At 34.5% G+C, this 72,089-nt stretch overlaps 1 protein-coding gene and 1 long non-coding RNA gene across 2 annotated transcripts in view; both read right to left on the bottom strand.

The window, feature by feature from the left end:
* Positions 1-21,685: 21,685 nt before the first annotated feature.
* On the bottom strand, positions 21,686-52,260 carry LOC136027856 (uncharacterized). The gene is made up of 4 exons (XM_065705270.1): positions 52,088-52,260; positions 40,273-40,567; positions 24,016-24,187; positions 21,686-21,923 (listed from the first exon to the last, which is right to left on the bottom strand). Exons 1-4 carry the CDS (start codon positions 52,139-52,141, stop codon positions 21,917-21,919), a joined length of 528 nt encoding a protein of 175 aa, XP_065561342.1. The 5' UTR covers positions 52,142-52,260; the 3' UTR covers positions 21,686-21,916.
* An 8,332-nt stretch (positions 52,261-60,592) lies between these two features.
* LOC136027855 (uncharacterized) overlaps positions 60,593-72,089 on the bottom strand; it is a 14,762-nt gene continuing 3,265 nt past the window's right edge. Inside the window, exons 2-3 of the long non-coding RNA XR_010617676.1 lie at positions 64,077-64,232; positions 60,593-60,725 (exon numbers count right to left, since the gene is read on the bottom strand). This is a non-coding gene — a long non-coding RNA (uncharacterized LOC136027855). The remainder of the gene's footprint in view (positions 60,726-64,076; positions 64,233-72,089) is intronic.

The following is a 72,089-nucleotide window of genomic DNA, read 5'->3' as shown; positions in this document are numbered from 1 at the left end:
CATTCATCCAGAGCCTCGAGGGATTTTTTGTGTGCCATTGTGCACTCGTCCCAAATAATAAGTTTGCATTGCTTCAATACTTTACCCATCCCAGATGATTTGGAAATATTGCACGTGGGTGCTTCTGTAGAATGCCAATTCAGAGGCAATTTCAAAGCGGAATGAGCAGTTCTTCCACCAGGCAGCAACGTTGCAGCTATTCCGGACGACGCAATTGCCAACGCTATATCATTTTTTGATCGAATTGATGGCAGAATCAGTTTTATCACAAACGTTTTACCAGTACCTCCTGGCGCATCCAAAAAGAAAATTTCTCCAACGTTGTTATCGACACAATGCATTATCGTATCATAAATGTCTTTTTGCTCCGACGTTAACTTGGAAATGTTATTTTATGCATACGACAATAGATCACTCGTACTGTAACTTTGTTCACGATCCAATTCTACACATGTCGAAACAGAAGCGGTACGATTAGGTGAAGGCATTCCCAAATCCTGAAGAGGTTTGTCTGCCATACATACGCACAAATCTTCTATAATAACTAAAGTGTAGTTATAAATTTCTGATGTAAAATCAAATGTCATATCTGACGTCTCTAACCGTTTTCGATGGAGTACATCTTCGGACATTTTTGATTTATATTTTTCCCATAACTCTGTAGGAGCTGATGGAGAGCAAGTTGTTAGTATGATGCCAAACAATGTACGAATTTTACTTGGAGTTGACGTTTCGCACGCATCATTGATGCAGTTATCCCAGTGTTGGTCATTCTTCAATAAATTCAGAGCTTGGCATGCATTACGGTAAGCGTCATGTATAGTACCGTTTACAGTTCTCAAATACTCAAAGGACGTCGGACCGGGTACATTCACCAAAAGTAGGCGTAGAAAGAAGCATTCATGTTGATTGGGGTGAATGGTGTAGAGTCTTCCTATCGTGGTATCTTTGAAGATGGTAGGTTGGCCTTCGACTGACTTACCCTGTTTTCGACGTTCAAATATTTTATTTTTAGTATTCCACGTGCAATACGAATGCATTTCAGTATACAGCAGTTTTTTTTGCAAAAGAATCATTTTTGCATAGCGAAAAGAAAGCAGTTAACTTTTTATCCGGTGGATTCAGGGCTCTTTGTTGCACGTTGGATTCCAAAAAATAAACACATTGACCATTCTGTAAATGTACCGCTAAGTGAACAACAGCTGGACTACGCTCATGTATCGGAAATGAAAGAATTCGCCAAACAGCTTCATTACTGCTTATGTATCTTCCAGCCTGATATTGTACGATTTCGTCGATATCTTTGATTTCGGACTGCAAGCCAAAAACTGCCATGTCACTGCCTTTGTTGACGTATTTACATATGTTTTTGATTGTCTTTACGGAGTTACAGTATTCAACGTTTATGTGTGCATTAAATGTTTTTGATAATAATGGGGAATATGGAACAACCCACTGGTTATCTACTTCGATGGTGGTACCATTACGCTTCTTTATTATTGCTGTTTTACCGCCAACTTCAGTAGATCTTCTTCTATATTGTGGGTAACCATCATTGCCAGTAATTGTGTTGGATACTAAAAGTCGAAGATATTGCTTCGTGCACCTTCCTTTAGCCATGCACAGTGAATTTTCGTTCAGTGCACCGCAAGGTCCATGTATCATATTTTTTACAACAATATCATATAACCCCTTATCGACATTTTCATCAGGTATTTCAGCGGAAATCACATCATCAATTTCGTTAGAAGTAATTTTATAATGTAGCCAGATTAGTATATATGCGTGTGGCAAACCTCGTTTTTGCCATTCCACTGAGTACATCCAGCATCGCACTGACCCAAACACTTCAAGTTTTACTATGGAGTTTGTCAGTGATTTCAACTTTTGCCGGAAGACACGGGCCGTAATGTCATGTCTATGAACCACCGATTGTCCTTGAAGTAAAAGCTGCTGTATCTCGTCCCAAAATTGATTACATATAAATGTAATTAATAAATCTGGACGACCATAGAGACGAACATACGCAATAGCATCTTGAGCATATTCATGCAAATGACGGGGACTGCCAGCATATGACGAAGGTATAATCGTTAATCTTCCAACGTGTGGGGTATTACCGTCATTTACAACTGCATCTCGCAAGTGAATGTATTGTTCAGAGCGGAGCTTGGTCTGATTCAGACGGATATATAGCAAACGTTCTGATTCAATTTTTGCATACATATCAACGACGTATTGGTGAAACAATTGACGGCATTTTAAAATGTAATTGTTTTCTTCCTGCCGAATCATTAGTCTACAGGAATAATAATGCATTGCGCTGCAATTCTTATTCATTTCTTTGTTAGTGGCTGGATTCAACAATTTAATATTAAAGAGATAGCCGTCGGCTCCATCCCAAAAAATGATAGGATATTGTAGGGCATCGTAGCATCAATGAGTTTCAGCAATTCTTACCAACTGAGCGTTTTGTTTATGAAGAATAATATCTCGAGGTAAAAACTGATCACCGACCATAACGATTGCCACTTCTTCGATAGTTGGAGCATTGTATCTACGTACATGTTGGCCAGGAGGCGTTTTGTCAGCGGAAATAACAATTTTATTCTTATCAGTAGGCATTAAATCGATGGCTGTTTTGAACAGACGCACCAAATTATTATTTTCGTGGAAAAGATGTTGCAATTGGGAAACGATTGTCCTTTCAACGCTGGGAGAAATTTTGCAACGTGTATTCAATTCAGAATTTCTATCATTGATGAAGTACAACTGTAAAAATTTAGATTCTCGCCTGAGAATGGTAGAAGGGACCCTGCTCTATGATGTTACCTAAAAGCAAAACCAGGCTTGCGGTTCAAAGAGAAAGGGCCAGATTAGGAATGTGCAATTTACGTCAACGAAGGCGTGTCGAGGAATTACCAGAGCAACGCGAAACCAGACGTGCTGCTGAAAGAGAAAGTAAAAAAAGAAGGCGTGTCGAGGAAAGGAATTTGCAATTTACGTCAACGAAGGCGTGTCGAGGAACTACCAGAGCAGCGCAAAACCAGACTTGCTGCCCTAAGAGAAAGTAAAAAAAGAAGGCGTGTCAAGAAATCACAAGAGCATCAGGAATGACAGTTGTGTAAGGGCTTGCATGCTTCCTTAAACTAGAGTACACCATTTCACTCCTATGACTAAAAACAGACTCCCTCTTTAAGAAATTTGAACAACTTCTGGAAAACCTGGAATACAGATAGTTATAGCACAAAGTTTGGTAGGGTTCAATAATCTACTAGATCATGGCTGCACAACTCTGAAAATAACACCTGAGCTCTTAAAAATCTAAACTTTAATAGCCTGAAAGTTGACATTTTTTGGCGTATTATACAATCCCCTCCCCAAAATTTTCTTTCGAAAATAATTTATCCTAGGGTTATCATACAGAATCAAAGGCGTTAAAAGATACCCTAAAGGCTTATTCAAACACATTTTTGTCTTCATAATGCTATAAATACAATTAAAGTTTGCTTTCTGAGGACTCTGAGAGCCTACAGTAACTTTATCAGCATGGGTGAGTCTGGAGAATAGAGTTTGGCCTCTTGTTTGTGACAATTTTGAGTGACAATTAACAGATTGTCACTCAAATGGTTGTGAGATTGTAGCCCTAGGGAAGGCCGAAGAGTATGCGTCCTTGAGCATTCACATAAGTAAAAGTCCTCCATATTCTTTTTCACAAAAATGTTAAGTCGCTAATTTAACAAGTTACTGCTATTATTAACGAATTCAACACAGCTACGCACGCTCCCCATCCATCTCATTCTTTTAATATGTTACAGGAGACTAAAAATCAAATTTTCAAACGATGAAACGATGAAAACGATGCACCAAATATTTGAAACAATTTAAAACCTTAATGCACCCTTAAAAATGAACGGAGTTCAATTAGCTCCATTAGTTTTTCTGTATCTCATCTGATAATTAAAACACTTCAGGATGTAAAGTTGTTTCGAAATATGTTTCCTGTCTTTTTTTTCCCTATGGTTTTCTCCCTAAAAAGATAAAATTGAAAACTATGAATTAAATTTAGAAAAAGAAGAAAAATTGGCTCTTTTTACTTACCCTTCTATTTCATAAGTAACCACATCTTTTTGGAAATACATTTAATTTCTTCCCATTTCAAAAGAAAATCTTACTTTTCTTTTTATCGTCATTCAAATAAACTGACTACAATAAAAATCTATTAAAATTATATACTTACGTGGGAACAAACCCAGCTGAATAGGTTCAAAAGGCTTTCCTTTTTTGCGGTTTGCAAGAAAACAGCCCGGTCTTCTTCTTCTTCTGTTACTACCATGTTGACATTTCCAAAATTAAACATTAACTTATGCAGTGTAAAATTGTATGTAGAGTTCGAGTCCACTTGGCACTACCTATGTTAAGGATATAAGTCACTCCGTAGGACTACATAACATAACGTATTTTCGTAATCTGTTAAAGTTTCTAAGGCTTTGCTTAAATGAACCATAAGGGTTACTTTAGCCCTGAACACTCTTAATACTAGAATTCAACAATTAAAAACCATACTTTAATAGACCTCCTTCTTTTAAGGTGAGAGTGTAGATTATTTAATGTTGCCGGCTCGATACTAGGATACTTTGCTTCTGCGATTGACTCCTTTTTCGATGGCGCTGACTGCCATTCATTTAGGGAGGAATCGTTCGAGGCTGTGGTAGCCTTTCCTTCTTTGAGTAAGATTACCCATAAAAAAATTGAAGTAATTAAACTAGAATATTAATTACTATTTAATCGTTAAACTGAAATTAATAAACTGAGTAATTAGTAGTTTATTAACGATTATATAATTCTCTAAAATGATTAAAGTGACTTTGAAATTACTAAACACCATCAGGCGTCATTTCGCTATTTTCAAAGTAATTAAGGAGAATCTTTAGATTTTTTTACGCCAAATTTGAAAGAGAATAGACAACTTTTGATAAGAAGAACAACAGCACTAGTAGGAAAAATGTAGTAAGAACAACTAGTACTAACAGAGAGTTAAAAGAAACAATTTGTCGAAATTAAGAATTTTTTAATGTTATTATGAATGAATTTTTTGCCATTGAACTCTATTATAAATTAGCTTTTTGTTGGTAGCTTCGGAGGGAAATAAAGATGTTGTTTCAGCAACATTATTAAACAAACAAAAATAGGCTTTTCAGCTGAAAGTAAGGACGAACATTAAAACTTGAAACGAGTAGAAATTATTACGTGTATGGGAGGGGATTGTCCCTACCTGAATATCTCGCCCTGTGTGCTAAAGTTTGACTTTTTGTTCCAATTATTTAAGAATGACTCCTGAGACACAAGGGCCGTTTAATTAGAATAACAAGCTTTTGTCTCCAAAATCATTCCATCTCTTCTGTATAACAGTTTTTGTTCGTTTCAAGTTTTAGCGTTCCTCCTTGCTTTCAGTTGAAAACACTGGTTTTAATATTTAATTTCTGATCGTTTTTTAAATAATGCCGCGAAATTCAGCTCCCCCTTCATGGAGAATTTCCTTTCCCCAAGAAAAATTTCTCTATGCAAATTTACTGTCACGTAAATCCCCACACCGTTATAAAAAAAACCTAAAAATATCTGTAGGCTTTCCAAAAGCCAATGCTATAAGTGAATAATTGACAAAGTTCATAGCTTACAGCCCCTCTTCTGGTGGCTCTGGGCGGTTATTTATACTCAAAGATATAGTTACTAGATCTTTTGACTATGCTGAACAAAATTGCAATCTCAAAATATTGATCAGACGGTTTGGGGGAAAAATCGGCATGGGAGGGGCGCTAGCTATCCTTCAATATTTTTGTTCACTTAAAAAGGTCATTATAACTTTTGATATTCGATCAAATGAGTCCTTTCCAGATCTTCCAGAATTGGTTGTCCAATATGATCGCCCCTTGGATAAAAATAAAATAAAACGTATAAGTGATTTTGCTTCTGGCATAAAATTCAGAATTTAACATTTTTGTATACAGGAACATGAAACCTCTACAGTAAGGTCCTCTGAGATGCTAATCTGACGGTGTGATTTTCATCAAGATCACTCGATATTTTAGGGACGATAAAGTTCGTTTCCCCTCTTTTTCAAAAATTGGAAAATTTTCTCTGGCTCACTACTTTTGACTGGTAAAATGAAACTTAATGAATCTTATATATTGTGGACACGCATTAAAATTCAATTCTTTTGATATATCCTTTACTATCAAAATTCTGTCTCTTTGAGTTTCGGTTACTGTTGAACCGCATTGCTCCTTACCACGAACTAATTGAAATCTGCTTTTGCAAATATCAAATTAGATAGTTATTTAAAAACTGCATAGAGTCTCTAGTATTTTTCAAAATGAAAAAAAAAGAGATTTAGTAACTAACTTTTAGTACCAGTTCTAATTTTTAGTACTAACTTTTAAGCTTTTTAGAAATATTTACTGAAATACATAAAACAAGATAAATTTACTCTGGTGCTACAAGTGCACTGATCACGGCCAAAAGAAACCTGCTCCGGGGTTAGATTTCAGCTACCGCAGCGCAGAGAAAGGGATATTTAATGCTTAGAAGTGTCGTTAATCAATAGATGAGATAAAAATAGACTATTCAAAGTTACATAGCGCGATAGTACGGCCTAGGTAAAAGTGACGTTGGCGCACTGTATTATTGTTTGTTTGTTTTTTTACCGAGGCACTTTGTATAGAAGGAGTTCATTCGACTGGAAATAAAAAGCTACGATACCCTTTTTAAGGTTCAAAAGTAATTAGAGGGAAACCTACCCCTCCCCAGCCACAACCATCCTTTCTCCAAAGACATTGCATTACATCTTTTAAATAAAGATTTCCTTCACCATAATTGAAAGGCCCTTGATTACGTCTTTGTGGGTGTCACTCCCCCACACACAGCCCCAAGGACAAGGGCTGTAGGTTATACTAGTTACTCGTTGTTAACATATAATGTTTTATGGAAGGGGTGGTCATAAAACTTTTGGAGGCAGCTCATTGGATTGGAAACTGGAAATTATAGTACACTTTTTAAGACTCAAAACTGATCGGAGGGCAATTTGAGATAGCCATTTTGAGCAAAACAGTCCAAAAATGATGTAACAATCCCTCCAGGGTTGAAAATCCGCCCCCAACCCACCCTCGAACCCATGACCTTGGGTTGAAGAATATACCCTAGGGACATATAATGTCTTTATTGAAATTGAATTTTCTAGTACCTTTTTTAAGTGTCAAAAGCTACTGAAGGGCAACCCGACCCCCCACCCCCCACCCCCACAAAAAATATCATTTCCCAAAACCTATGCCATCAAAATTTTGGGGTAGCTATTTTGGGGTAGCGTTCACCATAAAGGCCAAGTAATTATGCCTTTGGGGATACCCATCCTCGAAGCCATCAGGGCAAGGACAGTAAGTTAGGCAATTTGTTCATACTTAACACATTCTATTGAGGAAGCTATGCATGTTTGACCTTTATTTTCTATAAAGACGAAGGATATGCAGGTGAGCCTTTCACAAATGTTGAGAGGAGTGCTACATTAAACCAAAACTTGTCATTTGCATACAAGTTGTCGAAAGGACAAAACTTAGGACAAACCGAGTATATTACTTTGATACTTTCAGGGTACGATAAGGAATATGATCAATATTTGCACGCTACTCCTCATACTACTACTTTAACTAAAACTACTACTACTACTGCTACTATTACTACCACTACTACTATTACTGCTAACACCGCTACCACTACAACTGCTTCTTCTACAGCAGGTACAAACAACACTGAAGATATTGAGATGAATATCTAAGAAAGTGTTGAGGGGAAAATTGAAATAAATCCAAACACATTACGTGCATGCAGATAGTCAAAAGAGCGTATCAATAATATGTCTGAAACGGCTTATCTTATCAAGATGAGACTTCCGTAGCATCATGCAGGGGGGGGGGGTGTAAATGCCAATACTACTTTTAATATTACTGCTACTACTGTTACTACTGCTACTACTAATGCAGCTCTATTACTTCTACTACTGCTCCTACTACTACCACTACTAATATGGAAACAGTACTATTAAGACTAAGGGTATGAAGGGGAAAATTAGACCGAATATTCATGGGAAATTTGAACTACGTCAAAACACACAATGTGAATGCTGATTTTCGACAGGGTGGACCTCAAGAATAGTACAAGGGTATTAATTTGGAACTTTCAAAGAATGCTTAAAGGGAAAGATTAACTGACCAAAAACTAATATGTACATACAACTACTGATACTTCTCCCACTACTGTAATATTAATAAGATGTATTTACTATTAAGACTATTAAGTACTAAGAGGAAAGAGTATTAAGAAGTATTAAGCAGTACGCATTAAGATATATTGAGAGTAATAAGAAAAAAAGGGCGTGCAAAGAACTAATCCGCAATAATTTGAAACGACTTACTGTATCAAGATGAAACTTCTGGAGTATCATTAGGGGGATGTTCAACTTACCAATAGGGAATTTGTACATGTTATTACTGCTATTAATACTGTTAAAACTGCTGTTACCACTACTACTAAAACACTTACTACTTCTATTGCATAAGGCTAAGAGCATAAAAATGAAAAATTTTTGGAAGTATATGAATATACAGGTTATCAAAAGGGCATATTGGTAGTTTCAAAACAACGGCTAATTGTATTAAGCTAAAAATTCAGTGACTTGTTAGAGAGGGGGGAGTTTGTTCAACTGACCAAAAGGTAATATGTTAATAGTACTATTGCTACTAGTACTAGTGCTATTACTGTTAAAACTGCTACTAGTAATATTAGTGCTAATACTTTTACTGTGACTGCTGTTGCAACTATTCCTATGGGTATGAAGGTGAAATCTTCAGAGAATATTGAGAAAGAGAGGTGAACTGAATCACAACACGCTGTCTGTATGCAAGTTGTCAAAAATGTGCATCAGTAATGTCTTAGGACCGGTTTGATGAGTGAAGTTAAGACTTACAGGACTTTTTCTGTGGAATGTCAAACTAAATAAACTAAATATTTTCATCCTAACCCTTCTGTAGCCACTAATACTACCACAACTGCTACTACTATTACTGCTACCAAAGCTAAGACTATTATTATTAATTCTACTGCTACTACTACTACTATTACTCTGGTACTACTACTGCTGCTACTAAAGCTAAAGGTATTAAAGTAAAATATTTGAGAATTGTTGAGACAATACTGAACTAAAGCGAAACACAGTATGAGCATACAGGTTGTCAAGAGGACGCATCAGCAATGCTTCAATGATGGCTTATAATCAAGCAAAACAACGGCTCAGTCGCAATAACAAGTGATTATTGGGACATTACATCTGAGTCAGCGCACACTAGAGGTTATGCTGGCTACTTTGATGCTCGTCGCGACCGGGGTCTCAATCGTCATGGAGGCGATGTAGAACTTTACTTTCCGAAAGATCAACAAAATAGTGAAGCAATCCAATTGATTCCAGCCATGAGATAGCGGAGACGGAATATAAGCCAACACATTTATGAAGAAGATTCTCGTGTTTTATAGTCTTGGTCTATTACCCTGAGAGTGCGAGAAAAAAGAAAAAACTCATTGAGCATTTACAGTTTTCGTAGACAAAATTTGCCAAAAGTATCCTTCCTACCTTTGTTATTGCTGGTGGCCTTAACCAAACAAAGAAACAGTGGTTTTCTTGTGTCTTAGATTTGCGGCAAGTTGTTACAATTCCGACTTATCAGAGTAGCAGCGTACTGGACTTGATCTTGACAGACCTTAAGACTTCAATGATGCACCGCGGTCCCTAGAACTTCTCTAGAATTCCAATCATTCAATTATTTTCTGGGAATTAAATTCAGCAATCTCTAAAACCAAACTAGAGCGCTAACAAGAGATTTGATTTTTAAGTTCAGTCACAGGATCGGCAACCGCGAAATTGATGACATTTACTCCGAGCCGGACATCAACGTCAAAGTCAGTAAGCGAAATAGCCTAATTCAGGTAAAGTTCCAAGCTTATTTCATGACTAAAATCGTTACTCTTATAGATACTGATAAACTAAGGATAACAAGCGACCTCAAGGACCTAATTAAGACTCACTGCCACCTTCACAGCAATGGCGATTCTGTTATTTCAGCAAAGCTATGAAACCATATTGTCAAACTGAACAGGTGAGCGAAGCGGCAATATGTGAAAGACAAAATTATGCCTTTACTTACGACAGACAAATGTCATTCGCCAGTAAAAAGAATTAGCGGTAAAGTGACAACCAGTGACTTAAGGGTTTTAAAAGGGGATGGTACTTTCTTCTTGGCTACGGAAGTGAACTCCTTTTTTTAACACCTTTCTGTCAATCACCAGTTTAGAAATCGAGTCTCACATAAATGAAGCAGAGACTGATGATATTGGTGAAATTTGAGAGTTTGGCGTTTACAAGGAACTTCAAAAGCTGAATAGGAACTGTGCGTCCGATTTGATGTATTTTTTGTTGGCCATTTCCAGTGTGCCTACAGCCTTTTACCAGGAGACACAAGCTCCAAATGGACTGAGCTCACGTCTGGTGCTCCACAAGGCACGGAACTTGCAGCGCTGTTGTATTTAACAGTGATAAACTTTGTCCTTTTTAAGTTTGAAGACAGGTTTAAGTACGCAGACAACTTGTCAGCTCTTCTGAAATATATCATCAAAAACTTCGAGGTACTTCCTAAATTCAGTGACGCAATAATGAGGAACTTTAAAAAAGCACATTCTATCAGCAGCCTGCCAATCAACAAAGGAAATACCCAAATCCTTCGCTTTAACCCTCTCAAGAGGAACTTTATCAGTCGTCCTCCACCGTATCCTAGCGTATCTTCAGCTGTAATTCTCGGTGCCACATTTAGCATTGACTGGTTGTTTAGTACTCATGCTGATAGAATCAATATAAAGGCAAAGGGCGTTATGCGTACCCTTATCTTACTAAATCCTTTCATTTTCTCTGTGTCGAAGCTTAAGATAGCTTATCTTACATACATCCGACCAATTCTCGAGTATACTTGCCCTGTATGGGGTCCTCAAGTCAACAGCACAAGTTATTTAACCGATCAACTTGAGTCACTACAAAAAAGAGCCTCGAAAGTTATTCTTTAAGACGCATCTGTAAGATATGAATTGGTATTATATGTCCTATAACTACCATCCCTTCACAAATATCATTTGGGTTTGATCTGAAAGTTTGGCCAATTTCTTCTTAGCAGTAAAAAACATAGAGAGATTCTACCACCAGTTATGAGGAATAAAATAAACACAAGGTCAGCTAACAAAATGAGACTGGAATTGCCTACTCCAAGAATAAACCGTTTCACCAATTCGGTCACTCCTTTTTACATGTCAGTGTTTAGTAAGTAGTATAAGTAAGTAAGACGACACTAGACTCTTAAGGTCCAAACCGGCGGTGCTGATCTCCGTTTCATGGCCCTTCAGCCAGGAAGTGCAATGGGGGGGGGGCAACTATCCTCTGCTTCCACACACCTTTCCCGCTTACCTTCTCAAGATTTCTCCAGGTACCCATTTAGAGCTGGGTTCACTTTGGCTGAGCTTACAGAATCACGCCACTGACCCCTGTCCCAAACTAAATAGCTGGTCACAACTGGGGTTGAACCCGTGCCCCTTGGACACAAAATTTCCACACCAGCGTACCAACCACTCAGCCAGGACGGCCTGTCAGTGTTTAATTTTGACATAACACTGTCAGTGTTTTTCTTGTTTTCGTTTTAAGTAGCCTGCTAACGCCATTTAGTTGAAATTTTTACTTTAAACTATGATTGCTTGTATAGGTAAATCTATTCTATTCTTTATTAAGTTGAAACTTTCGCCATGTGTTGACGGGGACATAAAAAAAAACTAGATGTACTATGTTCATGCTGCTACCATTGCTACTATGAATACTACATCTATTACTACTTCGCAAGCTAAGTGTATTAAGGTGGAACTTTCAAAGGATATTTAGGCTAGGTTGATGTTGAAATAGATCAATACAAACTATGAACAAGTACATTGTAAATAGGGTGGCGCAGTAAGAACGGCTTACTTTATTAAGTTGAACATTTCAGGGTATGTTGTAGTGGATTTTAAACTAGCCAGAAGTTGCTATGTGTTTACTCTTTATACTACTACTACGATTGCTGTAACTAATGACGCTAATGGTATTAAGGTGAAACTTTTATGGAATGTCGAGCGGAAGTTTCGATTAAACGAAAAAACTCTGTGCATGTTTGTTTACAAAAAAAAAACAACAACATATAAACAATAGAAAAATAGTTTATAAAAAAAAAACACGAAAGATTTAAAATACTATTTTACACATTTCAAAGGAAAATCTAAAAAAAAATCAAATTTTTTATAATTATGAATGGCAAGCAAATAGCAATCCTTATCAATAACAAAAGAATAAAAACTCAAAGTTTGAATACATTAAATAAACAAAATCAGCTTTTTATGGTGATTAATTTAAAAAACTTTCTCCACAAAGCAAGTTTTTCAAAGAAACGTAAAGAGTGCCATTAAACCAAAATTGAGCAGAAATAAAGTCAAATAATCTTCCATGCGTATAACTACCACAAATCACCATCAATAAATAAATGAAACTTAAAACAAATAGAAATTACAATAAAATAACTGAGTCAAACTGAAGACGAGCAGAAATTCACCATGAGCACTGACACCCCCATGCCATCTGAAGACTAGAACATAATTTACACTCTGCTGAAATAAAATAAAAATGAATGTGGATTGACAGTTTAATTTACTAGTACTAATACCTATTCCTTGAAGTATTAATAACTTTTGATTTATTAAAGTTAGAAAAGCGAAAACATTTGATATTTATTTTAATTTCAGTACTTACTCTAAAGTTATTCAATGGTGTAGACCATAACAGACAAATTTCTTCTTTATACGTTTTACAATATTATCATATCTTTGCAAGCTCAATATAATCTGACAAATTATGCTTGATTTTTTCCCCTATTTTCATCATTAATCGATGCAAACGAAAACGAGACTATTAACCTGATTGTTCAAAGCCTGATTCTACAAATTGTTCAAAGTAGTGAACATGGCTACTTAGAATCGCTTATATGGGCTTGATGTAGTCACGGACAAATTTACCACCGTAATTTACCACTGGGTGGTCGGTGGAGAGGAGTGTAATCGCTGGCTACTGGTGAACTACGACATGAACACAAGATTTCTCTGGGATGTCAAAATCAAAACAAAAATGAAGCAAAGTTCTTTGTGATGAAGCAATTTTAATATATAAAGCAAAAAATTCCCACATTCTTTTAGGAAGGCTATTGAAATTAAAAATCCATAAATGGAGACCTTGCTTTAAATAGAGATACTGGAGTTATCAAACAGTTCGTGGTAACCAACTGTAGTAAGGAGCGACGCGGCTCAATAGTAACCAAAACTCAAAACAATTGAAATTTGATATCCATAGCTACTTCAAAAGAATTGCATTTTAATGCTGATTTTAAATATATAAGTTTCTTCAAGTTTAGTCTTACCTATCAAAAGTTACGAGCCTGAGAAAATTTGCCTTATTTAAGAAAATAGGGGGAAACACCCCCCTAAAAGTTATAGAATCTTGACGAAAATGACACCATAAGATTCTGCGTATCAGAGAACCCTGCTGTAGAAGTTTCAAGCTCCTTTCTACAAAATGTGGAATTTTGTATTTTTTGCCAGAAGACAAATCACGGGTGCGTGTTTATTTCTTTGTTTGTTTGTTTCTTTTTTCTTTTTCCCAGGGGTCATCGTATCGACCAAGTGGTCCTAGAATGTCGAAAGAGGACTCATTCTAACGGAAATGAAAAGTTCTAGTGCCCTTTTTAAGTGACCAAAAAAATTGGAGGGCATCTAGGCCCCCTCCCACGCTCATTCTTTTCCCAAAGTCAACAAATCAAAATTTTGAGATAGCCATTTTGTTCAACATAGTCGAAAATCATAATAACTATGTCTTTGGGGATGACTTACTCCCCCACAATCCTGGGGAAGGGGCTGCAAGTTACAAACTTTGACCAGTGTTCAAACAGTTCGTGGTAACGAACTGTAGTAAGGAGCGACCCGGCTCAACAGTAGCCAAAACTCTAGAAAATTGAATATTGATATCAATAGCTACATCAAAAGAATCAGATTTTAATGCTGATTTTAAATATATAAGTTTCGTCAAGTTTAGTCTTACCCATCAAAACTTACGAGCCTGAGAAAATTTGCTTTATTTAAGAAAATAGGGGGGAACATCCCCTAAAAGTCGTAGAATCTTAACGATAATGACACCATCAGATTCAGCGTATCAGAGAACCCTACTTTAGAAGTTTCAAGCTCCTATCTACAAAAATGTGGAATTTTGTATTTTTTGCCAGAAGACAAATCACGGGTGCGTGTTTATTTATTTATTTTTTATTTTTTTTTTCCAGGGGTCATCGTATCGACCAAGTGGTCCTAGAATTTCGCAAGAGGGCTCATTCTAACGGAAATGAAAAGTTCTAGTGCCCTTTTTAAGTAACAAAAAAAATTGGAGGGCATCTAGGCCCCCTCCCACGCTCATTTTTTCCCAAAGTCAACGAATCAATATTTTGAGATAGCCATTTTGTTCAGCATAGTCGAAAACCATAAGAACTGTGTCTTTGGGGATGATTTACTCTCCCACAATCCCCGGGGGAGGGACTTGCAAGTTACAAACTTTGACCAGTGTTTACGTATAGTAATGGTTATTGGGAAGTGTGAAGACGTTTTCAGGGGGATTTTATTTTGTTTGGGGGTGGGGCTGAGGGGACGGGGCTATGTTGGAGGATCTTTCCTTGGAGGAATCTGTCATGAGGGAAGAAAAATTCAATGAAAAGGGCGCAGGATTTTCAAGCATTACTATAAGAAAACAATGAAAAATAAACATGAAAATGTTTTTTTTAAATGAAAGGAAGGAGTAGCATTGAAACTTAAAACGAACAGAGATTATTACGCATATGAGGGGTTCTAAAAATACTTTAGCATAAAGAGCGAGGTATTTAGGAGGAGATAAATACCTCGCTCTTTATGCTAAAGTATTTTTAGTAATTTCAACTATGTATTCTACGACCTTTCTGATTCAGGGGTCATTCTTAAAGAATTGGGACAAAACTTACGATTTAGTGCAAAGAGCGGGGTATTAGCGAGGGTACAAACCCCCTCGTATACATAATAAGAATATAAGACTATGAAAGTTTGTTACGTAAGTTATTTTTTAAGTTACGTATATTTCTTACTAATAAAACCATTCGTTAAAAATTAAAAGTTATAGTTGTATTTTTAAGTAACCGAAAAATTGGAGGGCAACTAGACCTCCTTCTCCACTCCTTATTTCTCAAAATCGTCTGATCGAAACTAAGAGAAAGCCATTAAACCAAAAAAAGAATTAATATACAAATTTCATGTTAATAATTTATGTGCGGAGAGCCAAAACCAAACATGCCTTAATTCAAAAACGTTCAGAAATTAAACAAAAGAAACTAATTTTTTTAGCTGAAAGTAAGGAGCGATATTAAAACTTAAAACGAACAGAAATTACTCCGTATATGAAATGGGTTGTCCCCTCCGCAATCCCTCGCTCTTTACGCTAAAGTTTGACCCTTTGCCACAATTCTAATTTTTTAAAACAATTAAAAGCTTTAGCGTAAAGAGCGAGGGACTGCGGAGGGGACAACCCATTTCATATACGGAGTAATTTCTGTTCGTTTTAAGTTTTAATGTCGCTCCTTACTTTCAGCTAAAAAAATTAGTTTTTTTTATTTAATTTTTGTAAAACCCAATTTACACTACCTTAAAATTAAAGGATTAAAATGACATTTTTTTTCAGTTTAAATTAAGATCATCTGACAACATTTTTAATAAAAATTAGGTCAGTAGACAAGTTAAGTCAATCTCTAAGCAGAGGATTCTTGTCCAATATAATTGGTAAATAGTATTTTATTTATTATGGCTAGGCTCGTCTGATTCAGTCTTTCTTCTGCTCTGTTAACAGTTACTTCAAAAGGTAAGTTTTCCTTATTGTTTTTAGCACTGAAGACGCCTAGGTGGAAGTTTCTGGCAAAATATCTGCTTCTGTCATTTTCACTACTTTTCGGTCCACTGGTTGACATTACCCCTGTATTTCTCGGCTATTTAATTTAATTTTTTTTTTCTTGTTGGTTGTATGTCAATCCTATTGTAGCCCTTTCTGTCTTTAACAGCTCACGGCTGTCTTTAACAGACTGAAGTCAGACAGAGGGCCCTTTAAAGTGGGCAACACAGCTGTACAAAAAACAAAATCCTATCCAAGCCTGTTGCTGCCAGCCTCTCCGCGGTTTTGTGCTGTGGAAAGTGCCAGTCTTCGTAAAATATGTCAGGAAAATATTTATGATACCGGTAAAATACATAAAATACCAGAAAATACGTAAAGTATAGGTAAATACATAAAATAGGTAAATTACGTAAAATAGGTGAAATACTATTTTTAGGGGGGTCCTTAAAATAACAGTAAAATACACAAAATACTTAATTTTACCGTCACCAATTTCATTAGTTACAACACTAAGCCCACCACATTATTTGACCACAATAGTGAACGGACTATAATTATGTCAAGCATTGCTCCTATTAGTTACCTTCACTGGCTCTGTTGTTAGTCAAGGATAATGTCAAAAATTTTTTTTTTTATGATTTGGAAAAAAAAATTGAAGCATTCAGAGCATATAAAATTTCTATTTGCAAAATTATCAATTTTCATTTTGCAACAACGGAAAATCCAGTTTCAAGGAAAAATCCAAAAGCTAATTCAAAGAATTTGCTTTGAATTAACTATTGAAAAATATTGAGCATTTTTAATGAGCAATAGTTAAGTTTCGAACAAGATATTTTATTCTTTGTGAATATCCGGAAAATAAACTAACAGTCAAACAAGAAAATCTTTCATTAGCGCCATCTAGTTTTTTTAGTCTGTACGGTTTTTCAACAAGAGTATTTTTATTATATTATTTTTTATATTATTAGTATTTTTTTAATTTATTATTTTTTTTATTATTATATTATTGTTTTCTTATATATTATTGTATCTTTTATAATTATTTCAACAAGAATCTAAGAATATTTTTCGTTAGAAGACTTACCAGACAAACACAAAGATCACTTCATTTCATAGAATTTCATAAAATTCAAACATTCTCCGATTTTCTATTTACAACTGCTGGCAAAGCTGGCTTTGTACAAAAAATCTGGAAGGTGACTCTGTGACTTTACTGTTTGGAAAACTTTTTGAAATTTTTCTTTCGACAAACTAAATCTTGGATAGTAATTAACTTTTGGAACATAGCCAACTCTTCAAAATAAACTAACTTATCGTGAAAAAAATGATAAAGAGATCACACTGAAGGAAGATAAATTTACAGAAGATTATTTGCATGCACTAGAAAAATGAGAGCCTAAAATATGTTGTTTTGGTGCACCAAATCTAACGGATGAGGCTTGAGATGCCTAACCGGATATTTTTATTCTTTGTGAACGGTCAGAAAGGAAATTACTAGAAAGAAATCGAGTTATGGAATATTCCATAACGCCATTTCTTCGGATTGTTTCAACTAGTAAGGAAATATCTTTCTTTTGAAAGTTGTGGAAGAATAATTTGACAAGTTTGTAACACATACAATTCGTAATTTCTAACGAGTAATTCAATTCTTTTATTTCCAACTACTCACTACCTGGTTTTGAGCAAACCCTGAACGGTGATTCGAAACTTTGATGAGACTTTGTTACTAAAAAATTGTTTGCACATTTCAATTTAACACGCTAGATCTTTGAACATGATTAATTTCACGAATAAAACTATGTCCCAGAACAGTGAAAATTCTACAATAAAAAAGAAATTTCAGTTGTAAAAAGAAATCCTTGTTTGTCGCCTACTTGAAGGATAAGAGCAAATATATAAGAATGATAACTTCGACCACACTATATACCACTTCGTAGACCACACTACCTTTTCATGACGAAAGTAAAACATTTCGTCAATAACTGTCAATAACCTTTTAATTGACAGTGAACAGATATGAAATTTTTTAACTGGATATTTCGATGAACACTGTATATATTCGATGAACACTGTATGTGTATTCGAAATATCCAGTTAAAAAATTTTATATCTGTTGACTGTCAATTAAAAGGTTTCATCCCTATTTTGAACTGTGGGGAAGAAAAGGGCTATTTGACTAAGCTGTAGGTAACCTGTGGTAAAAACTGACACTTTGAACACAATGTAAAGTATTACTGCTTAATGTTTAAGTATTACTGTTGTTATATACATTTAACTTAAAAGAGCGTTTAACTTTTAAGTAAATAGTAAGTTTATTCGCTTCTGGAGGATTCATGGGCTATTCGGATACACCCTTGGAAAATACTAACTCTTGTAACAAAATTAACTCTCTGAACATAAAAAGCTCAAAAAGAAAAGGTTAATCTCCATTACAAAAAATAAAATACAACTCCTCTCTGTCACAAACCTGAAAGATAACAAATAATCTATAAGTTGCAGGTTTTGCTATTTACAAGATTGTTTAACTTTTATTATAAATTTCTAAGGGAGCTAAGACTTTTTTTGAATATAGATCTTGGCTCAGAATTAACTCTGGAAGCCAGCTAACTCTTGGATTAAAATTTACTCTTGGAATGCTTATAACTCAAAGATATAAGAAAGTTCCTTTTATAAAAAAAGGAATAGTCTATGTCATTAACCATCAGTTTAATGGGCAATGTATAAGCACTGCTACTACTACCACTGCTACTAACATTTAATTGCAACACCAAGTCGTCTTAGGCAAATACAGCTGCGCATGCTCAGCTTCAATCCCAATCTATTTAAAATCTCCCCCTTTAGACCATCCCGAAAATTGTTGATTTTCCATAAATCTTTCCTTATGGCATCTTCCTAGCCTATGTGAGGAACAGCCGCTTTTCGCTTGGCCAAAGACTGTTGGCTGAAAGGGAGAATCTTTGGTAATCTGTCATCTTTCATTTGCAGAGTGTGTTTTTGCCATCTTATCCTTTCTCGTATAAGCACTATAAACACGCTGATCCAACTATAGAAGTTAGGTAAAGAGTCTGAGAAATAATTTTAGTCTTCTCTAAGGACCAATAGTTACTCAATGGCTCTGGGTAGCACAATCAAATGTAGTCAATATTTTCCTAAATTTATTTGCATAATTGACCAGCGTGTTTTCGTTAATGTAGAAATTATTAATATTAAATCAAATTTTGTGACAGTTTTGCAAATAATTGTACAAATCAACTAAGATGAAGAAAGTAAAACCTATTTTTTTTAGATTCCCGTCTCGTCGTTTTTAGAAGGTATTGTTGTATTATTTTAGAAAAATTATATAATATCTTTATCTAGGAATGAACACAATAATACTGTTTTAGGGGGGAGAGTAAAAAACCAGTTTGTTTATAAGTTTGAATGACAAGTTCTGATAAATATCGGAAAATGTAGGATTTTGGTAAGACTGGCTCCTTTCTTCCCGCGATATGATCTTGTTTCTATCCCCTATAATCCAGACAGTCAATAGAACTATGGGCTTTCAAATTCTAGTAACGTAAATACTTCAGTACAATTTTATTTACGTATTGTCAAAGGATTTTGAGACTGAATTTGGGTGAAGTTAGTGAAAATTTATCCCTATTTAGGCATTCCTTGAAAGTATTATTGTCTTATTTGATCTTATTATGGGACATTTCAAGTAGCCTGATAGGCTATTAGCCTGACTATTAGCAAGACTAGACTATTTATTAGTTTTTGTTAATTTTAGAAATTAAATTAGCCTTTTACATGTTTTTGTGAAAAATTAGACGAGTCATTTTGTTTTAAGAGAATACAAGCCTATACATTCTGAATTTTCCTATTTAGGTATTTTTGTAAGATACTAGAACATTATTTTGATTCTATCATACATCATCCCTATCCCTCATAATCTTGAAAGAGTGTGTCACCCAAGAGATTGCTTTGGTCATGATAGGCAGGTACCTCATTAGTTGATTTGGCGTTGCATCAGAAGTTAGGCAGATTTGTGTCCTATTGTTATTTATGTGGGTTGAAATTTGGATGGACTTTGTTCTCGAGAATACAATAGCCTAGATTTGGATTATGCAGATGAATTGAATGTCCTAGATAGAATGTTGACACAAGGAATGTATTTTTGGAGGTTTTAAGAGTTCCCAGTGCAAGAATAGATTTGGAAGTTTATTTGAAAAGTTTATTGGAATTCAAGTTCGAAAAAGAGACTAAGTCACTTAGACTACGAATCTAATTAAAACGATAGAAAGATAGATAGATGTATTCAACCGTAGAGGCAATAAATGTAACAAATAAAAGCATGTCTAACATCGTACACCCTTTGCAAGGTTCAATGGCCACGAATGCAGGGAGAAAGCAAAACTGAATTATTTCGTCATGGAGAAGAATCAGATAAGGATGAAAAGGTGATCTAGACTTATAATTTTATTTATATGTTTTCCATTTATTTATTTGGCATGCACTAGTCCACTGGAACATTTTAGTTGCAAGTTTTCCTGATGCCGTCATTATTTTTCCTTTTTCTTGTTTTAGACCCTTACACTTGTGATCCTATTAGCAAGACTAGACTATTTATTAGTTTTTGTTAATTTTAGAAATTAAATTAGCCTTTTACATGTTTTTGTGAAAAATTAGACGAGTCATTTTGTTTTAAGAGAATACAAGCCTATACATTCTGAATTTTCCTATTTAGGTATTTTTGTAAGATACTAGAACATTATTTTGATTCTATCATACATCATCCCTATCCCTCATAATCTTGAAAGAGTGTGTCACCCAAGAGATTGCTTTGGTCATGATAGGCAGGTACCTCATTAGTTGATTTGGCGTTGCATCAGAAGTTAGGCAGATTTGTGTCCTATTGTTATTTATGTGGGTTGAAATTTGGATGGACTTTGTTCTCGAGAATACAATAGCCTAGATTTGGATTATGCAGATGAATTGAATGTCCTAGATAGAATGTTGACACAAGGAATGTATTTTTGGAGGTTTTAAGAGTTCCCAGTGCAAGAATAGATTTGGAAGTTTATTTGAAAAGTTTATTGGAATTCAAGTTCGAAAAAGAGACTAAGTCACTTAGACTACGAATCTAATTAAAACGATAGAAAGATAGATAGATGTATTCAACCGTAGAGGCAATAAATGTAACAAATAAAAGCATGTCTAACATCGTACACCCTTTGCAAGGTTCAATGGCCACGAATGCAGGGAGAAAGCAAAACTGAATTATTTCGTCATGGAGAAGAATCAGATAAGGATGAAAAGGTGATCTAGACTTATAATTTTATTTATATGTTTTCCATTTATTTATTTGGCATGCACTAGTCCACTGGAACATTTTAGTTGCAAGTTTTCCTGATGCCGTCATTATTTTTCCTTTTTCTTGTTTTAGACCCTTACACTTGTGATCCTTATCACAAAATAAGTATATTGAATAAATTTGTTAGAAAATATTTCTACTATGTATCATTGTTTTGGATGATTTGCGGCAATATTTGAAATTCTTATCGAAAATCAAGAAGCTAGTCAAGCAGAGTGAATATATACATGTTTTACAGACTGAAGCAGTCCAAACCGGCAATTGCAGCTCGGATTGAAAACAAAAGTTGAAGAAAATAAGAATGCTGACTATTATCACAACATCTGCATTTGAATAGATGAATCTGGCAACAGAAATTCTCTGTCTTTGACCACCTGATAGGTTTTCTCCTTTACTGGTAACCCAAGTCTCGTCCTCTTCAGACATTGACGATATATCTTCTTCTAGGCAGCAAGCGTTCAGAACCTAAAAAAAATACGAAGATATTTAATTTTCAAAATGTGAATGAAAAAACTTGAGAATTTAAGAAATTCTTAGATAAAGGTTTGTCACATTTACTGTAATATGATAAAAATAATAATGAATCAACAGAAAACATTACTACATACATAATTCCAAAATACCAAAATTTAATCCAGAATAAAAATTTATCAGCTGAATCCTCCAACACTGAATCTTCTGAACAGCTGAATCTTGAAAAGGGCACGGACCTCAAAAAACAACACTAAAAAAAGTATTATTATTTCCCCAAAATTGTAGTTGACATCTAATGTAGTATAAGTAATTGTAGTAGATGTCCTGATAGAAAGAATTTAGAGTATCCTTCTCTTTTCCTTCCCCACAAAGGTAAGATCAGATTGGGACACCCACCCTACCCACACAAAAACACACCGAGACACATACTGACTAAACTTTCGGCCCAGATGAAGCACAAGAAATCCTAAATTCCAAGTAACTTCTAAGTTACTACATTCCAAAAGTACTTACGCCAAAAAATTCACAAACATTCAAAAGGGAACATGCAAACCTCCAGAAAACTTGAAGTCAACAAAAACGTTAAGCAGCCTTACTCTAAACGAGTGTTCAAATTAAATAGCAGTTGATGGCCTTCTTATCCTCTTTGAACCCAAATCGGAACTCTGCCATTTTGTCTCATTCTGTCACTTATCTTTTTCTTTCAATTCTCATTGATAAGTGAACATATAAAGCAGATTAAATATAAAACGGAAAATGGTGGATTAAAGTTGGACTGAATTGATATGGATTGAAAGATAAAAGAATATTGGCCTTTCTATGGCCCTTAATTTAAGAACTTGACCAATTTAATTAAATTGGTTCATAAGTTAATTGTCCGATTATGATTCATTGACTATACGACTCCAAGTGAAATCCCTCACTTCCCCTCACAGCTGACGTCCCTGCTGCACAGAAGCAGAATTAAAATAATTGTGCTGTTTCTTACACCCTTTATTAGCCCTCAATATGTTTTAAGGTTGTAAAATTCTAATTGAAAGTGATTACACACATTTATAAATAACAATATAAAATGTTGGCTGGGAAAAAAACTGAAATAAAAACTTCAGAGACTTTTCAAGATTCATTTTAAAGAGTATAAAAAGTTAATAAAAAGACATCCCAAGTTCAACTCCACGGAACAAAAGAACTAGCCACTCTTATATAACAAATAAAACTTTTTATATAACAAATAAACTTTGTAAATTATATAACAAAATAATACAGCTCGTCGCGTAAAGCTAAGGAATAATAAATATTTTATTCTTAACCAACCAGGATAGAATTCAGAAAACAATAAGAAGAAACTAAAAAAAAAAAAAATAATAATAACTGACATTATCGTCAGGCACCAAAGAACAGTCTATTTTTTAGAAAATATATTTTTTTTGAATTTTTTACCATTCCTCTTACATCAGGGCCTAATTAATCATTTTGTTGACCGGTTGTATATATTCACAAAAATAAATGATGCTCCATAATATGAAGCCGCGAGTATTGTCGTTGCTTGTTTTTATACAGTTTACTACTCTACACGAATATTTACTGATTTTATTATTTATATATAAGCATCTGTGAATATGTTTCAACCAGTGATATTAAAAGTATAAAATAGAGTCAGCTTTTAAATATTTCTACAGTTCACCGCTCCATCCCACTAATTTCACCTAATTTTAAGAACGTCTGCAGAATTGAGATTGCGCATGCAAAAGATTTCATAAATAAATTTTCTTTGCGTTTGAGCAATGTATTCCTCTTTACATTCACTTTGTAAATTTATTCTTACTTTAAAAAAATCGAAAAACATTTTAAAGACAATTAAAAAACAATTTAAAATCAATTAAAAATAGGATTGTTAACTGCTAAACAAGAAATCGCCTCATGTAAATTTGTCAAACTACTCTACATGAAAAAAATACGCAACACTAAAATTATTGTGCATAAAGGACACGAAATCTCAAAAAGTGGGGCGTAGTAAAAGGGTTAAGAACTTAATCTACACTTAACTAAGATTAAAGAATATTTGTCAACGACTTGGAAATACCTTTTCATAATGTTGTCCCTTATTGAACCTGTCATTGTCCAAGGCTTCTGTGCCACTAGGGTTTTCTCTTCAAAATAGATGTTGCCACCAGATGGCTGGATATCACCAGGAAGAGCAGCCAATAAAGTAGATTTTCCAGATGATACGAATCCCAGGACTATTGTCAGTTTCCCTGTAAGATTTACATTATATTTTTTTTTTATGTAGATACTTCTGAAATAAAAACAAGTAAAATAAATCTTACTGACGGGGTACCCTGCTATTGTCGATATCTTATCGTTTTTTCCCTTATCAGTTATCAACGAATCATAGTTATTGGCTATTCTTTCGGGTTTTTGTGTTGCCAATTGGCTGTCCACTTACGGTATTTAATTCGGTAACAAAATTCTATACAAATTGACATTTTTTTAAATTTTCAGTGCGGGCATTTATATTAGTGCATAATTGTTGAATGTTAGCAGAATGCAAATCAAACTATCTTCATTTAAATTCAAAATCCCGTTTTAGCTAAAATAATTTTTCTTGTTATTTCAGTGCGTTCAATTTTCATAATTTCAATGTGTTTTTAGGCTATGGAGGGCAATGAAAGAAAAATATGACCTTAATTATTTTTTAAAATAAAATAAAGCCTAACTTAGAAGCGATCAAAAACTGATATAAAACTAATAAAATAGAATTAATCTTAAGAGGCCAAAATAGGCAAATTTACTGTAACCGTTTCGATAGTGATTTAGCTCACAGATAGTGAGTTTACCAATCTGTTTGGATTCAGTTTACCAAGACTACTGCTGACAGCTCAAAGTTCAAGTAAAGATACTCATGCTTCTTTTTTATCCCACCCTACTCATAACTTCATTCTTCGTTCTTTTCAACAAAGTCTCTTCTTCCCTGTTTTGTCGTGTGACCTCCCACTCCAGAAAGCCCAGAAAGTGGGAACGAGCCTCCTGTTTTATGGAAATTGTTACTTGATATATGGTTACACGATGAGTACTTGGGAGTATCCCCATCCGATTTTCTGTAAAAACACCGGATATATCTTCTTAAACCTTCGAAAATGCGCGCGGTTTACAGTCAATTATGTGTTCCGGGTTCAAATGTTGGCCAAAATTCGTATATCAAGCATATTACACAAACACTTTGACAATAGAAATTAAAAGCACAATAGTAAATGGACAAGAGCGTTAAAAAAAGAAAATTTAAAATAGTGATTTTTAGTTGATGGTTAGTTAAAAAAAATTATTCGTAAATAAAGAAACTGGATACTTCATAAGAATTACTACAGATATTCTCAAATAGAGAGAGTAGTTTGACTCAGAAAGAGAACACAATTTATCAAATAAAAAAAAGGACGAAAAAATGATAAAAAACCTTTAATATTTAGCCATAATTACACGTTAGTAGTATTGCCTACTGCCACATGAACCGTCTATGGTGGCCTAAATCCCGGGCCAAGAGTTTTGTCAGACAAAACAGACTGCCATATGTATCTAAATTTCTCCTCCCACTGAGTTTTCTCATAAGTAAAATTCAGTAAAATCTGGCTCTTTGCATGTAAAGACAAAAAACAACAAATTTTTCAATTGACAGTAAAGAGCAACGTTAAAAATTAAAATTGAGAGAAATTGTCCTATTTACTTTAAACGATAAAAATCATAATTTAAGTTATTTTGAAAGAAAATCAGTGAAAGAAAGATCAATGGTTATCACATGGCTACATTACTTGCACTAAGATACTTTCTGTTAAGAACTATCTAAACTATGCCGTAAAGAGTGGGTGTTATCTGGGAGGCAACCATACTCATAAGTTTTAATGCTGCTTTTTAGTTTCATTAAATGAAAAAATAACAAGTTTTTTAACTTCAAGTAAGGAGCGACATTAAAACTTAAAATGAAAAGAAATTCTTCCATTTATGAAAGGGATTGTCCCCTCCTCAACGCCTCACTCTTTACGCTAAAGTTTGACTCTTTCTCACAACTCTACTTTAAAAAAATAAAAAAAAACTTTAGAGTAAGAGCGAGGCATTGAGGAAGGGAAAACCCCTTTCATAAACGGAATAGTTTCTGTTCATTTTAAGTTTTAATGTCGCTCTTTACTGGAAGTTAAAAAACTTGTTTTTTTTTCATTTAATTTATGAAAATCTTTGAATTAATGCATGTTTTGACTTTGCCTCATCGCACATGAATAATTAAAACAAAATTTGCATAATAATTTTTTTGGCTAAATGCTTTTCTCATAGTTTTGACTGGACGATTTTGATAAAAAAAAAAAAAAAAAAAGTTGGTAGAGGAGTCCTAGTTGCACTCCAATTTTCGGCTACTTAAAGAGGCAACTAGAACTTTTTATTTTTTACGAAGGTTTTGTTAATAATAAATATACTTAACTTACAAATTAACTTACGTGACGAAATTCTATATTTTTATATTTATATTACGTATATGAGGGGGATCTCCCCCTCTTCAATACCTCGCCCTTTACACTAAAACTTCAACTTGGTCTCAATTCTTTAAGAATAACCCCTGAATCACAAACGCCACAGAATAAATAGTTGAAATTACTAAAAATACTTTAGCGTAAAGAGTGAGGTATTGTGGAGCAGATGAGCCCCCTTACATATGTAATAATTTCTGTTCGTTTTAGGTTCTAATGCTGCTCCTTACTTCTACCAGAAAAAAACTTTTTTTTTGTATTTCTCATTGTTCTTTTAAATAATGCTAGAAAATCCTATGGCCCCTTCATGGAAATTTTCCTCCCTCATGATAAACCCCTCCATTGAACAATCCTCCCACTTAACCTCCTCCCCCGACCCCCCCCCCCCTTATCGTGAAAAAGTCCCCCTGAAATCGTCTATACATGTCTCCATAACCATTACTTTATTTAAACAATGGTCAAAGTTTGTAACTTGCAGCCCCTCCCCCCGGGGACTCTGGGGGAGCCAGTCGTCCCAAAAGACATAATTACTGGGTTTTTCGACCATTTTGAACAAAATGGCTATATAAAATTATGATCCAGTAGCTTTGGGAAAAATGAGCGTGGGAGAGGACCTAGTTGCCCTCCAATTTTTTGGCTACTTAAAAAGGGCACTATAATTCTTAGTTTCTGTTATAATGAGCCCCATCGTGACATTCTAGGATCACTGGATTGATGCGATAACCCCTTGAGAAAAAAAAAACCCAAATAGAAAAGCACCCGTGATCTGTCTTCTGGCGAAAAAAAAAAAATTACAAAATTGAAACTTATACAGTAGGGTTCTCTAATACACTAAATTTCATGGTGTGATTTTCATTAAGATTCTTTGATATTTAGGGGGTATTTACCTCTATTTTTTAAAATAAGGTAAATTTTCTCAGGCTCGTAGCTTTTGATAATGAAAAATAACCTTGATGAAACTTATATATTTAGAATCAGCGTAAAAATGCAATTGTTTGGATGTAACTATTGGTATCAAAATTCTATTTTTCAGAGTTTCGGTTACTATTGAGCTGGGTCGCTCTTTACTACAGTTCGTTACCACGAACTATTTGATTTAAAAAAAAAACTTTTAGTTTTTGCTTTTACCTGCATAGATACATATTTTGTTGAATTTAAATTATGCAGAGATTAAAGAGGAAAACTTTGAAAGGCTACCTATGCCAGGTTTTTTTTCAACAAAATTTTGGCTTGATAAATACATCTCCATAAATGGGTCCTAAAGCCCCATTTCCCATGAATGGTCTTTGTAAAATTATTCAGTTGTCCTTATTAGGTTTCTAATTATTTCTTTCGTCTGGTTTTTATTTGATGGATTGGGTTCTTTTTGAGTCAAAATACATTGTCTACTTTGAAATATATGCCCAAGCTCTTATGCTGTTGCTGGTTTTCGTTTCTGTGAATTTTTTTTTTTTTACCTTTGACCGTACATGGTTTCATTTTACTATGTAAGTTTTTTTTTATTTTTGAAATATGTCTGAGGTACAAATTTCGGTAAACATTCTTTGCCATAAAAAGAACATTTACTTAAAAGCTATTAAATATCAGTACAGAAAGAAAAAACAAAATTGGGTATCATTCCAATCTTAGATCTATCTTTTTAAAATCTTAAACGAGTAAAGTGGCGCAAAGTGCCATCTTTTGCGACCTATGTCTCAAGGCAGAAATATTTGAGGGAAATAAAATACTTGAATACAATTTTATCCGCGAGATACGATGTATTTTCGATTCAATAACATATTAAATTATAGAAGTAGCTCCTAGCCCATTTGTATAAATGCATATAAAAGAAACCTTGATATTTCATTCAGAAAAAACTTATCAAACAGTTCGTGGTAACGAACTGTAGTAAGGAGCGATCCGGCTCAATAGCAACCAAAACTCTAAAAAATTGAATTTTGATATCAATAGCTACATCAAAAGAATCGCATTTTAATGCTGATTTTAAATATATAAGTTTCATCAAGTTTTGTCTTAGCCACCAAAAGTTACGAGCCTGAGAAAATTTCCCTTACTTAGGAAAATAGGGGGAAACACCCCCTAAAAGTCGTAGGATCTTAACGAAAATGACATCATCATATTCAGCGTATCAGAAAACCCTACTGTAGGAGTTTCAAGCTCCTATCTACAAAAATGTGGAATTTTGCATTTTTTGCCAGAAGACAAATCACCGGTGTGTGTTTATTTTATTTATTTTTTTTTTTTCCAGGGGTCATCGTATCGACCAAGTGGTCCTAGAATGTCGCAAGAGGGCTCATTCTAACGGAAATGAAAAGTTCTAGTGCCCTTTTTAAGTGACCAAAAAAATTAGAGGGCATCTAGGCCCCCCCCCACGCTCATTTTTTCCCAAAGTCAACGGATCAAAATTTTGAGATAGCCATTTTGTTCAACATAGTCGAAAATCATAATAACTATGTATTTGGGGATGACTTACTCCCCCACAGTCCCTGGGGGAGGGGCTGCAAGTTACAAACTTCAACTAGTGTTTACGTATAATAGTGGTTATTGGGAAGCGTACAGACGTTTTCAGGGGGATGTTTTTGGTTTTGGGGGTAGGGCTGAGGGAGGGGGCTATGTGGGAGGATCTTTCCTTGGAGAAATATGCCATGGGGGAAAAAAGTCAATGAAAAGGGCGCAGGACGAATCTGGTCACGTTAGAAAAAAACGTCAAATTCAGAGCTTAATATACAATGCTGGGTGTTCGGAGCCTCTCTATTATGGAGTATAATTTGAAAATAACACAACTATACGAGCGATAAAACATATATACCACAACCATAACTCAACTAACGAAAGAACTGCTAAGAGATAACAACTATAAAGCGAAAACAGGTAAAAACTAACGGGAAAATAAACGAACTAAGAGGTGGAAGGGGCCCAGAGAAAAAATATAATCCTTTTTCAATTTTGAGCCTAACTTCCGCAAAGGAGTAATAATGTCAGAAGCCCCGTAATACCGAATTATTTTCTTTTCAAACAGTTCGTGGTAAAGAACTGTAGTAAGGGGCGACCCGGCTCAATAGTAAACAGAACTCTAAAAAACGGAATTTTGATGCTAAGAGATACATCAAAAGAATCGAATTTTTACGCTGATTCTAAATATATAAATTTCAATTAACTTAGTCTTTGTCATCAAAAGTTACGATCCTGAGAAAATTTGCCCTATTTTGAAAAAAAGGGGGAAACATCCCCTAAAAGTCATAGAATCTTAACGAAAATCACACTATTGCATTCGGCATATCAGAGAACTCTATAGCAAAAATTTCAAGCTCGTATCTAAAAAAATGTGGAATTTTTTATTTTTTGCCAGAAGACAAATCACGGGTGCGTGTTTATTTGTTTGTTTGTTGTTTTTTTTTTCTTTTCCCCAGGGGTCATCGTATCGACCAGGTGGTCTTAGAGTGTCGCAAGAGGACTCATTCTTACGGAAATGAAAAGTTCTAGTGCCCTTTTTACGTGATAAGAAAATTGGAGGGCAAAAAGGCCCCCTCCCACGCTAATTTTTTTCCAAAAGTCAACAGATTAAAATTTTAAGATAGCCATTTTGTTCCGCATAGTCGAAAACCATAATAACTATGTCTTTGGGAATGACTTACTCCCCCACAATCCCTGGGGGAGGGGCTGCAAGTTACAAACTTTGACCAGTGTTTACATATAGTAATGGTTATTGGGAAGTGTACAGACGTTTTCATGGGGATTTTTTGGTTTGGGGGGTGGGGTTGATGGAAGAGGGCTATGTGGGAGGATCTTTCCTTTGAGGAATATGTCATGGGGGGAGAAAAATTCAATGAAAAGGGCGCAGGATTTTCTAGCATTACTATAAAAAAAACAATGAAAAAATAAACATGAAAACGTTTTTTCAAATGAAAGTAAGGAATAGCATTGAAATTTAAAACGAACAGAGATTATTACGCATATGAGGGGTTCTAAAAATACTTTAGCATAAAAAGCGAGGTATTTAGGAGGAGATAAATACCTCGCTCTTTATGCTAAAATATTTTTAGTAATTTCAACTATTTATTCTACGGCCTTTTTGATTCAGGGGTCATTCTTAAAGAATTGGGACAAAACTTACGATTTAGTGTAAAGAGCGAGGTATTAACGAGGGTACAAACCCCCTCGTACACATAATAAAAATATAAGAATATAAAAGTTTGTTACGTAAGTTAATTCTTAAGTTACGTATATTTTTTACTAATAAAAACGTTCGTTGAAAATTAAAAGTTCTAGTAGCCTTTTTAAGTAACCGAAAAATTGGAGGGCAGCTAGGCCTCCTTCCCCACCCCTTATTTCTCAAAATCGTCTGATCAAAACTAAGAGAAAGCCATTTAGCCAAAAAAAAAAATTAATATACTAATTTCATTTCAATAATTTATGTGCGGAAAGCCAAAATCAAACATGCATTAATTCAAAAACGTTCAGAAATTAAATAAAAAAAATATTAGTTTTTTTAACTGAAAGTAAGGAGAGATATTAAAACTTAAAACTAACAGATATTACTTCGTATATGAAATGGGTTGTCCCCTCCGCAGTCCCTCGCTCTTTACGCTAAAGTTTGACTCTTTGCCACAATTCTACTTTTTAAAATAATTAAAAACTTTAGCGTAAAGAGCGAGGGACTGCGGAGGGGACAACCCATTTCATATACGGAGTAATTTCTGTTCGTTTTAAGTTTTAATGTAGCTCCTTACTTTCAGTTAAAAAAACTAGTTTTTTTTATTTAATTATAAATAAGAACAGCTCTTTTTCTCCAGCCAGTTTTTTTCTCCAGCTCCAAAAAACTTACTATTTTAATGTGTACTGCTGAAACACTTGTGCTAAGCTTAACAAAGACACATTTTTTTTTTTTAGCTGAAAATTTATCTTTGAACTAAGATTAGAATGTAGCAAGCCATATTACTGACAGCGGTTAAATATTGCTGTGAAACGTGGGTACTTCCAAAGGATGAGAAAGATATGCTCTGCAATAGGTACTTGTCGTGTGACTCGTAGCATCGGGGGTTTGATACCATTTTCCATAGTTATGTTAAAATAAATGGAAAAATGGTTAGGTTACTTTAAATGGATGAAATAAGGTAGGCTGCTCAAAACTATGGTTTTTGGCAATCTAGGTGGGGCCAAAAGAAAAACAGGATGAGTCACTCTCTATGCACTAGTTAAACTAATGCTCAACTGAAGCTATTATAGAGTGCAACAATCTAGCCAGCTATTTGCCTTTCAACTCACTGAAACAAAAAGTTTTAATTTTAATGGAAATACAAATAAATATACCCTTGCTTCTTGAGGTATTGCGGAATTTAATTTAAAAAAAATAATTAAGTTTTTATTTAAAAAAAAAAAAAACAACAACAAAAACTCCTATATTAGAGCATTCATTCTTACGGTAATTTTTAAATTATTGAAACTTTAGCGTGAAGAGCGAGGGATTGACTCTTGTGGTGGACAATTTATGATCTTTTTTGTTTTATTGTCGATCTTTAATTTCATTTTAATAGCTTATTTTCGTTGCTTAATTTCTCTTTGTTTTTAAAATATTATTCGGCATGACTGAAATATTAGGGGAGCTATCACTTCAACTGCCTCTGGTATCTATACAAAAGGTTAACTTTTGCATAATAATGCTTCAAAAACTAAAATCGTGTCTTGAAAACGTTCTCCAGACATTTTTTTTTCAAAAAATAAGGCTCTAAAATGCAAAAATGATTATGAGGAAGTAGTTCTAATAAACCAGGTCAGGACTAGTTATAAAAATATTTTTCCTTGGAAATAACACCCCCTCCCTCCTTTCTAATTTTTTTTTGCACAGGTAAGCATATGATACAATGCATACTGCACAAAACAGCCATAATAGCTCTTATTAATGTAAACAAATCTAGATTAACCCCCAGCACCCTTCGATTTTCAGCCGTGCTTCGCACTTATCTTGAGGAATCTCTCCAGTCACCTAAACACAAGTGTGACTGTTACTTCACGCCAACAATATTTTAGCAATAATAGGGGAGCGATTTTCCCTTAGCAAGCGATTCTCAAAGCTTAATCAAAATAAACAATAATTTATTGATTAATTAATTAATTAATTGATTAATTAATAATAATTACACGAGATAATGCTAGAGGTTAAATATTCTCTCCCCATTGATTGGAAGGCCCTCCAAGAAATTTGGAACATTGGGTTTTACATATTTCCTTTTAAGGGTTCAGGTGACCCTATACTACTCCAATAAATAATGTTTAGTAACATGACACTGTATATACATTAAAAAGATTGTAAATTAGTTCTATGTAATAGATCTCCCTTTTATAAAATACGTGATTATTGCCTCTGAAACGGGTTAAATATTTATTTAGCTATTTAAAAGCTTTAAGCAGATGGACTGTCTCAGAATTTTTTCCTGATTTTATTTTGACCCCCTGATCACACTAGAATTTCTATTCAAACAGTTCATGGTAACGAACTGTAGTAAGGAGTGACCCGGCTCAATAGTAAACGAAACTTTAAAATATGGGATTTTGATATTAATTGACAAATCAAAAGAATTGGATTTCTATGCTGGATTTTAATATCTAAGTTTCATCAAATTTAATCTTACATATGAAAAGTTACAAGCCTGAGAAAATTGGCCTTATTTTGGAAAATAGAGTAAAATACCCCCTAAAATTCATAGAATTTCAACCATCACACGATCGCACTCAGCATATCAAAGTACCCTACTGCAGAATTTTCAAGCTCCTATCTACAAAAATGTGGAATTTCGTATTTTTTGCCAGAAGACCAATCACGGGTGCGTGTTTATTTGTTTGTTCGTTTCTTCTTTTCCCCAGGGGTGATCGTATCAACCCAGTGGTCCTAAAATGCTGTGAGAGGCCTCATTCTAACGGAAATTAAAATTTCTAGTGCCCTTTTTAAGTGACCAAATAAAATTGGAGGGCACCTAGACCCCCTCACACGCTCATTTTCCCCCAAAGTCAAAGGGTCAAAATTCTGAGATAGCCATTTTGCTACGCATAGTCGAAAAACATAATAACTATGTCTTTGGGGACGACTTACTCCCTCACAGTCCCCTGGGGAGGAGCTGCAAGTTACAAAGTTTGACCAGTGTTTACGTACAGTAATGGTTATTGGGAAGTGTAGAGACGTTTTCAGGGGAATTTTTTTCCCGGTTCGGGAGGAGGTTGAGGAGAGGGGGTTACGTGGAAGGATCTTTCCATGGGGGAATTCGTCATGGAAGAAGACAATTTCCATGAAGGGAGCGCAGGATTTTCTAATATTATTTAAAACAAAAGACAATGAAAACATAAATATGAAAAAGTTTTTTTAACTGAAAGTAAGAAGCAGGATTAAAACAAAATGAACAGAAATTAGTACGCATATGAGGGGCTTATCTCCTTCTAAATACCTGTTCTTTACGCTAAAGTTTTTTTTTTAGTAATTTCAACTATTTCTTCTTTGGCCTTTGTGATTCAGGGGTCATTCTTAAAGAATAGGGACAAAATTTAAGCTTTAGCGTAAAGATCAAGGTATTAAAGAGGGGCAAACCCCCTCATCTACGTAGTAAAAACATAGGAATATAGAAACGAAAGTTACGTTTCGGAAGTTACGTATATTTTTTATTAATAAAAACCTTCGTAAAAAAATACAAGTTCTAGTTGCCTTTTTAAGTAACCAAAAGATTGAAGAGCAGCTATGCCTCCTCCCCCAATGCTTTTTTCTCAAAATCGTTCGATCAAAACTAAGAAAAAGCCATTTAGCAAAAAAAAAAAAAAAAAAAAAAAATGCAAATTTTGTTCTAAGGATTCATATGCGGAGAGACAAAACCAAGACATGCATTAACTGAAAAACATCCATAAATTAAATAAAGAAAAACAAGTTTTTTTTTTAACTGAAAATAAGGAGTGACATTAAAACTTAAAACGAACAGAAATTACTACGTATATGAAAAGGGGCTGTTCCCTCCTCAACGCAACGCTCTTTACGGTAAAGTTTTTCACTGTTTTAAAAAGTAGATTTGAGAGAAAGAGTCAAACTTTATCGCAAAGAGCGGGGTGTTGAGGAGGGAACAGCCCCTTTCATATACAGAGTAATTTCTGTTCGTTTTAAGTTTTAATGTCGCTCCTTACTTTCAGTTAAAAAAAAAATTTTTTTTTTATTTAATTTAGAACACAAGATGCTCATCTTTCCTATAGTAAATATTGAACCACGGCATATAGTGGCCAACATTAAAAAAACTCGTTTTGATGAACAAAAACCTGTCTAATGAAAAATGATTGCCATGTGTAGCTGATCTGAGTATAGCAACTATAATTTCGATTAATTTTAGATGTAAAATGTAAATTTGAAAAAAAAAAATCTTGGAAATTTCGAAAAATAACCTGAAACCCCTTCAAAATTGTGTCAGATCAAAATACATGGTGCCTCGTCGGAATAAGCAGTGTCTAAAACCTCATTCGTAAAAATTACAGCCCCTCCCCTGGAACAACAAGGAAGGTCACTTTTTGCAGTGAAAGCACTCATGCGTCCTTTTTTTCTTTTGTTTTTTTTTTCCTACTGCTAGTAGAAAACTGAAAAATTAAAGGGAGCCTTCTAAGGGCTAACTTGAAGGTTAATTTTCATATCAACGTGATTTTTATAATTTAACCTGATATTACCATGATGAAGTGCCATATGGCTCCAGAAAATGGCACTTTAGTTGTCATTTCTCGGGTAGTAAGGCTAAAAAGCATGGAAAAGATACCACCACTCTCACCATGATCCGTCAGCCTGTGTTTTACCATCCTCCCTTTTGCATATTTCTCCTCCCACCCCTATTAAATGAATTGTATAAATAGTTTGCTGACTGTTGAACTAAGCTAGTTCTTGGCTATTGGCGTCAATCCATGTGCATTTAGGAAGGATGGAGGAGTGGGGTAAATGTATTATTCATTTGTATTTTAAGAGGGGGGATTTTCAAAGAAAATTCTCCAAAAAAGATATTTTTCGAAGGCGAAAAACCAGCCCCCTCCCAAATTAACACAGATAGAGGTGGTAGAAAATTACCACATCGTAGAGAGATGTGGGCAAACAGGCCTAAATTACCTATTTCACATGGGAGATGGGCAATATTTATCGTTGAATTTTAGGCTAGAATACTCAGTTTTTTATATATTATCTGGGGCAATTAGGCGGTGGTGAAATTTAGCCAAATTCAGTACCAACAAAAATTCACAGCACAATCACAAGAATCAATTATGTTTCAAATTTGAAGTAATGTGTTAGATTTTTAAGTCAATATTAAGGGTTTGTACGGGCTTTTTTTCCATTAATTTGCAAATAAAATTGTAAATTTTCAATTCAATCATCTGTGAATGACCATCCCCACCACTTGGAGCTGTTTTACAAACTTAAGACAAAGAAAATTCACAATACAATTAGCCGTCATTAACCACATTTAATTCCTGAGATCATTTATTCCATTTTACAATAAAGCTTTTAGTGATTTTAGAAATATTCTTTTTATTCATCCGAAAATATATCGCAGCCATTGCTTTAGTTCTCTCAAACAGTGATTTCAGGATGGTAAACCAAATAAATTCGAGACTATTTCTGTTTAATGTTTATTCTCAGCTTTCACCAGAAATCGTTTTGCTTCTCATTTAACGAAAAGAGTCGTTTAAGTGTTTTATAAAATTTTACTAAAAAGTGCCAGGGTTCAATGTCTTAGCTTCTTGAATCTATACCTCAAATATTTATATGAAATAAAAAAAACAAGCTTTTTTAACTGAAAGTAAGGAGTGACATTAAAACTTAAAACGAACAGAAATTACTTCGTATATGAAAGAGACTGCTTCCTCATCAACACCCCGCTCTTTACGCTAAAGATTGACTCTTTCCCTCAATTCTTCTTTTTAAAACAGTAAAAAACTTTAGCGCAAAGAGCGGGGCGTTGATGAGGAAGCAGACTCTTTCATATACGAAGTAAATTCTGTTCGTTTTAAGTTTTAATGTCGCTCCTTACTTTCAGTTAAAAAAGCTTGTTTTTTTTTTATTTAATTTCTGAACGTTTTTGAATCAATGCATGTTTTGAATTTGGCTCTCCGCAGAGGAATAATTAAAACGGAATTTGCATAATTTTTTTTGGCTAAATGGCTTTTTCATTATTTTGATCGAATGATTTTGAGGAAAACAGAGCGGGGGAGGAAGCCAAGTTACCCTGCGATTTTTTGGTTAATTAAAAAGGCAACTAAAACTTTTAATTATTTACCAATCTTTTTATTAGTAAAAGATTTAAGTAACTTATAAATTAGCTTACGTAAAGAACTTTTGTAATCTCATGTTTTTATTACATATATGAGGGGGTTCGCCCCCTTGTCAGTACCTCGCTCTTTACACATTTACTAGAAAAAGGCTACTCGACACCTCGCTCTTTACGCTAAAGTTTTTTATTGTTTTAGAAAGTAGAGTTGCGAGAAAGAATCAAACTTTAGCGCAAGGAGCGGGGTGTCAAGGAGGAAAAGCCCCTTTCATATAAGGTGTAATTTCTGTTCGTTTTAAGTTTTAATGTCACTCCTTACTTTCATTTCAAAAAGCTTGTTTTTTTATTTAATTTCTGAAAGTTTTTGAATTAATACATGTCGGATTTTGGCTCTCCGTACATAAATTATTAGAATGAAATTTGCTATTAATTCTTTTTTTGGCTAAATGGCTTTCTCTTAGTTTTGATCAGACGATTTTGAGAAATAAGGGGTGGGGAAGGAGGCCTAATTGCCCTCCAATTTTTTGGTTACTTATAAAGGCAACTAGAACTTTTAATTTTTAACGAACGTTTTTATTAGTAAGAAATATACGTAACTTAAGAGTTAACTTATGTAAAAAACTTTTATATTCTTATATTTGTGACTATATATATGAGGGGGTTTGTCCCCTCGTTAATACCTCGCTCTTCACACTAAATCTTACGTGTTGTCCCAATTCTTTAAGAATGACCCCTGAACCAGAAAAGCCGTAGAATAAATAGTTGAAATTACTAAAAATAATTTAGCATAAAGAGTGAAGTATTTATCTCCTTCTAAATACCTCACTCTTTATGCTGAAGTATTTTTAGGAACCCCTCATATGCGTAATAATCTCCGTTCCTTTTAAGTTTTAATGCTTCTCCTTACTTTCAATTGAAAAAACTTTTTCATGTTTATATTTTCATTGTTTTTTTTTAATAGTAATGCTAGAAAATCCTGCGCCCTTTTCATTGAATTTCTCTTCCCCCAAAAAATATTCCTCCAAGGAAAGATCCTCCCATATAGACCCCTCCCCTAAACCCCACACCCAAACAAAAAAATCCCCCCCGAAAACGTCGGTACACTTCCCAATAACCATTGCTGTATCAAAGTTAAATTGGTCAAATACATTGACAAAAATACATTTGACCAAATACATTGGTTAAAGTTAGTAGCTTGCAGCCCCTCCCCCAGAGACTCTGGGGGAAAGTCATCCCCAAAGACATAGTTATTATGATTTTCGACTATGCGGAACAAAATGGCTATCTCAAAATTTTGATCAGTTGACTTTGGGAAAAAAATGAGCGTGGGAGGGGGCCTAGGTGTCCTCCAATTTTTGGTCACTTAAAAAGGGCACTATAACTTTTCATTTTCGTTAGAATGACCCCTCTTGCAACACCCTAGGACCACTTGGTCAATACGATGACCCCTGGGGAAAAGAAAAAACAAAACAAAAAACAAACAAATAAACACGCACCCGTGATTAGTTTTCTGGCAAAAAATACGAAATCCCCCATTTTTGTAGATTGGACCTTGAAATTTTTTCTATGGAGTTCTCTGATACGCTAAATGCGATGGTGTAATTTTCGTTACGATCCTATGACTTTTAGAGGGTGTTTCCCCCTATTTTCCAAAATAAGGCAAATATTCTCAGGCTCGTAACTTTTGATGAAAAAGATTAAATTTAATAACACTTAGATATTTAAAATCAGCATAAAAATCCAATTCTTTTGATATATCTTTTAGTATCGAAACTCCGTTTTTTAGAGATTCGTTTACTTTTGAGCCGGGTCACTCCTTACTACAGTTCGTTGCCACGAACTGTTTGATTTTTGACTTGGTTCACTGTAATCTTGTCCCTCCCCTTTTCTAAGCACTAATTATTTCTAGGCATATTTCCCTAAATATTTCATTATACTGCACTGCCTTTCTATCTACATTTAAAACGAAACGAAAATATTGAAAAAGTGATAAAACTTTAAACAACCTAGTGAAAAAACGAAAAAGGGATACAAGAAAAAAACATTTTCTCGTTGACGAAGGCTTCTATAATATACTACTACTGCTATTACTACTACTACTACTGCTACTACTACTACTACTACAACTACTTCTACTACTACTATTACTACTACTACTACTACTACTACTACTACTACTACTGCTACTACTACTACTACTAGTACTACTGCTACTACTACTACTATACTACTACTACTACTACTACTACTACTACTACTACTACTACTACTACTACTACTACTACTACTACTACTACTACTACTACTACTACTACTACTACTACTACTACTACTACTACTACTACTACTACTAATGCTACTAACAACTCACCACAGCACCAATCCACCTGAGGCCAACACAGCTACGCACGCTCATCCTCCATTGATTTCTATTCAAAGCCATTCTTCTTACACCCTTTCAGGAAGTTCCCATTTCCCTTAAATTGTTTCTTACGGCATTTTCTCAACCCCAACCGAGGACAAATTGCTTGTCGTTAAGCCCTAGACAGTTGGCCAAAAAGGACAATCTTTGGCAATCCGCCATCCTTCTTCCTCAGAACGCACCCTAGCCATCTCAAACTTTTCTCAATATAGCCCTAGATAGTGGGATTAAACCACATCCTTTGTACAGCCTACTGTTTGAAATACGGTCAATTAGCCAGGCTCATTAAACAATCCATTGGCAATTTCTCTAGAAAATAGCTAGCAAATATTCCTCCGTTTTCGGAGAGCCCTTGCTTCAGAATCATATTTGACCACTGTCAAATTTATAAGAGGTTACACCTTGTACAATTATTATTTTCCATTATTTTAACAACAATTTTAATTGTTTTTCAACATTCCCATCCCGTATTAAGTTCCATGTTTGCCCCACGAAGTTTTAATGTTAATATAGGTCAATCTAGGATAGAAAAAATGTAAGACGAACTTTAACTTCTTCTCTCAAAAGCCGCATTCTCACCAATAACAAAAATAAATTATTTGTAGCCCTATTTACATCAATATATTTTTAGGTAAAAATCTCGGGCTGACTCCACCTCAACAAAATGTCTCCTTTTCATCAATAATAACCATACATTATTTCTGCTACAATATATTTTGTAGATCAATGTAATCTAAAATAGGAAAAACTGTAAGACGAACTTCAACTGGCAGCACAAGCCATAAGGCATTTTGACAAATTTTTCTTTTTTGTATTGTTTTATGTGTTTTTTTAAATAGATTTTCTCTCTAAATAAATAAAAAGCTGCCATCTCATCAATAAAAAAATAAATAAATTATTTCCAGCCATATTCACAGCAATACAACTTCCGATCATTGCAAGGAATGATAGGAGGAAATCTCAGGCTGACTCCAACTAAACAAAAAGCCTCCTTCTCATCAGTAATAACCATACAATACATTTACCCTAATATATTTTTACATCATTGCAATACAAGAAAAAATGTAACACAAACTTCAAGTAAATGAAAATCTGCCTTCTTATCAATAGCAAAATAAATTATTTATAGCCATATTTACCACAATATATGTTTAGGTCAATGCCATCAAGGACAGGAGGAGATCCAAGGCTTACTCCAACTAAGCGAAAAGCAGCCATTTCATGAATAATATCTACGCTGTGAGCTTGGTAAGTTTCAGAGCTTGTATCTTCTTCCATGATATTTTCCAGTGGCAGTCCTAGACGATCTGATTGTTTACGAGTAGGATGACGTTCTTCTATTTCCGGAATAGATTCTAATGACTCCGTTTTTTTAGAGCATACACTTACAGCCTCAGGACCGTTGATGTATTTAGATATCCTTTCGGAACTTTTCTGCAAAAATAAAAAGGTTGGATGATAGCAATCAAACAGTTCCCAGTAACGAACTGTAAGTAAGGAGCAGTTCAGCCAAAATTAGAATCAATACTCTAAAAAACTGAATTTTCCCAATAACCGATATGAGGGAATTCTAACTGTATTGGTTTTAAGCTCCCATCTGTAAAAACAGGTATTTTTTATTTTACCCAGAAGAAAGAGGATGGATTTGTGTTTATAATTAGTTTTTTGGGTGATTGTATCGAACCAATGGTCCTAAAAGATCGGAAGAGGACTCATTAGAACGGAAAACATAACCTGGATTTGGTTCACTAAAGTTTGACTTTTTGTTAGAACTTTTTAAGAAAGACTACTCAAAAACGAAAGGTGTTGAACTTGAATGAGAAGTATTTTAGAACTTCAAGGATTTAGAGTAAAGAGCGAGGGCTGATGATTGGGTAGCCCCTCTAATACACGGATTAATTTATGTTCCGTCTTCAGTTTTGATGATGCTCCTTGTTTTCAGTTTAAAAAACCGTTTGTTTTTTCTTGAATCATATAAAGAGTTTATTCTTGGAAAGAAAACAAAACTGAAAAATGTTAGCCATCAAAGGAATGTAAAATTGTTCGCCATTCCGATAAACATTGGGCTTCTGCAAATGACTATTTTTGGCTTGACAGAGAGATCAAAGTAAAACTGAACAAAAATTAAAATGTGCCCAATCTAAGCGGGAAGCGGTCACTCTCTTGGCAATCAAAACATAAGTAAAATATTAACAGGAACTGTTAAATTAAACTGCGCTGAGGTCCTCCTTTCTGTCCCTGGATAAATTACTGAAAAAATTGAATGGGTTATGCAACCCCTTCAAATATTTACGTATGCTTGATATACTTAGATCTAGTACTGATGGGGAGGGGGTTGCTTTGCTAAGCCAATACAGGAAGTTGGCACAACTGTTAAATCCGGGTTTTTTTAGGATGTGAAGGGATAAAGGAGTAGATCTGTAATTATCTTTTCTACTTTCGACAAGTGAAAACTGCACAAAAATAAACTCTACCTATACCAATGAGATTGAGGAGCAAAACACAACTACTCGGATGTAACAAACAGCTACAGATTTTTGAATGGAGTCTAAAAAAACATTATACCAAAAAATAATCTACATATAAACCTGACACCTTCTTTATCCGGTTTCCATGTAATATTTACCCTCATCTCCTAGGACTTGGAACTGCCTATAGAATATTCTTTCCAGCCTTTTATTTTCTACGTAGGAGTTGTAAAGGCTCCTCTGTCTTGTGCAGCCCTTAGGCAAAGTCTTAACCAATAACAACTCTGGTCTTTTTGCTCTATTCAATCATTTCCCAAAGGGTTATTATTTTCCAATTTCTGTTTGTTTTCTGTTTTCTGTTTGTGTTTTCTGTTTTGTTTTCTGTTTGTTTGTCTGCAACTGGCTTTGCTTCAATTTCCTTTTTTCACATCAGCGGAAATATTTTAAGCTTAGATTTCTACTTTCTAACTTCAATAAACACTGCTAGGCTATGTTGTGTCTGCTGCTAGCTTATTTAAACCCTTTATAACCGTGTTAAAGCAATAGAATTACGGCTCTTTTTACTTTCAGGCTTTTTTTTACAGTTGTGGGGTTGCTTGGACAATAGATATCCCCTTCTGGAGGAGTATGTTTAAATTGCTTCGTATTACTAAATAGAATCAAAATAAACAAGAAACTGAAAAGAAAGACATATGCAAACCTCGCTCCAATGAAAAAATAGAACTGCCACAACTTTCCGCAACTAAGACATGCATATTCCACTCCTTTCTGCAAGATAGGAGAGCGGGAAATATGCATCACTTTCCCACCTCTTTACAGCAGCAGTAAAGTTCCATTCATTTACTCAAGTAAAATAAGAAATAAAAAAAAAAAAAAAACAGTATACGCTGTGTTGAGAGTCAAAAGTACAATCAAAAACTAGATAATAATTTTCTGACTTAATCGCCATAAGCTGCAGAAAAATAATAAGAAGGTTTTAGCTGTTTACCCCTGAATACGCTCCTCAAGGACAATACCCGCTGCGGAAAATTCGCGTGAAAAATACCTCTCCCCCTCGAAAAAACACCCTTTTCTCGGAAAACACCCCCTCCTGAAAATGAAAACGGAAAATAACTCCCCAGAAAATACCCCCAGGAAAGTACCCCCAGGTATCCCCCCCCGCGTAAAGTTAGGTTTACCAAATGTGAGCATCTATTTGAGTTGTGTTCTCTTTTGTTTAGTTGAGAAGTGCTAAGAAAAGGGAAAAAGAGGAATTTACACACCATAAGCATCTTAAAAACCTACAAACCCATTTTTTTTGGAGACACTTCCATTCGAGCCTCTGCAATTTTTTGCAGTAGCAGGTGCCAAATTAAAAAGAAGAAGAAAAAAAATAGGGAAAAAATCATCAAAATTAAACTAAAAAAGTATGGCACCAAAAAGTTTGAGAAAATTTGTCTCCTTTAAAAGCATAGTTGGCTTTGGTAACGAATAAATACTTACTGTTTATGTTTTTATGGACGAAAGCGTCAAATTAAAAAAGGAAGAAGAATAAAAATGTGGGCAAAAAATCATCAAAATTAAACTAAAACCATATGGCACCAAAAAGTTTAAGAAAATTTATCTCCTTTGAAAGCATAGTTGGCTTTGGTAACGAATAAATACTTATTGTTCAATTTTTACGGATGAAAGAAATGTCAAATTCTGCGAGTTGGTTTTTCTTATTTTCCATGTGTAAAACTACCAGAGATATCCATTAATAAATAAATTAAACCAAAAGACGATAAGAAAGTACAATAACTAACCTAGTCAAACTTAAAACGAGCAAAAGTTTAAAGGAGTAGGGCTGGTAACCCTCATGTCTTCTCAAGATCAAAACATAATTTGCACTTTACTAAATAAAATAATAACCGTAGATTGTCAGTTTAATGTACATATTCTGATATTTATTTCTTAACGTCAGTAGTATTCCATAGATGGGTCCTACAGGCCAGGTATCCCTTAGAATCTCGGCCGAGACACTTTTTAGAGTTTATTCAAGATGCAGGGGCTTATTACGTAATAGGAATTGCTTGTTTACTTATGCAAATGTTTTCTTCAAGACATTATTATGTACACCTGGGTCTTACGTAATTCTAAAGTACGCTTGCATGTTAGGTAGTTGGTTTACCTACATTGACGATCAAGTGATCTGGCGTGACTTGTTATATTTAACAGTTCCCTTGCCTCAGTATTGAATAAGAGTGCAGTGTGTCAACATTGAGGATATTGTTCTTTACACATTCTTCAGCAATGGATGCTCTTAGACTATTGGATATTGAAGTAGTGAAACTTCACTATCAGTAGTGAAATGAAACAAAGAGTACCTAACGTTTTAGTACAAATTACAAGGGTTTGTCGGCTAACGCTAGAATGGGACAAGATGTTTTGAAGATATGCAATATCATTGAGTAAATTCAAGTTGGAAAATTAGCTACGTTTTCCAGCAAAAGTGAATACAATACATATACAAAGATTAAAGTGTGGATTAAATGTATCAGTAAAATATATTGAAGAAAATTATCTGAATCAATATTAAAAAGAATGAGCTGATAATTATTTCAACTGTTTTTATTCTTGGATATTTTATTAGCGGTAAAAAGATAGAAGGAATCTCCATTCGTTGTCAGTGTGTAATCGGCATTGAGAATGTCAATATTAAAAATGGCTGGTTTTGAGAAAGAAAAAATAACACGGAAACTACTGACTTTGGAAAATTTCAGCTTCTAAATGACGATTTTTAAGAGTAATCTCTTAAAAGGAAAATGTTCCCTCAAAAAATGCTGAACAATATTATGAAAAAAGAATATCGGTCTTCGGGCTATTGTATAGAACTTTTACATCGAGGGCAGGAAACATTTACTCATTCTATAGACATATTAATCGAAACAAAACAAGGCTACCTAGATTCAAAGAACAAATAAGTCAAATAGATTATGTGACGTCACCGAATTACTCCTCCTCCAAGAAGATATTCATTTTGTCGGTCACAAGTGAGTTTCTTTTTGGAAGGTAGATAAATTTTGGAAGGTAACACTAGCAAAATGTTTTTTACATGTCCATTTTGCTTTTATACACTAGCCAGTTGGTCATCCTGTGAAAATTGTGCTATTCTTGATGAAGACGAAAAGTGTAGACATTGTTATCCGATTAAATTACATAGAGAGTATGCAGTGCAAATTAAAAACTGTCTTGCCTGTCTTGAAGATGTTCGTGACTCTTGTACTAAAGGGTTCCTATATTGCAATTGTCACTATGTAAATGTGATCAATGGAAAACAGTTACCTCGTATGACTGGAAAAGACGTAAACGTAATAGTAGCGTTTAATTGTTTTGTGACGAAGAACCTGGTCTACACTTCAATTTCTGGAATAATAAAAGAGTCTGTTTTTCCGACATTGCTCTGAAGATTCTGGCTACTATGATTATAAACCTACTGATTTTTACTTGGCATTTACTGAAAGTGATTCCTCTCATGAGAATATCGTTGGTGATATTATTTCAAATAAGCAAATTAAAACACATGAATTTTATAATATGAATCAAAATAGTATCATTAACTTTACAAGAAGATATAATAAAAGTGAAATTACATATTATTGTAGTAAATGGGACCCTGAGTTTGCATGCTCAGATGAGTTGAAGCTGAATCCTGACGAGTTGCCGCCACTTATTATTACCGATGGTTATCTACACGTGGAAGAAGAAATGTAGCGGATAAAGGCTTTTATTGTACATATAAGTTTTAATACTAAACAAATTCATAATTATTTTTAAAGCAAATGATTCCTAGGGCGCTGAAATTTATATTATACAGGTAGGAAAGGGAATTTTCAACTAGAAAGTCATTCAATCGACGAAGGTCTACATAAATCAAAAAATAAAATTTAATAGTACATGAAAACCACAGCTTTTGGTCGATAAATCTTGTACTTGCATCCAATTTTTAACAATAAATTTCCCACTTTGTCCAAGAATGGTTTTGATATGGTACATATGGAATGTATACGGAAGACCAAGAGTATCGCAAAATTCCATATTCATCGCTGTTTGGAATTAGCAATTTTAAATACAATTTTATCAAATTTAGCTAATATTAGCAATTTTAATGGTATTGTTGACCCTTTGAGCATGTTCAAGGAAATCCAGGGGTATGCAAAAGGATTTTTAATTGGCCATGTTCGGACCCAAATTTAATACATTAATTATTTGATTTGTTTTCTCAGTGTTAATTCAAATTGAACACTACCATTGGGGGTAATTTCCCAATATGTTTCAAGTTGATTTAGCGAAATTGAAGCTATACCCTCAATCAAAGGCTCGGGAAATTCAAACTCTAAACTGTACTGTGCTGGTTCGGACAGTATTCATCTTGATTACCAGACAAATCCCTTACAATGATAGCATGAGTTTTTGCAAACACTGCATCAATTATACCATTTTCAAATAGTTGTGAATCTCGGTCTAGGGATCCCATTGTCAATTAATATAGGGTTCTGTAGGATTTACTAGAGGATAAATTGTAGAGTTAAATATCATTTACTCAATATACAAGAGATGAAAGTCCAAACATTTCAAATTTGAGTGGGGGATTTGTCCACGATCCCATTGCAATAGCACTTAAAAAAAATCCAAAGCGAGTTTTGAAGTAATTTTACTATTGATTTATAAAGAGTCGCTACAGGTACATGAACCCGTAGCAATACTTCGTTGACTCGTGATTGTTTGCGGAACATGCAGTTTGATATTTTTGCCACTAGTTCTTAATTTTTCAATTGCCGAAGCAACAGAACTCGTAACCTGTTGTTTTCATGCGTGAATTTTTGCCGCGGTGAGAGAGACTGTTGAATCAGATACAGTGGCAAGTAATTTTGCAAAATAAAATTGAACGGAGCGAGTTGAAGCTTTATATAAATCTTAAAATCGGGAGCTAACCATTGAGATTTATTAAATGGTTCATGATTTATTTTCCCATTTAAGTGTAAATGATGGGGATCGCCTCTCTAAGTGTATTGGTAGCATCAGTGTCCATTTTATATTCATATTTAAGGGCTAACCTTCAATTTCTTATAGGACTCTGCAGTCATCAGCATGAATTGTATGTAACTTCTATTGTTTTACAGATTGTTACTTTTGCTCAGCAACATTCCATTTATATAGACAACTATTTTTCTAAACAAATTGTGTAGTGCACGATTTTCAGAGGATAGCCCCTCGGCTTTACTTGGTTTTTCATTGTTAGATTTTTAACAATGACAAGCAAATCTATAAATGTGGGAGTCAATTCTAAGTGGAAGGCAACAGTAGCATCGGACGTCCCTTTATTAACCACGAAATAATGTGTTACTTTTTTATTTATTTGAGGGACAACAGTAGCATCAAATTAGGGGATGTGTTAAATAGTCTGTAAACTTTAAGCGAGTCGTGGACCCTCAATGTTCTAGTAGGCTGATAAATTTATCTCAACCTCTCGTCTCGTATAAAAGGTAAGCTTTTACCGCTAAAAATAATGAAAAGCCTATTTCCTTGGGGCTAAAGACTTATCAAAGCACCTCAAAACTATCGGAGAGGGTCCCTGCTATTTTCCCAATTATTAAGTTGAAAAGAATGTGTTATTTTAGTTATTTCCTTTACGACTGACTGGCTCCTCAAAGCCCTCAGAAAAAACAAATTAGGCCTCCAATACTTTTTAAGCTGAAAAGAATACATTACTTTAGCTATTTCTTTGAGGGGGCAAAAGGAGCAACGAACCTGGGGCTGAAAAATTGATTTCGTCCTTTTGTCTCACATGAAAGTGTTATCATTAAAACATTAAGCTTTTCGAAAAATATCTACTAATTTGTCAATCATTTGCACTTACTGTACGAGTGGTACTATCGATGTCACCTTGCACGATGGGTACAGAAGACCTCTTCTCCATGTTTTCTAGGACAGAAAGCCTTGTCTCTAGACTTTGTGGTGGGACTAATGAAGGACCGGTAATTTCGCCATATATGGGGGATGCATTCTCACCGCTTTGCATTATCCTCGGCTTCTTTGCAAGAGGAGCCTCTTGCTTGGGGTTTGCCGTTAATTGAAATTAAAATTTGGTTATTCCAAATAACTAAAACTTGAAATTCATTGTTTTCGAGATGTAATGTGCCTGCCATTTAAATTTTTCTCATTGTTCCACCCCTTCTATGTTAATAATACAAAAACTTCCCTATGCGACATTTAAGTTTAGAATCATTCTTTGAAAGGCTGTTGCTTGTGCACCACCATGTTAAACATGTTATGAAAAAGGTTTTACAATTGAAACCCAATTAAATCTAAACGAGCTAAGTGAAAAAGCTCACGTTAATAGCAACTAAAATTATAGTAATATACTAAAATAGTAACTTAATATTAAAAATAATAAAAAATGAAATATTTGACGGAAAGGTTTGCTCTGAATGAAAATCGCATCGCGTAAGTATATTTTTTTTTTCTCGATTAAATTTTTATCTTTGGTCCTTCTATAATATCTTATAGTAAAGGAAATCAACTTATTTTGCACTTGAGCTATAAATGTCTTATACAACATTATTTAAATGCAATAAATGAATATTCTGAAATAAAAAAAACAATTATAGTTTTTTCATGGGTTCTCTTTTTAAAGTTGAGTTTAATAAGTCATGCATTGTCAAAAATGGCCTCAAAATGACTGCATATCCCACTCATGCTTATAGTAGAGGAGGAGTCTAACAATAATACATTATTATATTAAAAAAAAACCGTTTACCTATTTTATTTACAATAAGGAATAAATATTACTCATCCCTTAAACAGAGCATAAATATAAGGCACTTTGACGTAACTATTTGATGCGTAGATTCAATTTGTCAAGGTGGACAATTTACCACACAAAGCGGGTGTTGAAAATGATCTTTTTTCTCCAATTTACTAACATTCTGTCTATACCTTCTTCCCAAATAGATGCTGACTGGTTAAATTAGTGCTAGCCATATTTTTAACATGAAAATAATCCACCTTCTCCCAGATCAAAGATCTAATGTAGAAAACTAGCTCATCAATTTGATGAGAAAAATCATTTCTTTCTTATGAAAGTACCCGTAATAAAAGAGAATTCAAATTTACCGGTTGTCAAGAATGAATCATTAGTGTGACACCTTCTGTTTGCTGGAAGCTAGCCCTTCACCTGATGGGGAGAATCCTTAAATGCTTAACCCCAATATCTGATGGAAACTAATTAAGCTGTGTTTAACCCTAGCCGTTGAAATATGTCTCGATCCTTCAATGGGATTTAATATGGGGCAACATTTTTACAGTAAAGCAAATTTTTATCCCAGAAAATAAGATTACTTTATCACCGAGATAAAGTACGAGCCTGAGAAAATTTGTCTTATTTTATAAATTATGGGGAAACAACCCCTAAAAGTCATAGAATCTTAATGAAAATCATACCATCTGATTCAGCGTATCAGAGAACCCTATGGTAAAAGTTTGAAGCTCCTATCAACAAAAATGTGGAATTTTGTATTTTTTGCCAGAAGGCAGATCACGGATGCGAGTTTATTTGTTTTGTTTTGTTTTTTTGTTTCTTGTTTTGCCAGGGGTGATCGTATCGACTCAGTAGTCCAAGAATCTTGCCAGAGGGCTCATTCTAACAGATATGAAAAGTTCTAGTGGCCTTTTTAAGGGACCAAAAAATTGGAAGGCACCTAGGCCCCCTCCCACGCTAATTATTATCCCAAAGTCACCGGATCAAAATTCTAAGATAGCCAATTTATTCAGCGTAGTCGAAAAACCTTATAACTATGTTATTGGGGACGACTTACTCCCCCACAGTCCATGTGGGAGGGGCTACAAGTTACCAAATTTGACCAGTGCTTACATATAATAATGGTTATTTGGAAGTGTACAGACGTTTTCAGGGGAATTTTTGGTTGTATGGGGGGTTGAGAAGAGGGGAATATGTTGGGGGAACTTTCCATGGAGGAATTTATCACGAGGGAAGAAAATTTCCATGAAGGAAGTGCAAGATTTTCTAGCATTATTAAAAAAAAATAACAATGAAAAAATGAATATGAAAGAGTTTTTTTCAACTGAAAGTAAGGAGCAGAATTAAAACTTAAAACGAACAGAAACTATTACGCATATGATGGGCTCACCTCCTCCTAATACCTCACTCTTTACGCTAGGGTATTTTTAGTAATTTCAACTATTTATTCTACGGCTTTTGTGATTCAGAGGTCATTCTTAAGAAATTGGGACACAATTTAAGCTTTAGTGTAAAGAGCGAGGCTCTTTACGCTAAAGTTTTCTACTGTTTTAAAAAGTAGAGTTAAGAGAAAGAGTCGAACTTTAGCGTAAAGAGCGGGGCATTGATGAGGAAGCAGCCCCTTTCACAGACGAAGTAATTTCTGTTCGGTTTAAGTTTTAATGTCACTCCTTACTTTTCGTTAAAAAAAAACTTTTTTTTTTATTCAATCTATACAAGACCGCATAGTGGGATTCCTTTTTTCTTGTTGGAAAACCAATAGACGTCTAGACCACGTAACGGGCTCCTTTGTTCTTTCTGGAAAATCAATATGTAAGAGGACACCTTTGTTTATGTTAGCAACAATTGAATTAAAGGGCATGTGTGTAAACCAGAAAAAACAACAAAAATATTGTAGTAGTGATCAGTTTGGATTATGTCCCTAGTTGGGTGACTCCAGAGTTTTTTCCAACATCCTTAGGCTTTCAAACAATTAACATAACAATAAAGAACAAACACTCCCTATTACGGAACAAACAAGTTTTACTACGTAATAAACACCTGCATCTTAAATAACTCCCTGTTACGCAACAAGTACATGCATCTTGAAGAAACTTCAAAAATTGTCGGTACCGGGATTCAATCGATACCTAGCCCGTAGGACCCTTTCAAGGAGTGCTAATAACGTCTTAATATTATTATATATAATAACGTCTTAATATAACGTCTTAATACTGAGTCTTAATACGTCTTAATACAATTAACATAACAATAAAGAAAAAACACCCCTTATTACGCAACAAACAAGTTTTACTACGTAATAAACACCTGGATCTTGAAAAAATACCCCCTATTACGTAACAAATACCTGCATCTTAAAGAAAATTCAAAAAGTGTCGGTACCGGGATTTAAGCGATACCTGGCCCGTAAGACCCTTCTATGGGATGCTAATAACGTCTTAATACTTCTTTATTTATTAAAGAAAAAGAAGTACAAAAATATAAAATATAATTTGTTTTCAGTAAAGTATTTTTGCTCGTTTTGAGACTGATTCGGTTATTTATTGTAATTTCTGTTTGTTTTCGAATTTATTTATTGATTGATGGTGATTTGTGGTAGTTTTCAGCTTGGAAAATTATTTGAATTTATTTCTATTTATTATTAGCTTAATGGAGCCCTATACTTTTCTTTGACAAACTTGTTTAGTGGAATTTTTTTTAAATTAATTTCTTTTCGTTTTTTTTTACTTTGTCTTTTTCATGGATTTTTTCACACCTTTTTGGGTTTTTTTCTATTAGATTCCTTCATTTTCTATTTTTCAATGTACTCCAAATGGGAGGGGGTATATTTATGTTTTTTTTCCAGTGTCTTTCTTAGTGGGATTTTTGCGGGGGGGGGGGGGGTTCCGCAGGACAGGCCAGAGGAAGACATTTTCTGGGGAGAGATGGGTAAACACTGGCCCCCATATAATGTATCTATTAAATATATCTATTAAATGCTAATCATGTGTTAAAGGTGAAATTGTCAGTTGCAGCTCCCTACCATAATATATTTCTCAAGATTTTAACCACAGTCTAAATAAAAGATCCAAGTTTAATAAATTAGATAAAAGCACAATAGCTAAACTGACATTATAAGTATAAAAACGTGGGGGGTAAAAAAAAACTAAATCAATGTAAACAATCGCTACTCCATGAAACATTCAATATTATAGGAGTGTCTCATCGTGTTGTATATTATGCTTCCGTAGTTTTTTCGTGGGGTAGCATTTGTATACTGTTTGGTGCGATTTTTTCTTTGTGTTGCACTTTGATTTCAAATTTCTTCCTTTTAAAATTTTTATTATTTAGATCCTTTCCCTTTTTTAAAGCTTAAGACACCTTGTTGTATGGAGCCAAAAAATCTATCCGAATATTCTCATTTTTCTTCTTACTGGTCACAGGCCAGTACAGACACATTCGGAAAATATCGAATTTTTCCGATATTTTCGTCAATTGTCAACTAAATCAAAGATGCTTAATTGACTCGATTTCATTGAGTCGATTCCATAAACTCGATTCATTGAGTATATGCTATTTAGCTTTGCTGATATAAGCCTCAATGCAGCGATCAGAAACGGTGTAAGTTAAACCATGAGTCAAGTAATAATGGCCACAGAGTGGTAAGTGGCACCATAAGTGGTACCACAAGTGCCGGAATAAAAAGAAATTAGCCTACTTAGTCATTACCTTTGCAGAAATGAGCATCGATACAGTAATTGGAAATAGTGCAAGCGGAACCATAAGTTGCGTAATTAAGGCCAGACTTGTAAATATCGTTTCTGCTTTGAGGGGTGTCCCTTAGCCGTAATTATAAACGCCAAATGCCATAATTCCTATTAGCACTGGGGTTGTCTGAGTTAAAAATGCTGAAAGATAAAATTTATTAGATGTTTTGAAATATTGATTTTGTTCATTTTCCCTTCTAAGCTTTGTGGTCCCTGTGAAATATGCGGTTTTGTGACAAGCCTAAAGATTCAACTTGCAAGTAAGTGACAAGATAAGACTGATAAGTTTTGGATATATTCTTTCCCTGAGCCAGAGGTATGACACTACTTAAGATTTTTTTTTAGAGAATGACCAAAGCGTGCTTGGAAAATAAGAAAAATTTCCCTACTTTTGCAATGTTTTCCATACTTTTTCAACATATTTTCACCCTCCCCTCCCCCAAAAAAGAGGAAAAAAAGCGAAGCAAATTCTAAGACTGTAATTCATCAAATGAATTGGGGTAAATCTCAGCTTTTGAATGGCAGAAAAACTGTCGTGTTACGTTGAAATCTAGCAAAAATTTTAATACTGCAGAAAAATTATGGGCCAATACTCGCAAAGGGATATCTTAAGGCCCCAAGTTTACAGAATTTTGAAAAATTTTCTCAGTAGCAGGAGCGTACATCTTCAAGAGAGAGAGACAATGCAAATTCAAAAGAGAACCTCAAAAGGATACAGAGACTTCTAGAGCAAATCGAAACAGAATTTAAATACATTCAGAAGGAATAGGTACCTCAAAGAGAAGGGCAATGATCCCCACTCCTAAGGCCTCTAAATATTTTTTTATTTCAAGTCTTTTATTTTAACCTTTTAATTTAAATTTACAAGTCATTCTTGACCTTCGAAAGTTCTTGACCTCAACTGAGCAATTACACAACCAGCAGACCTCAGAGAATTTGCCAATGCTAGCCTTGTCAAGCAAATACTCATTTAAGTTGAATCCTAAGCAATGAAACTACTTTATAAATGTTAGATCGTTTCAAAGGTATCAACCAGTTTGGCGGGTGAACACATGCATTTTATGCCTAAGAAAAATTATACAAAACACCATAATCAGCTGCGCAATTCTCACAGATATTAAGTAACATGTTAAGAGTAGCAGAACAAGTAGGCAATACCAGATCACCAGCATAACTTAAATTGCTTATAAAAGCTAAACCTACATGACATCCAAGTCCACTAGCAGCAAGGTGCATATCAAGGTCTTCACAATAAACCAAGAAAAGGAAAGCAGACACTGCACAATCCTGAGGAATGCCATTTCCTACAGAAACAGGTAGAGTCACTCAGAATCCTAACGTACCGAAAATTTCTTGCTGGGTAACCTAAAGGAATAGATTCCTAAATAAGCTAGGATCTTGAAGAAAATTATGAAATTTTCAAAAGATTGACGTCATCTTTCAACGTTTTATTTAAATCTAAAGAGCAAGCGTAAAAAAACCTAGAAAAATGACAAATACTCCTTGATAATAGGATGTGGTATGAATCTGTAACTTCCGCCAAAAGACATTTCATATAAGCGAACTTATTGCTACCTATTATAAGAAAATTTCCCGTCAAAAGAAAACAACAGATATATAAACAGTTTTGATATTGTCGACTGTTTTGACCGAAATTTATCTGTAAAAACAGAATCACGCCTACGTTTCTTTTGTATTGGAACAAGAATAACCGCTACTACATACTATGGAATTATTCAATGACTAATAATCATAGAAAAAAAGCACAACAAAATACGGGGAAGTAATTGCCGTAAATATAAAAAAAACACAGCTATAAACTACCTCTGTGAAAGCTAAGCATTTCCTTGATTTGTTTTTTTTTTATGAAGATTTAAAAGATAGTCAGTTATTTTAAGTGCCATCATATTGAACGTATTGAAAACTGATGGGGTCAAATACCTCTAACTGACACTAGATCCCTGAATTTTTATCTGCTACCAGAACGAACTTAGTTAAATTCATTATTACACTTATTGATTAACGGATTGGTTAAGTTACTTCTTCGGTTTCACACATTCTTTGAAAGATTCAACTATATCAGCTTTTTAATTTTTTTTGTGCAAACAGTTAATTTTTGCAAAGAATTTATAGTTTATATTTTTTTCAGACATTTTCAAAAGAAATAAAACTTTTCGAAGTCCTTACGCATGGACATGGAATTAAAAACAAGAAATTACTTCTTTAGGCCAAATATAAAGTTCCCTCGGATTTGACGCAACCAAAGACAGCATTATCACCAGTTATTAAATTTATCTTTCTTATTCAGAAACTTTCAAATTCCAAAGAAATACCACCCTTAGCTTCTTGCGGTTTTTTAAAAGTAATTTTAAACGGATTTTACGGATTTAACAGATTTAAAAAGTAAAAGGAGACCTCGTTCTAAGTTATATTTATGTCATTTAATTATTAAAGTGTCATCATTTTTATTTGCACTGCTGTCATTTGAGCTAGAAATACAGCAAAGAAAAAATGGATCAGGCTGAAATAATTAACGAGATCGTATAAACTGCGTAAAAGTGCGTAGAATGGACATCTTCAAAAACAAGCAAAACTTAATTTATGTTCTTTAATTATATATTTAGGTTAATTTAGGTTTTTACTCAGGGTTATAATTAAGACGCACCATTAGCCTTTCTGTAACATTGGTGGTCAACTGAGTCAGGAATTTTGTAGAAGGGCAAAATTCATCAGGAGTTTACAATATTTTTTTTTTTTTTGCTTTTTTCTTTTAAAGTTCAAAACCTGAAAATTTTCTATTTGTATAATTTTCAAATCATGCTTAATTCTTTAATTTTTTGAAGAAATGGTTCATTCGTAGACATATTTTAAATAGAAAATTCTTTTAAAATGTTAAAAAGAGTTTTCAGAGAGAAAAAAAAACAATATTTAAACCAAAATGAGTCACAAAACAGGAACAAAATTTACATTTCCATCCCCCTTACACTCCCTAAAAGCATTAGCGTTATTTGTACTTTAAAAAAAAAACTAAAGAAACTGCGTCGAAAACTGCCCACTAAGTTTCTAGGAATCGGTACTTTTTTCGAGTACATTTAAATAAAACAATAGTGGACAAAAACATTTACTTTTACAATAGTATAATAATTTATAATCTTGGATGCAGTTGTATATAGCTGTGCTGTTGCTATAAAGGATTTTCCCTTGAGAGTTTCCCTTTTTAAACATAATGATAAAAGCCAGATTGGCTATTTCAATTGTTTGACTTCTTCTTATGAAAGAACGACAGCCAGACGGTTGAGCACTGGCGTAAAAAGGCTTTCAACCTGAAAGGCTCTGATCAAGGAGACGTGCACGGTGGACAGCCCGCCAAGGAATGCATCGAATAAAAACATATTTTTATTCAAAAGAGTTTGTGTTGTTTGTCTTGATAAGCTTTTTGATTTGCTATGGAATTTTCTACATATTGTTTATATTGTTCATCTGTCTGCATTAAACAAAACCGACTGCTTCAAGATTTCAAGTTTCTCCATTGAAAAACTTAATTATGCGTCAATTGTCTAAACTTCTGATTTATCTTATTCATCATAAATGGCCAATTTGATCTTGGAAAGTGTGATAATTGGATAGTTATTGGTGGTAGAAGTATTTGGCCCTTGCAAGAAACATTCCAGAGATAAATCCATAAAAGTCTTCTTTAGGATTAAAAAAAAACCTTCGTCAGGATAAAATACATAAAAAAGCCTTCTTTAAGTTCCCCACAAAAAAGGAGGCCTCACCAAGAGGAAAGGGTTATTATCTACCTTCAGTACCTTGAGAAAATTTATGCGGGAGCCCCTGAGCCTTTTGCTTGTGCTCAAAGGTGTCAGATTTTTAGAGTATTTTCAAGGGAACAGTAAAAAGAATATAAAAACAACTTACACAGCATAACCGAATAAAATGAATCTCTATTTAGGATTTTCAGCTCTGATCCCCTGGCACTTTTAATTTGATTTTCCACAAGAGATTCACTCGCTTGAAGTTTCACAGTCTTCACATATGTTAGAAAGTCAACGATCTTCTTCAAGCGTTTGACAGTTGCCTCCTGAAAGGAAACGACGGTACAAAATAGAAAAGTATCGTAATACACCATGGAACATCGTAAAACATCATAAACACCGTTGAACGTCGTAATATACTTTGTTAGTGCATCTAATACATGCTGAAATGTTCTTTAAAATCCTTACGCATTTCTAAGTCATAAATATTCTTCAAACGGTTGTCAGTCCCCTCCTTAAAGGAGCAATGGTACAGAATATGAAAGAAAATTGACATAATTATTATCTTTGTATTTGCTTTGTATTTTGTTTACATATGCTTCACATACATTACAAAGCTAATTATCTTGGTTTAAACACTTGCTATTTGCCTCATGAAAGAAAAAGAGGGCAGAAAATAGAAAAAAATTATTTGCGTTTTGTAAACACAAACATCAACAGCAAGAAGAACTATAGAAAATTATTTTTGTAAGACAGTGAAATTCTAATTTGAATGAATATTTTGATCCTATGTCCATAGACCGTCCTCAGCGAAACGTCGATATATAAAAAAAAGAGACTTACAATAACATATTAATCACTAATTTAGGAAAACAGTCTTCCTTTTCTCCTTCTGTCTATTTTTTTTTATGTGTTTGTGCTGTTGCATTGGTGATTTCTCTTTTCATGATAGACTATTAAAACTAAAATTAAATTTTAAAACAGTCTTTGAATCCTTACTTCAGCAAAGTTCAACCAGGACTCAAGTAAAGATGGAAGGATGTTGGGACTGTTTTAAAATTTGCAAAAGAAATGTGTAAAGACCTACATATATATTACATAAATATATTAAATATCTACAAAATATCATAAAAAAGCCAGTTTCAAGGTAAACTATATACAAAAGAACCTGAAGTACTACTGCTATTACTACTAACAATTCATCGCAGCACCAAGCCACCTGAGAACAACGCTGCTACTCATGCTCCTCCCTCACCCCAATCTATTCAAAGCCTTCCTTTTTACACCCTCCCAAGAAGTTCCGATTTCCATTAGCCATGACGTCCTCCCACTCAAGACAAGGACGACCTGCTTTCTGTTTAGCCCATGGCGGTTGTCCGATGAGGACATCTTCAGCAATCTGTCATCCTCTATCCGCACAATGTGCCCTAGCCATCTCAACCTTTCTATTATTATAGCCCGAAAAAGCTGGATTGATCCAGAGTTTTCGTACTGTCTTCTGTTTGAAATACGATCAGTCAGCCAGGAACCCAGAACAATCCGTAGGGAATTTCTCTGGAAAACATCTAGCAAATCTTCATCCGCTTTTTGGAGCGCCCATGCTTCAGAGCCATATTTGACCACTGTCATCACTGTAGCTTCTAATATTATAATCTTGGTTTGCATACTTATCTTCCTATTCTTCTAAACTTTTTCTAACTGTGTAAAACCTACTAAGTCTTGGCTATTCTACTCTTAATATCTTCACTACTCCCAAGGTCTTTACTAATTATGCTACCAAGATAAGTGAAGCTGCCCACCTGATCGATTTTTTCGTTATCCAACGTCACCTTTTCTTCTTCACTTATTCCTAGACTTATTGACTTAGTTTTCTTAACATTAATTTTCGGACCAATTCTAGCATCCTGAACTCGCTAAACTTCTAAAAGTTCATTCATTTTGCTCAAACTCTCATCAAGGATGCTTAAATCATCAACAGAACACACAGTCCAGGAGAGTTTGTCCTCCCCATTCGAAACCGTGGTTTCCCTTTCATGTGCTCCTTAAGACAAAGTCTAGAAATAGAAAGTCTCTAAATGGGGACCTGAAATGCTTAAGAATAACAGAAACACGTGTCAAAAGTAATCTTCGTAATTAAAAGTGACCCTCTCAAGCCTCTCCTTAGCCCCTTCCCCTTCAGAAAAACTCTTCTTCTCCCAACTCTTCTTGAATTTTTCTGTCAGAGAGGGTCAAACATGCAATTAACTTTTGAAATGAGATACACCACATTATACAACACCCTCTATTTTCCCTTCTCCTCCATACCCCTTTGTCAACCGTACCAATCAAAGTGAGCAAAAGAAGTCGAAAGAAAAGCCAAAGAAATAGATATGGCGGTTGATGCAGAGATTTGAGAGACTTTTTTTTCAATTAGAAATACTTACCAGTATGGACTCAAATAGTGACTTAGTCAAATTGCTTTAAAAAATTATATATTTTACCAAAATTTAACTTAACTTTCAGAGTCAAGCACATGGCTATCTCAAGAAAGTATCAATAAATTTATATAGGGAGGGGATTATGTAAAAAGCCCAAAAATGGGAACTTACAAGATTACCCAACAAAATATAAATAATATCGCGATATTTCTGAGCGGCGGGTCTTGACGTACCTTTTGACAGATACGGTTCTTTATCTTGAATAGTACCCAGTCAAATCCTGTAGCAATCAGAATAATAAATTTTTGCTCAAGTACTATTAAGCAGCAAAGTGCTTTGCGACCTCTAAGATAGTTTGTATTTTTTGTCTTTGATACTGCTTAAGCGAATAGCCTTTTCTTGGTGCAACCACAAAACTCTATCTTGTGTTGCGTGGCACTAGATCTTTTCTTTGTCACTGGAAATTACAGCAATTACACACTGATTTAATGTTACCAGGTTACCTCCAGTCAGTCTGCAGGCAGATTACAACTATACGAAAAAGCTGAACTGTCATTTTCACTCTATTGAAAACTAAACAAAGCGCTTGAATTGAAAGTTTTGCTTAGTCAATTGCTTTTTCAGTACATTCGGAAAGAATTGATTTACAGGAAGAAAAATCATTAATCATAATGCATTGAAAGCTACTTCTACGAATCTAACGTATCTAAAATGCGTAACGTATGCGCAACTACACAAACGTATGCGTAACATATACATGAAATAGGCAATATAAAGACACGTAAAATTTCTAACACATTTAAAATGTATTACGAATCTAAATCGATTTAGAAAAATAAATTTGGGGAAGTTCGATTAGCAAATAACTTATATAAATTACCAACTAGACTTAGGTTCGAACTATAAGCCTTTGTTATAAAGAAAAAGACAAATTGTATGAGAAAAAAATGTAATGTGTTTTCAGAAAACCCAAAATAAAAATTGCCGCCTGGTCCTACAATCAGGCGATGGAGAATATATGCATTACTTGACAAGATTTCAATGCCCGTTTTGGTGAAAATAAACAAAGCATGAATTGAAAAAGAATTGAGAGGGGTAAATTAAGCCAAGACCTTCAATTTAGCACCATACTTATCATGGTGCTGCACTCATCATGTCCCTCCTCCAGGAAGATATTTTTGCCCTCCTCCATCATGCCCTCCTCCAGGAAGATATTTTTGGGTCTTATGACCATTTGACTTAATAGCTATAATCAATGAAATTTTCATGTGAAGCAAAGGGGGCTGTGAAGGCGCCCAGTAACACATTGGGCGTTCGAAGGGTGTCAAATCACCCTCCAATTATTTTTCGCTCCTCTAAAGGGTATTAGATTAAAAGTTAATTAATTAAAAGCTGATTATAATTAAAAGCTGACTAATTAGAGATTGAATGAACCCTTCGCCAGATTTCTATACCCACAGTGTCAAAACAATGACCTCAGTGAAAAAAAACGACAAATCGTTCTTTACTAAGCTTAAGTTATGCCGTTGGCTACAACAATTACCTATTTACCATTAGCAAAGGAGGATCGTTACAAAAGATCTTTAGATATTAGCTGGTAAAGGGGGTTAACCTCTACAACGGACGAATATTTTCCAGGGACAACGTTGCATGTGACAAAATCCGATCAATGCTCTTGCACTTATCATCAACAAAGGTAGCTGTAATCTTGAAAGATATCTAGACCTATCTAGATATCTAGACTACTATCTAGATATCTAGACTACTATCTAGCTACTAAAAATTCATTTCCATTAGTGTTCCAGCTCTGGAGGCCAGTTCCAAGAGCATTCGAGCTCTGGATCTGCAAATAGATCATAATTGTCTAGAGTCAACCATATTACCCTAAGATGCATTTCTTTCGATCTAAATAGGATGAAGATCGAGTTCACTTTTCGCATTCCTTTGGTTAACAGTTCCTACGTTATTTTTAATTTGTTTAATTTACTAATATACATCACTGAATTTTTGGGGGGGAGAGTGGATGCATATCATGGAAGGGTATCGTAGAAATTTCACCTATGAAGGGTATCATAGGTGAAAAATATAATAAAAGTTTTAAAAGTAGCGAGACGGTGAGAAAGCAGGGAAGGGGATCGGCTGAGGGTACAAGTTGGGTAGCACTGATTCTGTAAATTACGGTTTGAATTGATTCAGAATTGCTTTAGCAAAGCTACAATTTCGATCAATGCTGAATCAAGAGCTCAACGTCCTAACCACTACTACAGAGAATAAAAACTGACGTACTCACAATTAGCACACTACTGATAGAGCTCATTTTCTTCATTACGAACAACTGGCCGGAAAGAAGTAGTAAAATGGCACCAATTGTTCCGTAGACAGCACTTGTTCCTAGCTTTGTATAAAGAAGTAAAATGATCAAAGCCACCTAGGAAGAAAAGTCAGTGAGAAAGTGAAGTAAAATTGTAGGTAAGAAACTGAAACTAATTCAGTTTCAGTAAGAAACTGAAAGGTTGGTAAAATTGTTCCTATTGGATAATTCAAAATTGCATGTTTATTATCTTTTCAAACCTCTTTTGCCTACTGTATAATTGCCATCTTGACATGACATCACGACAAAAAAAGACATTTTGAATTTTAGCAGACCCTGGTTGAAACTATCTTCAAATGAAAATTGATTTTCAAGTGACAGCAAGAGATACATTTGATTTTAATTTATTGATGTCCTAATGCATATTTAATTACTAAATATGTTACTCCAATACTTATGAACGAAGGTCAAGTCTATTCTAACCTTCATTATTTTAGTAAGATTTGAAAGTGAAAGGTTTAAAGTATATGCTGTAGCATCATTTATTCTAATTTGAAAGTTTTTTAGAATATTGATATAAGATTTAAATATGAATCTAATTTTGAGGGGTTTATTTATTTGCGACCTTAGGATCTAGATAAACCCATTTAACACCTAGGACGTCAAATTAAATAAAAAAATCACCTCTTTGGTAAAATAGCAAGAATAATACTAAAAAGTACGATAATGCATATAATGATAAATGAAATAAAAACTCATAAGTTATCAATTTGATGTCACTTTCTCTCCTCCTAGCCTCAAAATAACGAACTGAACGGGAACATCTATGTGGAAAAATCAAAGTAGTTGACATATTCAACTGCATTATACTTTAGGCATATAATGTAGTAAGGGATATGCAGCAGAACATTCCCCCAAATCTTTCCCCCAAATTTCTCCTTTTGATGTTATAAATAAAATCTGAAAGCTCAAAAAATCAAATACTTGCCCATTAGACATCCCAATTGACTTGATTAAAGCCTTTTCAGACACAATTGCTGGACCTTTATCTGATATTTTTAACCAAATTACAAAATCTGATAATTCCGTAGTTGCTGGAAGCTAGGTTTTATAACACCCATCCCAAAGAAATCTTCCAGTCTGACTATAACCAACATGCGTCCTATTACACTCACTTTAGTTTTTCTAAGCTTTACGAAAGGTTCCTTTGTGACTGGCTTAAAATTAAAATTATACCACGGATTGACATCCGACAGTTTGGTAATTTAAGAAAAACCTCCACCACCCATTACCTTGTACACTTGGTTCACACCATCCTAAGCGAACTAGGGAAACCAAATGTTTGGCTAAACCTGGTTTTAGTCGATTTCCAAAAAGCGTTTGACTTAGTTGACCACAATATCCTAATTCGTTTACTACAGGATAACTTTGAAATTGACCCACTATTAGTAAATATTGTTATATCTTTCCTTTCAAACAGATCACAAGTTGTAAAATACAAAAATACTTACTCTAACCCCCTCCCTAGGTACTGTGGAATACCTCAAGGAAGCTTATTGGGACCACTCTTATTTTTTGTCATGATTAACGAAATTGGCAAGGAATTCCCCCAAAGATAGAAATATGTGGATGACTTGTCGATCCTTGAAGTGTGTCACAGGAGCATTAAAAGTGACCCCGTTGAAATCCTAACCCAGTGTTCGGATGAATCTAAGAATTTAAATACGAAAGTAAATCCCACTAAATCACAGATGATGACGATCAACTTCTTGAAATCTACTCCTGTTTTTTGCGACCCGATCCCACCCGAAATGCTAGTGAAACATGTTAAGCTCCTTGGTGTCACAATTTCTAATGATCTTAAGTGGGACACACATGTTTCCAACATTGTTAAACAAGCAAATGTTTCACTATCCATGTTTAAGCTGCTAAACAAATTGAATTGACATAAGATACAATCCCTCCGTGTTTACTTATCCTTTATCAGGCCTTTATTGGAATATGCATGTTGGGTCTAGCATTCGTAACTTTCAAGTGAACTTAGTGACAAAATTGAGTTGGTTCAAAAGCGTTCGCTCAGGATCATTTACAAATAAGGCAAAATTCCATACTCCTTCCTCCTTAAAATTGCACGCATTACCACCTTAAAAGAAAGGAGGGAAAAAATTTGCCTGCTTTTCGCTAAATCAGTCATTTCCGAGTCCCGTACTAAGGACTTACTCCTTGATTTTCACAATCCCAGTAGACTCCGACTCCCCCGGTCAGCCTCCTTAGGAATCCCAACTTACTCTTCGATCCATGCTGTTACAGAGAGGTTTCGTAAAAGTTTTATCCCCTTTATTCTGGAACACCTTAATAATAATTCGTGATTATGTACTTGCCAAATTCCCCTTTTCCTCTAGAGCCGTTTTTCTTTTTTGATTTATTGTATTTTTTTATAATTTAATTGTCAAGTTTTATGATTTGCCTCTTACCTTTGATGATTTTGCCTTTTTAGTTTCTTTTTAATTTTAAGTGTTTGACTTAATTTACTAAACTGAAATTTTTTTTGTCTTTAGCTTTCACATGCGTGATAACCCACGTGATAACCACGTGATAATAATTCGTGATTATGTACTTGCCAAATTCCCCTTCTCCTCTAGTGCCGTTTTTATTTTTTTATTTATTGTAATGTTTTTGTAATTTAATTGTCAAGTTTTATGATTTGCCCCTTACCTTTTTTTTTGCCTTTTTAGTTTCTTTCTAATTTTAAGTGTTTGACTTAATTTACTGATTAAGAATTTTTTTTAAAATCAATTGATGACATTTTTTTCTTAACTATCACTGACATATAAAGGGAATTCGGCTCTATGGAGCTTGTGATAGTCTTTTGACAATAAATATTATCTTATCTTATCTCTTATCTTACATACCTAAAAACTTTGAATGAAGACAAAAGACAAAATTCAAAAAGAAAAAATAACTACCAAAGAGGGAAAGTACATGCATCTTTGCAAAGAATAAGTGACTAAGATATTAAGATGACAGAACAGTTGTTAGATCAGCCCGAGTTAAACAGGATAGCCCACAGATAGTGAATGTTCAAATTTAATGAAGAATGTCTCCAGTCTGAAATTGGAAGAAAATAGTAAAATCTTCCAATAGAAACATATAAAATACATATTAACATATAGAATAAATATAAACATACACGCGTAAACATATAAAAACATATAAAGACACATAAAGATGTAAAATTTTTAAGGAAATCTTACTTCTTTATTTTACTGAGTTAGTGAATAAGATGTTAAATAGTACAGGATTCAAAACAATAGCATGCGTTGAACGTGATAACCCACAGATAGTGAATGCTCATAAAAAAAAAAAAAAAGCTTAAGTGTCCAGTTTAAAAGCTGGAAAAACATCGTTGTCAGCGACTAAGTTAGCGTTAGCGTTGTTAGCAACAGAATGACCATAACAATAATCTACCTTGAACGGAATAGCCCAAAGATAATGTATATTCCAAATGAATGACATAACATTATTTGTGTCCCCAATTTGAATATTTTCTGGATTTCCAAGACATTCATCTTCAATTGGCTTTGCTGCGTAATGAATCTTTAAAGATTTCCAGTATAAGAGAACCTGTAAAATAGTAATATATTTAAGACCCAAAGGTTAGATAAGAATGGACAATGTGTATTCAGTCGAATAGCTTTGATCTTAGTTCCTAAGTATTGGACTATGTTTATTCACTACAATAACATTTAAATATAAATTAGGACATCAATAAACTAAAATCAAATTAAAATATAAACGACAATAAGCTTCAAGTTTAATACTGTTAAAAGCAAGCCAATATTTAGCAATATAAGTGTTACCTTAAAACTAAAACTTAAGTAAACTTTTTATCTTACAGACTAATTGCCTGCACCGCACAAATGTTGATTTTCTGATTCAATGCCTTTTTCTGGGAGTGCAATATGTGCAAACATAATGAACTCAATAAAAAAAAAATCTCCATAGGAGGTGCGGACCAAGGTGGGCCTTGTTCCTGGGTGTTCATGATAGAAATTGAAGCACGATCACCCTGGGGTGGTACACACAGATGGAGGAGGAAGAAAGTTCCTTGAATGTACGCTCAGCAGGACCCAGAGGCACGTGGAAACGTCCCATGAGTCACAAACCTTCTCCCAGAAACAGGTTAAATTGCATGGTGATATAAAATACCATCACTGGAGGATCCTCTATAGGAGTACAACTGCAGCAAGGCGTAAGATCTAAATCTATGGAAAACTGTATCTACAAAGGTTACCACAACCATTTTGGGGTACCCGCAAGACAGGGACCTTACGGTCTACTCTATTCCCATTTGAGGAGTGGCATCCCTTGAGGAAATTGTAGCCTAGTAAACGACACAGCATTCATATGGGATTCTAATTAATGAATAATTCTTCTTGGTTTGGTCTGTTTCGGTGGGGGTTTTCAAGCTGAAAAAACACTTCCTAGCTAATTATCTACTATGGGTGGTCTTCCATAGTTACACAATATTTGTGGGCATGAATATATAATAAGCCTGAGGTAATAGGCTTGAGATTGTCTATGCAGGTTTTCAACTCTTGTTCACAGAAAAGCACCGCCAAATGCAAAAAACTCTGTTTTGACCAAGATGGGGCCAGGATTGCACAAAGCATCCATTCGACTTGGAGGTCCCAGGAAATTATTGCTGTCCGGTAGCCGGCTTACACACTTTGGTGTAGACCACAGAAAATGCGATGGTCTCCGTCCTGCACTGGTTCTGCGACCATTGCTCGAAAAGTGCATTATTTGCTGATGACACTTTAGCTATCAGCACTGTAACAACAGATGAATCGCTTCTGACATCGATGAAAAAAACGTGGATAGGTTACGTTCTTGAGCCAGAAGGCACCACCACTTCCCCCTTCCGGACGTTAAATAAAATGTGGAAAAGTCGTCTGAGAAGTGCATGAAAATCTTGGAAATGGGTCTTTGCCCCAAATTGGATCTTTGAATGAGTCTCAAGTTCCTAATTCAACTTTTTCATGCTTGTATAGCCAATAAGATTGTATAACTATACGTATTAATTGGAAAAAATAAAGAAAGATCTTTTCTTGCTAAGATTTCAACTCAAATCCTGAACTAGTACTTTACCAAGGCCTCTAGTTAATGAAGAACAAATTCTAAAACTAGCTTTTTTGGGGGGGGGGGACCTAAGACAGATAAAGGACCTGCCCACAAAATATCGAAAGCTCTATAAGTGAAAGGGTAGGAGAGAGATACTCGATAACACCTTCGATACCCTAAGTTACACTGTATATCCTATTCCAAAAATTTTATGTAGCTTGTAGTAAATTTTTCAGTTAATGAAATCTTAGCAATACATTTCACAACAACCATGAAAAACACCACTTTTCTCTGTTTTTCCACCACTATGCGCAACTTTATCAGGTATTTTTGGGGGGTCAGGTCTCCAGTTCGGCCCCTGTCATATCAAAAACATATCCAGAAGACATCCTTTTCTCCCTCATTTCGATCAGAGTTTACTTTTCTACTGTTTTTACGCACTTACAGTAATAACTCAAATTTTAAGGAGGCAATCCCACAGCAATAACGGTGTAATTTCATTTTTTAGCAGTTCTCTTTACATTTACGTCGACACTCTAGCCTCCGAATCTCTCTACAAATATATTCTGACTCCAACACCGTATCACCCAAGCTAAAACCTAGGATTATAACAAAATTATCTCAGAGTGAAATTGGTCACTTGGGAAAGTAAAGTTGCGATAAAACAATTTGGTTTTTACATTAAAAAAAAAAAAAAATTAATAGGCTCTTTTGACCAGCCATGGGGGTTAGCATCTGACGAGAAAGAGATGAGAACTTCAATATAGACCTTTAACTATACTAAACAAAAAAAAATTAAAGAAGTCAAACTCGGGTGATATATCGATACCTCACACAGTATGAGCTCCCATTGGAAACTGGAATTTCTGTTCTATTTTTCTGAACCAAAGGAGTGGAGGTCAACCTGCCTGATTCTCTTGCCCACTTGTGGCATTAAGAACCATGGAAATACTCTTTGGCACCAGGCTGACATTTTGAGAGAACTGCTTCTCTCAGAATTAAACAGTTCATGGTAAAGAACTGTAGTAAGGAGCAACCCAGCTCAATAGTAACCAAAACTCTAAAAAACGAGATTTTGATACTAATAGATACATTGAAAGACTTGGATTTTATGCTAATTTAGTTTTACCTATCAAAAGTTATGAGCCTGAGAAAATTTGCCCTATTTGGGAGAATTAGGGAGAAACACACTTTAAACGTCATAGTACCTTAAGGAAAATCACACCATAGCATTTAGCGCATCAGAGAACTCTACTGTAGAAGTTTCAAGCGCCTATCTGCAAAATGCGATTTTTTTTAAGGGGTGATCGTATCGAACCAGGGGTATTAGAATGTCGCGAAAGGGCACATTGTAACGAAAATTAAAAGTTCTAGTAACTTTTTTAAGAAACCAAAAAATTGGAGGGCACTTAGGCCCCCTCCCACGCTGATTTTTTCACCAAATCATCGGATCAAAATTTTGAGATAACCATTTTGTTCAGCATAGTCGAAAAACGTGATAACTATGTCTTTGAGGATGACTTAATCCCCCACAGTCCCCGGGGGGCTGCAATTCACAAACAGACAATTGTTTACATATAGAAATGGTTATTGGGAAGTGTGCAGACATTTTCGGGGGGATTTTTCTAGTTGGGGAGGGGTTCGAGGAGAAGGGGTTATGTAAGATGATCTTTCCATGGAAAATTTATAGTGGGGGAAGAAAAATTCCATGGAGGGGACGCAGGATTTGCTAGTATTCTTTAAAAAAAAAAATAAAAAAATTAAGTATTAAAAAGTTTTTTTTAACTGGATGTAAGGAGCAGCATTAAAACTTAGAACGAACACAAATTATCACGCATATGAGGAGGTTCATTTCCACCTAAATACCTCTCTCTTGACGCTAAAGTATTTTTCGTAATTTCAACTATTTATTCTACGACCTTTGTGATTCCGGGGTCATTCTTAAAGAATTGGGATAAAATTTAAGCTTTAGTGTAAAGAACGAGGTATTGCAAACCCTCTCATGTACTTAATAAAAATATACGAATACAGAAGCTCGTTATGTAAGTCAATTCGTTAGTTACGTTTATTTATTACTAATAAAAACGTTCGTAAAAAAATTAAGGGTTATAGTTGCCATTTTAAGTAACCGAAAATTGAAAGGCAAATAGACCTCCTATCCCATCCTTTTCTTCTCAAAATGGTCTGATCAAAACTATGAAAACTATGAGAAAGGTATTCAGCCAAAAAAGTTATTATGCAAATTTCGCTTTAATTATTCATGTACGGAGAGCCTGAATCAAAACATGTTTAATTCAAAAACGTTAAGAAATTGAATAGAAAAACAAGCTTTTTTTCAACTGAAAGTAAGGAGTGGTTAAAACTTAAAACAAACAGAAATTACTCCGTATATAAAAGGGGTTGTTCCCTCCTAAGTGCCCCGCTCTTTACTCTAAAGTTTTCTGATTGTTTTAAAAAGTAGAGTTGTAAGAAAAGGTCAAACTTTAGCGTAAAGGGTAGGGCGTTTAAGAGGGAACAGACCCTTTTATACATGGATTAATTTCTGTTCGTCTTAAGTTTTAACATCGGTCCTTACTTTCAGTTGAACATTGTTTTTTTTTTTTTTTAATCAAACAGTTCGTGGTAACAAACTGTAGTAAGGAGCGATCCGGCTCCATAGTAACCGAAACTCTAAAAAACGGAATTTTGATACCAATAGCTACATCAAAAGAATTGCATTTTTATGCTGATTCTAAATATATTAAATAAAAAAAACAAGTTTTTTCAACTGAAAGTAAGGAGTGACATCAAAACTTAAAACGCACAGAAATTACTTCGTATATGAAAGAGGCTGCTTCCTCATAAACGCTCCGCTCTTTACGCTAAAGTTTGACTCTTTCTCTCAATTCTTCTTTCTAAAACAGTAAAAAACTTTAGCGTAATGAGCGGGGCGTTGATGAGGAAGCAGCCTCTTTCATATACGAAGTAATTTCTGTGCGTTTTAAGTTTTGATGTCACTCCTTACTTTCAGTTGAAAAAACTTGTTTTTTTTATTTAATTTCTGAACGTTTTTGAATCAATGCATGTTTTGATTTTGGCTCTCCGCAGAGGAATAATCAAAACGAAATTTGCATATTTTTTTTTTTTTGGCTCAATGGCTTTCTCATAATTTTGATCGAATGATTTTGAGAAAAAAAGAGCGGGGGACGAAGCCTAGTTGCCCCCCGATTTTTTGGTTAATTAAAAAGGCAACTAGAACTTTTAATTTTTTACGAATCTTTTTATTGGTAAAATATTTACGTAACTTATAAATTAGCTTACGTAAAGAACTTTTGTATTCTCATGTTTTTATTACATATATGAGGGGATTCGCCCCATCGTCAGTACCTCGCTCTTTACACTAAAGCTTAAATTTTATCCCAATTCATTAAGAATGACCCCCTGAATCACAAAAGCCGTAGAATAAGTAGTTGAATTACCGAAAATACTTTAGCGTAAAGAGCGAGGTATTAGAAGGAGGTGAGCCCCTCATATGGGTAATAATTTCTGTTTGTTTTAAGTTTTATTGCTGTTCCTTACTTCCAGCTGAAAAAGCTTTTTCACTTTTATTTTTTAATTGTTTTTTTTTTTTAAATAATGCTAGTAAATCCTGCTCTCCCTTCATGGAAATTTTCTTCTCCCATTACAAATTCTCGAAGGAAAGTTCCCCAAGCATATCCCCCTCTTCTCAACCCCTCCCCCAAACCAAAAAAATCCTCCTGAAAACGCCTGTATACTTCCCAATAACCATTACTATATGTAAGCACAGGTCAAAGTTTGTAACTTGTTGCCCCTCCCACGGGGACTGTGGGGGAGTCACTCTTCCCCAAAGACATAGTTATAAGGTTTTTCGACTACGCTGAATAAAATGGCTATCTCAGAATTTTGATCCATTGACTTTGGGAAAATAATTAGCGTGGGAGGGGGCCTAGGTGCCCTCCAATTTTTTTGGTCACTTAAAAAGGGCACTAGAACTTTTCATTTCCGTTAGAATGAGCCCTCTTGCAACATTCTAGGACAACTGGGTCGATACGATCACCCCTGGGGAAAAGAAAAAAAAAACAAAAAAACAAAAAAACAAAAAAACAAATAAACACGCATCCGTGATCTGCCTTCTGGCAAAAAATGCAAAATTCCACATTTTTGTAGATAGGAGCTCGAAACTTCTACAGTAGGGTTCTCTGATACGCTGAATCTGATGGTGTGATTTTCGTTAAGATTCTATGACTTTTAGGGGGCGTTTCCCCCTATTTTCTAAAATAACGCAAATTTTCTCAGGCTCGTAACTTTTGATGGGTAAGACTAAACTTGATGAAACTTATATATTTAAAACCAGCATTAAAATGCGATTCTTTTGATGTAGCTATTGGTATCAAAATTCCATTTTTTAGAGTTTTGGTTACTATTGAGCCGGGTCGCTCCTTACTACAGTTCGTTACCACGAACTGTTTGATAAGTTTCATCAAGGTTATTTTGCCCATCGAAAGTTACGAGCCTGAGAAAATTTGCCCTATTTTAGAAAATAGGGGGAAACACCCCCTGAAATTCATTGGATCTTGACAAAATTTCTGTTCGTCTTAAGTTTTAACATTGATCCTCACTTTCAGTTGAAAAAACTTTTTTTTTTTTTTATTTAATCAAACAGTTCGTGGAAAAAAAAAGAATTCAAATCATAATACATCAAAAGAATCAAAATTCAAAAGAATTCAAATTTAAACACTTTTTCACCCAACCTAACTTTAAATGATTTTGGCACTGAGAAAATGTAGCATTATTTTGTCTAAAACTACCGATAACTCTAACTTTAATTGAAAATTCGTCGTTTTTAAGAGCGCAAAAAGTGCTTAAATTTGAATTTGCGATAGAAACGATTATCAAACAGTTCGTGGTAACGAACTGTAGTAAGGAGCGACCCGGCTCAACAGTAACCAAAACTCTAAAAATTGAATTTTTATATCAATAGCTACATCAAAAGAATCGCATTTTAATGCTGATTTTAAATATATACGTTTCATTAAGTTTAGTTTTACCTATCAAAAGTTATGAGCCTGAGAAAATTTGCCTTACTTTAGAAAATAGGGGGAAACACCCCCTAAAAGTCATGGAATCTTAACAAAAATCACACCATGAGATTTAGCGTATCAGAGAAGCCCACTGTAGAAGTTTCAAGCTCCTATCTACAAGAATATGGAATTTTGTAATTTTTGCCAGAAGACAGATCATGGATGTTTTTCGTTGTTTTTTGCCCAGGGGTGATCGTACCGACCCAGTTGTCCTATAATGTCGAGAGATGGCTAATTTTAACGGACATTAAAAGTTCTAATGCCTTTTTTAAGTGACAAAAAATCAGAGGGTGCCTAACCCCCCTCCAACGCTCTTTGTTTTTCCAAAGTCACCGGAACACCTAATAATTATGTCTTGTGGGACGTCATAATCCCCGACATAAAGGAACACCTAATAATTATGTCTTGTGGGATGACATAATCCCCCACAGTCTCTCGGGGAGGGGCTCCAAGTTATAAACTTTGACCATTTTTTACATATAGTAATGGTTATTGGGAAGTGTACAGACATATTCAGTTTTTTTTCGTGTGGAAGTGGGGGGGTAGGGGGTTACGTGGGAAGATCTTTCCATGGAGGAATTTATCATGAGGGAAGAGAACTTCCATGAAGGGGCTGCAGGATTTTCCATCATTATTTGAGAAAAAACAATGATTAAACAAATAAAAAAAAATTTCAGCTGGAAGTAAGGAGCAGCATCAAAACTTAAAACGAACAGAAATTATTACGCATATGAGAGGTTTACCTCCTCGTAATACCTCACTCTTTACGCTGAAGTATTTTTAGTGATTTCAACTATTTATTCTACGGCCTTTGTGATTCAGAGGTCATTCTTAAGGAATTGGGATAAAAGTTAAGCTTTAGTGTAAAAAGCGAGGTATCAACGAGGGGTGAACCCCCTCATATACGCAATAAAAAAATACGAATATAGTAGTTCGTTATGTAAGTTAATTCTTAAGTTAAATATATTTTTTACCAATGAAAACATTCGTAAAAATTAAAAGTTCTAGTTGCCTTTTTAAGTAATCAAAAAACTGGGGGGCAACTAGGCCTCCTCCCTTGCTCCTTTTTTCTTAAAATCTTCCGATTAATTGTAATTAATTAATATGGAAATTTAATTTTAATTATTTATGTGCGGAGAGCCAAGATCAAAACATGCATTAATTAAAAAAGTCCAGAAATTTAATAGAAAAAACGATTTTTTTTAAATGAAAGTAAAGAGCAACATTAAAACTCAAATCGAACAGAAATTACTTCATATACGAAAGGGGCTTCTCC

This window comes from Artemia franciscana, chromosome 6 (genome assembly GCF_032884065.1).
Source record: "Artemia franciscana chromosome 6, ASM3288406v1, whole genome shotgun sequence".
Classification (NCBI taxonomy): Eukaryota; Metazoa; Arthropoda; class Branchiopoda; order Anostraca; family Artemiidae; genus Artemia; species Artemia franciscana.
Note: the sequence above shows the minus strand (reverse complement) of the source record. Positions and strands in the feature narration are given on the sequence as shown.

What these genes read in the sequence shown, in the direction of transcription:
- LOC136027856 (XM_065705270.1), bottom strand. Translation starts at nt 52,141, where the DNA reads ATGGTTCCGCTTGCACTATTTCCAATTACTGTATCGATGCTCATTTCT. An exon ending in CGATGCTCATTTCTGCAAAG is followed by an intron (nt 40,568 to 52,087) that starts GTAATGACTAAG and finishes TTATTTTTGCAG; the next exon opens with AAAAGTTCCGAAAGGATATC. An exon ending in TGACCTAAACATATATTGTG is followed by an intron (nt 24,188 to 40,272) that starts GTAAATATGGCT and finishes TAAATCTTACAG; the next exon opens with GGAAACTGACAATAGTCCTG.